The following is a 72,089-nucleotide window of genomic DNA, read 5'->3' on the forward strand; positions in this document are numbered from 1 at the left end:
TCTAAAGGAGTCATCCAGGCTTCCAGTCGATCCTCTGTACAGTATGAGTGCCGTTTCCCCAGTTTGTTTGCTTATCGACCGTCTCCCTGTCTATTAGTTCAGCTACGTGAGAACAGGAACCTTGTCTGTCTCAGCCGCCAACCCATTTACAGTGCTTAGAACAATGTTTGGCCTTCATCAACATTTGTTGAAAGTAGGATTTAGGGAACCCAGGGAGGGTTCAGTGGATCTGAATCTTACAGAAAGTTTCTATGAAGTACGCAAAGGAGCCACAACACATATACTTTTATCATCTTTTAGCCATTGCAAAAGCCATCTGTTACCACCAAAAAAAACCCCAGCACCTTCTCTCCATTTTGATTCTCTCTTTTTATCTCCACCTGTCTCAAGAGCAAAGTTGAGAAAATGTGAGAGTGGTCTGGAGAGTCCCAAAAAGTAAACTTTGGGATAAAGATGGTGCCTAATATGTGTAAAGGTCTTTGGGTTCTTAAGGAATAAATGGCACCATATAATAATGTTAAAAGACTAAATTGAAAATTTCACTTTTATGTATCTGTTTGATTAACTATACAACATTGCTACTTAAGCAAAATTCTGTTGCAGCAAAAATAAGCGTACTTCTCCCCCCTCCCCTGAAATTTGTTAGAATGGCATTTCCCTTGTGTTGCATTTCCTTAGACCTGTGCAAAAACAACTCCTCCCAAGATAGAAAGCAATGCACAGCTGTAGCCCAGGGAAGCGTCACGTTGTGCTCGGAATATCAGAGTTTTAAATCTACCAAAGCTGGAAAACAGATTAAGAGTTAAGGCTGAAAGTCTGTCTTTAATGTGCTCTATTATGCACCAGGCATTACAGTTAATATGTCCCTTCAGAGTTTGATGACCTACTTTCGTGGGCTTACAGATGCAGCAGGACACATTAAGGACAGTGGTTCAGCAATGATTGTGAATTTCCTTGCTTCCTCTGATTGACCTCATGCTCCTAATATTTGGTGATGTTTTGAGTGAGTGGAGGAAAGATACTGGTGGTGAAAAGATGGTGAGAGAAAGAGAGTGAGAAAAATCACTTTATTTATATGATCACTATAAATAATGCAACATCAAAAGAAAGAAGACAGGATTTTTTTTTAAACATCCACTATACATCAACAGCGCATCTTTTTTTTTTTTTTTTTTTTTTTTGGTCTTTCAATATTTCAGCAATATTTTCTCTTTAATTAGATTTGAAGTTCCCAGTGGAGGTCTTTAGGGTTTTTATTTTATTTTCCCTTTGATCAGAATTTGCAAACTGGCAGTATTGGCCAAGTGATGCTTGTACACATGTTTTGTCTGGTAGCATCTGGCTTAATTTTTTCTTTTTTTAATTGGAACACCTTTAGGCGGGCATAGCCACTCTGGTTCCCAGTAGATTCAAGCACTCCCTGTTTCTTACATCTGACTGATTCACACATTTACTCTCCAGATATTCCTAGCCCCCAGTGCAAGAGTCCCTGGTCTAGTATATATCTGGCTTATGAGTGCATCTTGGGCCATCTGACTCTAGATTCCGCCATGTATGAGCAATGGACTCTTCACTCTGTTCCCATTGAGTAAGACTATGACTCATACGTATGCAACCCTATTTATCACTACCCAGTCAGGATTTCTTCTGACTTGTGAATTTAGGTAGTGGAAAATCTTCCAAGTGTAAAATTTATTTCCAAATTAGCTGTATTAACTAACCTTGCCTCTTTTCAGAAAGGGTTTAGGATAGCTGTTAGATATAAAGACCCATGATGGATTATTTTTATTGAAAAGCATCAGTTAAAATAAAATCTGGATAATCTTAGAAATTGATGCCGTGTGTTTGGCGGAATCAGGCATGACAGACTGCTGTTTTGTGGAATTTGTTAGAAATGCACTTTTGAAGTAGGAGACAGATGTTCTATTTTCAAAGCATTTGACACGACTGATAGACATAAGATTTTGTGCTGGGCCAGGGAAGACTCTGGGAATCCATGGAGCAGTAATCAGCATACATCTGTTTCTAGAGTGAGTCCAACTGGGCAGAGGAGCCCACAAGAGACAATTCTCAGTGGAAAGTGCAGAGTGGAAGTAGGAAAGCAGCTGGAGGAGGTGGAGCAGGTGTTGAGACCTGTGTGGTAACCACCATCCAGGGCGGCCAGCAGTGACTCCTGTATCCTAGGAAGGAAAAGAGGAGGTGTTTTTATGAGACTCAGAAAATCCTGAAGAAGAGCACATCTCCCTTTCTCTAGAGTCCAATTATTTTCTCTGCTTCTCCACATCCAGTTCATTCACTCCCCCGTTCAAAGTTGAGGAAATGTGGGGATATACATTTTAAGGCAAGCAAAGTCCAAACCACCATCATCTCTCATCTGACTTTTGCAAAGATCTATCAGCTGCTCTTCCTCAACAGCAGCCAGAAATGGTTTTTAAGACAGAAATATGACCACATCACACCTTTTCTGGCAGCCCTCTAACTGGTTCCCCTCATTCTCACCATAAAGCCCAATGCTTTTAACCTGCCTTCAAGATCCTACATGATGATCATTCTAGCCCAAGGTTTCTCAACCTTGGCTCTATTGGCATTTTTAGCTGAAAAAATCCTTTTGGGGGGATGCAGGGAGTGTCAGGGGCTGTTCTCTGCCTTGTAGGATGTTTAGCAACATTCTTGGCCTCTACCAAGTAGAACAACCTATCCCCAGATGTGACAACCAAAAATGTCACCAAACACTGCCAAATACCTGCCCTTGATTGAGAACAACTGATTGATCCAGGCCCTGCCCTGACTGCAGCCTAATTCTGCACCACTCACTTCCTGCTTCCCAACCACCACCACCACCCTCCTCTTCCCCAGCCATACTGTCTCCCTAGCACCTCCTCAAATGCAACCTTCCACTATGTCTTAGTCTTCTCAGGCTGCCATAACAACAATAGCATAGACCAGAGGCTTAAACAACAGATATTTATTTCTCACAGTTTCGGAGCCTGGGAAGTCCAAGAGCAAGGTGTCAGCCATTCAGTTCCAGGCGAGGGCTCTCTTCTTGGCAGGTAGGTGGCTGCCTTCATGCTGTGTCCTGTAGGATAGACACTTCAGGTTTCTCTTTCTCTTCTTATAAGGACGTGAATCCCATCACCAGGGCTTCACTCTCACTGAACTCACCTAATCCTAAGTACCCCCCCAGGGCCCTACCTCCAAATACCATCATATTGAGAGTTAGGGCTTCAACATGACCTGGGGGAGGGAACACAAATATTCAGTCCATAACATCATTTTTCCATTTACTTGTTTTCTACTCTCTTACCTGCAACTCTGGACTATCTAATTCTTACTCATCCTTTAAGACGGATTCTTTCCTGATCCTGGTACTTAGCCTCCCGCCCCTAAACCTTGCCTGCTTTCATAGCATCTGTTTTTTGCACAGGGATTATCGTCATTGAAATTGATTTTGTAATCAGTTCCCCATGTTACTCTTTCAGCACTGACAGCTTCATCAGCATAGAAGCCACATTTGTATAGCTCAGTGCAGTTTCTGGGTCCTAGCACCATGCCTGAGGCACCACATCCCCAAATAAGTAACTAAAGACAAAAAACAGATGAAGCACTAAAACCCAAGATGCCCAGAGAGGGACGTGACCGCAGGTATGCCCTGAAGCTGCCCGCTTGGAGATTTTCTGTTAGATGGTGTTACAGTGCATAATAATGACTATACCTGCTCTAATAGGAATAGCTAACATTGACCGAGCACTTAATTTATGCCAGGGACTGCACTGTATATTTATTATATCAATGAATTCTTAAAATCATCTGATGAGGTAATAGCTATTAGCCTCCCCATTTTATAAAGAGGTTAAGTACATTGACTAGGGTCACACAGCTACAAAGTGGCGGGGCCAGAATTCATACACCAGAAGTTGAACCTGAAGGCTGTTATTCTACCATCCTGTATGGTATCGTCTGTCATGAGTTAAGGAGCTGGGAGTTAGATTTTCAGCCCTTCATCAGACTGTATGATAGGAGATTTTTTTCAGGAGCCTGAGGGCTACAGAGTGTCTGTGTCAAGGTCTAGATTCTTAAGAAATCATTCGTAAGTGGAGTACCTATTGCCAACTGATTGTTCTCAGTGTTGTTTGGAAGATGCGAGTTGGGCATGTGGACGTTAGAGCATAAACAAAGGGACAAGGAAGTTAAAGACTGTCTCCCTAGCATAATCACATCCATCTAAAGTCTCATTCTCATTAGCAAACTTCTATTAAAATTAATAAGCATGTAAGTCATTCATATCTCAGTATGAATGATCGTGAGTCCATAATAAGAAAACTTTCTTCTGATACTGTGTGTGTGTGCATGCATGTATATGAGTCTATAACAACCAGGGACTCTGGGACCCTTCACTGCAGAGTAGAAATGAAAAGGATAACTCAGAAAGGAGTTTGGAAAAGCATAAGCTTTGATAGGGCCACTAAATACTCAATTTCAGAAAAGTAGGTGGAAGACGGCACTGGGTATGAAGTGGGAAGATGCCAAAAAAATCATTGCTACCCACTTTGCAATTACTCCCAGGGCCCGGAGCTGAGAAAAAGTCATCCTGAAGGCTACCCTTGGCACTGTAAACTTGCAATAAACTTTTCACTTTGCCAAAGCAGAAGTAGCCATGGTTTGTAGTTCACTTTCCTTCCATTAATTTAATCTATGGCTTTCATTTTGTCTATCTGTAAAAGCAAAAGGGATACTAATACTTAGCTGTGAGCCAGAGAAGTGACTTATTAGGCAAGATGTACATATCATTATTTATGGCACACTAATAGTTTAGCCAAAAGTCTTTCTGAAAATAAGACTTTTACTGAGAACAGATTCAGGAGAAAAATAAGCGTTCTATACATAGTCGACTGAATTTTCTCTCTTCTGCAGTTATAATTTCATCTACCCAATTTTGATGCATGTACTCAAGTGACAGAGAAGGCTCAAAATATAAAGTCCATCTGTCTAATGGCGGTTTGGCCTATCAATCACATTTGTCATTCCTTGGATTAAGTTGGTCAGCTTTTTGGAAAATGAGGAAGGTGGAAATGCCATAACAAATTGTGGCGAATTGGGGGGATTTGGGTTAATGAACCTGTACCAGTAGAAATCCAAGATCCTGTTTCTTGGACTCCCTTCAGGGTTAGGAGAAAGAAAATATGCTCTCAAAGGTGGAGCCTTCGTCCCTTTGGCATCCTCCTGAGGCATCCGCCCTGGTCATCATGATACTGTCTCAGGGCCCTGGCTATCAGTCCCTCATGACTAATTAAAAACTTGCATAACAGCAATGTTAAAGGGCTTGGAGTCCTTTCCCTCTGAAAGCAGGACTCTGGCTCCAAGTTTGGAGCTCGGTGATATCAAGCTAATTCTACCGCATGGACACAGGCTATTTTTGAGCAAAGCCAACTCTAGTGGATCACTCCCTACAGTGGGAACAGGAGCCGACCTTGGGTGACCCTGAGTGGCCTGGACATCATGGCTTCTCTTGAGAAGTTAAGCCATGCAGTTCAGGAAACAATGAGGAGTGTTGCCTGCAAAGGTCATGATGCTGGAGAGATGAAATAAACCTAGAACTTCACCCCAGAAGTGAAAATCCTTACTTCTTTTCCTCTTCTTTTCTTCCTCTCTCAGAAGAATGGAAGAAGGTGGTGAGATAAGTGAAGTGGCAAAATGGGTGCTCAGCTTATGCATAATGTAAGTAACATACTGATCTATTTAAAAATAAGTTTCGTGACTATTTTTGTTCTCTGGGAAAGTCCTATGTGTCCTGTTAAGTCATTGTTCCTAAGACTGAGAGCATCTCTAAGGGAAGGGAATTGCATACTTACACTGTGCATGTATATACTCTCTGATTGGGTCAGTATTTAATATGTAAATATGAATTATTTTACACCCAATGAGTGAAAGGAAAACTTGATTTAATTTCGGAACATTTTGCATAAACACATTATCAGACATTCATGCAAATTAGGTGCTATTTTTTCACAAAGGACAAAGTATTAGAGGGAAGCAATGAAGAAAGGAAGGTAGCTCTCACCCAATTACTTCTCCTCATCTCCTTCAGAGAGGTGGAAAGGTTATCTTGTAATTCTTTCCCAGACAGCTAACTCGCCTTATTCCAGGAGTGCAGAGGCAGGCAGCCTTTTCTGTTCACATGCTACTGGGGGAGGAAATTAATCCATATACTGTCCTGTCCTTCCAAATACAGCCCAGAAATCCTAGGTTCTGTTGTCTTTTAGTCTGCCCTCTTTCCCCTCATCCCTGCTCAGGTAAGGTGGAGGGGGGCTGCAACAATGACAAGGAAATCTTAAAGAAAACTGAGCACGTGAGTTCCTCACTTTTCTTTCTTTTTTTTTATAGCATCTCTCTCCTGAAGAAAGTAAAATAACATTAAGTTCCAATGGTGTTGAAGAATAGCACAGTAACGGTAAAGAATTTTTCAACTTTAACTAATTTGTAAATGCTATCAAAGCACCAAAAGAATATCAGGACCAGAGTGATGATTTCCTAATTGTTCTGAGCCTAATGGATTTTAATTATGGATGAAAACATGCTCGGCAATTTTGCTGCACATATTGTCCTTGTGATAGCGTTAATTGCCTATATTAAAAAATTATTATATCAATACGTCATTCAACAAACATTGTTGAGCCCTCACGTTGTGTCCTGGACAATGCGAAGCAGGGAATGAAATTTCATATGAAATAAGGCAGAAGCTCTCAATGAGCTTGAACTCTGATCCTGGAGAAAAGGCATGACATAATATACGCCTCTTAGGAATGTGGTAGGAAACACATTTCTGGGAGTGCTACACATGTTTTAAAAAAAAGAGGAGGGGATTACTTACCACTAGCATAATCATGAAAAGCTCTTCAGACTAGATAGCATTTAATACTGAAATATAAAATAATATTTTGTCCACAAATTGCTTTGTAGATATGTCTTTTCTCCTCAACTACACCATAATCTGCTTGTGGCTAGATGCTGGATATTATGCTTGGATTTTTTTTTTTTTATTTTCTTTCTTTTATTCTCTTAGCAAGAATCAGCTGCCTAGAAGACCTTCATCAATAATTGTTTTTTAATACTTGCTAAATGGTAAGACAAAAGTCAGAACAATGCCAAAACTTCCATCTGTACCTCGTAGCTGACGGGATTCCAACAGAGAGATTTTTGAAAGATACCGTGAGAAGGCAGAACCTTCAGTTCCTTGCTTCTGTCATGTCAGTTGGGAAAACTGGATTCTAATTCTCACTTTTTCACTGGCTTGATCTATGAAGTGGATCAGTCTTCAGTGATCTCACCTAAACATCTGCCCGCTAGCATCTTGAAGAATTAATAAGTATCATTTTATGTCACAAAAAAGAAGGTTGTGGGGAAAGACATTATACAAACACAAGATGCCATTATTACACCACAACTTGTGTGTGATGTTAAGTTCATGCTTGACAATAGTGCAGAGATTTTTCTTTTAGAAGCATGTCGTTGCTTTAATTTTTCATTTCACTTTTATGTTTCATCTGGCTCATCTTTTTGAAGTCGTTTCTTTGTTGAAATAGTTTCATAGGGTACCTTTTCTCTCAAACTGGTTTTATTTTGATGGATTTAGCTTCCCTGGAGGAAGCTGCATATGGAAAAAGCTGAGAACCGTTGAGCTGCTAATAATAATTATCCTCTGCCCTTTTAAAGCCTCTTTTATCTGAAGATATCAAAGTATTTTTCCAACCAGTAGCTATAATTACCTCCATCATACAAAGAATAACTGCCAGTGAGGCTGAATGACTTACAGAAGGTTGACAAAGGCAAAATGCAGAACCCGGAACCCCAAATTCCCTCCCCACCCCATCTTCTTCTCTGTCTCCCAAACCCTAGGACTCTTAGGTTCCGAGGAGACTCAGAGAAAAGGGAAGTAAGTCTTCGTATCTGTAGCTCTAATGGACACCTAAACACGGTGCCCTCTCATATACCTGAGGATATGTGAACACGGATGGCAAGACATCCATTGCATAGGCAGCCAGTGGAGGGAGAGGTCACTTTGGGGTAGAGAGGCTGAAAAAGGCTTTGTCAAATGGAATTTCAGGCAACCTCCCCTAGGAAGTGGCCGGTTCTCCATACTGTCTTGCCTTTGCAGTTTTCTTTCTCACCTAGAAAAAGAGAGTTTATATTTGGTAAAGGGCAGGGTCTACTTTTTCCTCAGCAGGCCAAGTTGAGGGCTAGCAGGACGGATTTCTGGGTTCTCCTCACAGGTATAATTTAGGCCCAGTCTTCACTGAGATCCAGAGTCCTTTAGCAGTGGACCATCCATGCTTGATAACTTTCAGATTTTCTTTCTGGGTTTTATCTGCAGATAGAATGACATAGCTCACGCTGGCCAGGTTCCCCTGAGAGTGGGAAAGATGACTGACATGAACAGGGGCTGGTGAGCCAGGCGTTTCGATTAAACATGGGGTCTGAGAACTGGGGGAAGGTCTGGGTCTGACTGACGGCAGGGAGGGCTGGAGGACCTCCACACCCAGCGGAGAACAGGGTACTGGAAACAAGACAAAGTAGCGAAGAGCTTCAGCTGTCAGGTTGTTCTGAAAGTGGAGTAGAGCGTTTTACACGTGGAGAGAAGGGCACTGATCGTTACCTGGATATTGTGACTATGTCCCACAGAGCCTCCTGGGAGTAATTTTTTACTATTAATTTGAACAAGAGCGCTGATACTCTTTATGTGTATAATGAAGCTAATCTCTGCATTTAATAGAAACAACTTTTTAATGTTAGTAAAATCAGAATCTTAAATTTCAGAAGTGAATATACTTTAGGTTCTCTTTCTGGGCTCGCTCTGGTGATTAAGATGCTCTCATTTCAATCCTCTTGGATTAGAATTAGTTGATGGTACTCACTAGTTTTCTCTGAGACCTACCTTGACAGTTTTCCAAATGTAACTTTTTGACAGCAAGCGCTTTCATATATTCATTTTCATATTTGTTCTTATACCTTTAAAGAAGAGCTAATGGTTTGTTTTTATTTTCCTGATCAACAAGGAATTGACGATACTTAATTTGAGGGAAAGTAATGGCCATTATTTAGGAAGCATTTCCCATATGCCTGGTCTTGGGTTAAGCTGCACTGTGTCATCTCGTCCTTAAAACAACAGTATGCGGTAGGCATGGGTATTATTGCCACTTTATAGATAAGGAAATAGAGGCTTAAAAATTTAAGTCATTTAATTGATGTCACACAGCTAATAAATGACACAGCTGTCAAGAAAACCCAGGTCCTACCGACTCCAAAACCACTCTCTTGATGGCAACTTTAACCTATTTCGTAATCGATTCTTAAATTTCTAGTTCTGTGACCTTTACTGTATCGAGTTAAGCCATCAGAAACCACGTGACATTACTATCAGCTCAAACATCTTCGGCCAGCGCGTTGGCATGTACGTACATACATTTGATCCAGTTGGAAACACCAAAGATTGTTACTCCCTCTTTGTGTCACGCCTTAGTTGGGCTCACGGACCCTCTGGATGAGGGTTTCAACTTTAACGACTGTGGTGTCCTCTCGAAAAGAGATGACCTTACTAAGGGTCATTTCTCGGTAAATAAAGCTCCACTGCTGTTGACTTTTGATTCATCATCACACTGATATTCAGTGTCAGTCCAGTGTCACTGGACTGAGCAGCAGTCTTGAGCTCTTATAAAGGGAAACAGGTGGCTGGTCACATTGGACCTCTTCCCTTTGGCAGAGGTGGGGAAACTGCAACTAGTAGTTAGCATTTTAATTGAAGTTGGCATTTGCAGAACCACTTTTCTCTTTAAAATTCTTCTCAAATGAAAGGAAACCAAAATAGAAAGTATTATAACTTCTTCTTGTGTCACATACATCAAGCTCCTTCAGAAGAGGAGACTTCCCTTTTCTTTGACTCAAATCCATGTGCTCCTGAGCTAATGGGCAGTCGTCAAAACTGATACCCACAGGTGTTTAGCGTATCAGGGAGAGTCAGTGTTTTTGTCAACTTTTTAAACAACTCCCCTCACAATCACCAATGCTCTCCAAATAGAATCTGCTGACTTCAATGGCAGGGTCAGTGTTACAGAGTGACTCACTGCCTGAGAGAACAAACAAGCTCAACAAAGGCTACTTAGAGATGTAAATGCTGTTTCCTCATCGCCAGGGAAAGCTGGATTTTTCACAAAATAGAACTGAAAAGCCTGTGTGCGGGGGTTCCTGCTGTCTCCAAGAGTCCTGGGGCTCAAGAAATACACACACCCTCGAACAACTGCTCCCCTCCCCTTCCTCTCCCAACTCCTAGAGTGCACCAGATGCATTCAGTTCCTCAGTGAAAACACTCCTGAACCTGGTCCAGCCCAGCTCCAACCCACGCCAACTTCCCAGAAGCTAGCCTTGCCAAGGTCTCCAGTAACACACTCACTGCCAAAACGAAATGGCATTTCTCCATCTCCATGCTCCTTGACCTATGTACAGAATTTGACACTGCTGATAACCAATTACACAACCTTCTCTCCTTGGCTTCTGAGCCTCTTTCCTCATTTAGTCTTGACTCTCACCTCATCTGCTTCAGAGACCCTCCCCACTCCTCCCCTAACTTTCACTTTCCATGGGGTTACCCCCATTGCTTTCATGTTGGTTGCCCCACTGATGGCAGAGGCCGTGATTTATTCATCTGGGCACCCCAGTGCCTCAACAGTGTTTGCAAAATAACATGAGCTCAAAAAAAAAAAAATTTTGTTGAATGAATACACATCTCTAATACATTCATTTCTGTATTCACCCCTGCCCTGTGCATTTCCTCTGGATGTGAGACAATTTCCACGAACAATTCCTATCGAGCAGAAATTTGTCATCCATCTTTAACTTTTCCCACATCCAAGATCTGTGTGTCAGTAAAGAACATTGATAAATAAGAAAGCTCCCAAATAAAACTTCACTGACTCTTGGTTGTTTTTCCAGTTCTCTTTTCAGTTCCTAATTAAATCTGCTTTTTCAGTCATGACATTTTCTGAATCTGATTTGCCTTCTTTTCAACTCTTCCAAAGGATTTCTTACAGAATAAAAGAAAAAAGTACTCTGTGTTCCATTGGCATTTTGTATAGTAACTACTCACTCCAATGTATTACAAAGAGCAGCCAATTAATATTTGTTGAGTGATGGCCACACGAACTGGATCGTGTGTACTGTTTCTCAATTTGATCATTAATGTAGTCCAGACACATGGATTAGTGGTTCCATTGCCTGTTTATTTTAGTCATTTTAATGACTAAATCATATTATCTCAGAGATGATGTAGTCAAAGTCAAGTGAAAAATAAGTCAGTGAAAAATAAGAATTTGACTCTATCAACTTATTAGTTAGCTTGTCTTTTGGTTTATTTGTAATCCTTCATCTCCTTTTGGAATAATCATAGGCTCATCTCTCCAGAATCCCAAGTTACAATAGTTCTTTCCTGTAGTCTTCAGTTCTTCTGTCAAAGTTGTCTTTTTCGCCTCTCGTTTTGTGGATGCCAGACTTTTTTGAGGCCGTATAATTTTTTTTAATTTGCCCCATAAATCATGTGTAAGATCTTCTTGCTCAATAGACAGGTCTTTCATCCTAATTTTTTAAATGTCTAGCTAGTCATTTCTCTCTCTTCTTGTATACCCTCTGATTGAATCACATTGTGCATCAACTTACTACCCTCTTCCTCTGATTATTTTACTTTATATCCTCTTTCATTTGGATGGATGGATAGATGATAGACAGATAGATAGGTTAACAAAATTACTTCTTACAGACATTAAACAACTATTCAATATAATCTGCTAGCACCAAGAACTTGCTTCCTAAAAATAGATACTGTCTTTTTATCCCCTCTTGATAAGCACATCTCTTCCACATTTGCAGTGGTCAAACGCATTTATACTTGAACATTGTTGTCTGTGTGGTTTACAAAGCTATCCCTCCTTTTATGTGTTTCTCTTTTATTATCATCAGTTTCTGATTGTAAACTCCTAAAAATGAAGAACTGACATTTATTAACCATATCCGTAAACAGTTCCTAGCACTGTACTGTGAGGATGGAGGCAAGTGAAACATTATTTATGTCTATTAACAAATTATCATGTATGGATCTGAAACTCTGTAGGTACCTGAAACTATAAAAATCAATTAATTTTTTCATCTTTCACCAGCATATTCATTCAGCCTTGCTAGAGGGAATGTGTAATGAAAATGGACCCCTTCCATTATTCAGTGGATCTTCTTAGATCAATAGTATTTCCCATTTAGTAAAATGTGATGTCTCATGATTTTTCATAGCAATCTGTGTAATTGGAAGGGATTCACTTTGATTAACATAGAAGAATGGTAATTCATATGAAGCATCATAATGAGATACAAGAAAAATCTACATTGATATTTCTAACCCATCTGAGTTTCCAAAATAATTTTAAGAAACTAAAGAGAACACCTTTTTAATTTTCCTGATGCTTATCATTCCTTCTATTTGATTCTTTCAGTTATAAATCAGGTACATTCCAAATGTCTTTCTCTGCTTGTCATACTCTTTTGCCTAACATTTTAAATCTTCAATAAAATATAAATGAGCAACAGCTTCCTGCTAACCACAAATTCCCCTCCTTGTTTTGCTTTGTCTAAATGTTCTTCTTGAATGCCCAGAGGACTTTCTCTTCCTGCTTGGCACAGTCCGAAATTAGTTTGAATCACATTATTCTTATATCCAAGGTACCTGCATTATAATTCCAAGGGTAATTTGTGTCCTTTAGCCATAGTGTGCTTATCATCAATGCTTCAAGGGACTACAATCTGGCCTTGATCTTGCTCAGTTCATCAAGGTTGCTTGAGGGTAGAGCTATCTGCTGGTAAAATATTGGTTTCATTCCTATGACAACTCAGAAATCTATTTCTCAACCAAGCCAGTGATTTCTCAGTTTTTAAAATCACATTTACAAGGCAGTGCTGATACAAAAGTGTGCATCCATTTTTTTCTCCATTAAGTTCAAAGCAAGCAATTCTTTTTACTATTTCACCTTGAACTTCATTCTGACCTAAATATTCAGCCCTTGAGCATCAGCTAAAAATCTTGTTTGCCTCTGTGTTAGTGGTTTTTTTTTTCAAGTGTGTGTGTTTTCTTTTTAACATCTCATTAAAAGATTAAGACATATTATTATTACTTGAAATAAATGGGTAAACATCGCCTTGTTTATTTCTCTTTCATGCTTTTATCTTCTCCCTGTTAGGTTACCCTAAACACCAGGTCACTTGGTTTGCCAGAAGACTGATTAGAAACCTTTGTTTTGTGCAAAATCCCAACTGTCCACAGGGCGTGGTGCAGACACTCAGCCATTCCTGAGCTGTCATCACATTGATACTTTTTTTGTGAATAAACAGATCTACTTTAGGAAATTATTTGTGATCCCCAGATTGGTTTTTGTAGCCAACTATTTCCCATGTTGATTTTCGGGCACTAAGCCAGTAGCTACACTCTCAGCTCCAAGTCATTGTCACACGTACATTGAAGACAGTTAACATTCTCCTAAATGCTTTGAAATTTCTAGTTAATAGTATCTTGCTTTGAATTAAGTTTGTGTAAACCTTAAACAACCTTTTCAACAATGTGGAAAAAGTTGTCAAAGCCTTAATTTCATATCACGTGTGAAAAGATGTGATGAATTCTGCTTTTTACACACTCAATTCTGTCAAGACAGTTTTGATGTGACAGTACTATTTCAAATGAAGGACCAACTGGTCTGTGCCTTGCTAGGTTTTATTGAACAAATCTGATGGATTTAATGCACGTGAGGCTGGGAGTGGGGTTAGCTGAATTATACCATAAAATAGAGGGAGAAGAATTTGGAGTTCTCAGATAAGGAGATCAGGAAGAGAGAAATGAAGAAAAGGGGAAACTCAACAAGATAATGAAAAGCAAGATTAAAAATAAATAAATAAACATGTTAGTAACCATCCCCAGCACAGGCGGAATGAGGGATATTTTAAGAACGATTATCTCTTTGCTCCATTTGAGGTTATCTGTGTTGCTAATGTTTAACACATTCATCAGCCTTTCTCCCAAATCTCCAAGTTTATTGAACTTATATTCATGTGAGTGGGTGTTTTAATGTTTGTGAAAAATCAAGGGATGGGCTGAGTCGGTGGTATCAGGTACATTAAGGAGGCGGGGCCCAGAGGCTGAGGTGACTTGAGAATTTAACTCCCACAGGCATATGTAAAAGTTTGGGGGAGGGTTTTGGTCAGCAAGTCACGGAATTGCGGGAGTGGAAGTCTTTGTCAATTTCATCTAGAAGCCAAGTACAAAAGGAAGGAGTGGCAGAGGTCCACCTAATCTCTGCTCATAGTAGGTTTTTCAGTGAGAGTGTGGCCTGACCAAATTCACTGTGAGATAACTGAGCAATCTGGGGATGGACAGAGACTATGAAATTCCAGGCAGTGGGATATCATACATTGAGAGGCAGACCTGGCATTGAAGCAATAACAAGTAGCATCTGAAGCAAAGGTAAGTGTCAGTAAATACACCAATGTATCTAGCTGGAGAGATCTGGGAAATGGTACTCGCACCAGGGAATACAGAGAGGCAGCGGGGTGGGGAGACGGATGATGAATTAGATTTGGAGGATGCTGACGTTGAAGGGACTATGACAGAGTTAAGAAGAAATGCCCACTAGAAAAGTGTGTATACACCTACAGAGAGCTTGTATTCAGCAGTCTTTGATTTCCCTTCTGTAGTATCTTACTCAGAATGTGGGAACTGAAGGTATTCAGATGTTTTGGTTAGCCTCCCAAGTAGTGGATGTAAATTCACATAGTGCACTTTTTCTCTTTCTTTCCTTCTTTTCTTCCTTTTTCCCATCTTTCCTCTCTCCCTACTTCACTCCCTCTTCTCTCTCAGTAAACAATTATTGAAGAAAATAGAAACTTTCTATTCTTGGCAGTTTTTTTTCTACATCATTAAAAAAATTATTTTACACATGAATTTTATATGAAACTTGAAAACATTTACTCACATATAAATTAAATGAGTTCTCATAGTTTTGATATGGTGATACCTGTTGGGGTTTTTTTTAGGTTTTTATTGTTATTATTAAAAGAAAAGTGTTCCTGTCATAGTTTATAAACATCACATTTCTCATATTCTTTGCATCTTAAAGGGAAAATTATTCTTAAAACTGTTTCTCTATCCTTACCTATTAACATTAATTTAATTCCCTAAAGCTGTCTTTCCCTTTTTTTTTTCTATTATTCTTTCTATCTATTTTTCTCATATGAATTAATGCTTTCCCAGGTCCTCTGACTTTGAACTCACCAACTGTAAATGGCTGATTGGATCATGGCACTACACGTTTAGGAAGCCTTACTTACTTTTTTGGCTCTTTCATAGTCATCTTAAGGTTATTCTGTAAATACTCCATTAGAATCATTTAAAATTCAATTTATTAAGCCAGCCTTTCTCCCACAATTAGAGCAGAATAGAAAAGCATGTTGGAACCATTGTCAAAAGGGGTTGAAATATACAATATAATCATTGTTTCTTCTTTATGTTATGAAAGAATAAGGACTTTATTAATGTACTTTACTAGAATATGTATTGAAAACATTTGAATTTGTAAAAGCCAATAGAAATCATTTTAAATTATCTTTTTAGAAACTAAGCTGATTATAAAGACATTCTCTTATGTCAATGGTATATACTTAATAGTAAGATAATAAAAACATGGTAATTATAAAAGTGTAAGGCTTGTACAACATTAATTTCTAGTGAAAAGTGCTAAAATGCTGGCAGAAAGTGGTAACAGCAATGAGGACTGACTTTCATTAAATAAAAATAAGATATACTACCTTTCCACTAATGATTAAATACTTACGGGCATGACTATTATCTCCACAGAAAGCTGACTCTTAATCATACTTCAGTTTGCTTTTTAGAAAATTCATCCCTATAGATGCATTCCAAAGATTTATCATGCTAACAACTTCTACTGATTTTTTAAAACATAGGAGGATTTGGGGCCTAGTATAATACTTTTACCTCTTCAAATCTCTAATTAAAATGTTTCTTATGATTTACTTGATGCAAAAATAGGACAAAGGACAATTGAGATAAACTATCATCACGTAGATTTGGAGATACATTCATTCTGAAAAAAAATTTTTAAATGGCAGTCACTGCTCAGAAGTTTTCCAAGTATATGTTTTTCTTAGTTAAAAAATTAATCACTAGCATTTTCTTGTTTATCTTTTTAAAATTTGTTTCTTTGGTGGGTAATTAGGCTTGCTAGCTTATTTATTTATTTATTTATTTATTTATTTATTTATTTATTTTAATTTTATTATTATTTTTTTAACAGAGGTACTGTGGATTGAACCCAGGACCTCATGCATGCTGAGCGCACACTTTACCAACTGAGTTATACCCTCTCCCCTGAATTATATCTTAAAATAGATATATTTGAATATCATTTGTTTCTATTATATATTTCTTCTATAGATAGAACTCAAGGCATTTAATTATATGTATAATATAAATCAGTAAATACTCATTGAGGCAATAGATACTCACGTAATACTCAGAGATAAAAGTAATGGAAGTTAAAAGAATCCTCAAGAGATTTTCCCAGAGTCTCACATGAAGCCAGTAGGAAACCGAAGAAAAAAGAATATATGCAGTAGTCCAGTGTAGCAATCTACTTCTAAGACCACACTATTTCAAAAGTTTTGTCATATATATATATAAAGGATATCCAAAATCCCCCACTTTGGGGACACAGTTCTCACCGTTTGTTTAGTGGTGAACAAATTCTTCAGAATGCAGTCTAAGGTCTTATAACTAGTACCTCTTCCATAAACTTTTCATGAAAAGGTCACTGCCATTCAAGCTCACCCTTCTTTCTCCTTTATGTATTTATATGTGTCACTCAGCACCCTTCCCTTGGCTTGGAAATCCATCAAGAACTTTTATCTTAGGAGTCAGTTGCCAGTTCTGCTTAATGAACCAGTCAGCAGGATTCTCGAGAGCCTTGAGCATAAGCCTGTCTGTGCCCTTTTTCTCCGACTAAGAATGCCATTACCTCAAAAGCTAGCTATTGGGAAAGTCTTAGAACTGTTTACTGGAAATTATACAGCCTCGGACCCACCCTTATTCCTGGGGATGCAGGCACTGTGTTTAACTCTGTAAGTCTACTGACACTGATAATAGGTTTATCAATGCAAGAGAAATCACTGAAAACTGTTTTCACTTTCACATTGTCTTACCCAAGTGTGGGTACTGGAGGTATTAAAATGTTTTGGTTAGCCTCCCAAGCGGAGGACATAAATTCACAGAGCCTCCAAACATCTTCTGTTGTCTCATTTCTCCCTTTCTCCCTCCCTCAGGATATTATCATATTTGGCAAGATGTGGTTCAATTCCACTTAAAATGATGGGATTAGACAGTCAGCCCATCTAATGCTTGGAATCTATATACTCTTAGAAGCATAGTTAAATTTAATCAGATGTTGGGCCATAAAATTAATAGTTCTACATTTGGACCTAAAACAGATTTTTGAGTTTCTTTTGACATTTTAAGAGTGAGTTAAAATAAATATGTAGTAGAACACCAGGCCCATTAAACCAAAATATTTAGTGATCATATTTTATATTTTATGGTCTTAAACAATGTTACAAATTGCTAAGCTATATTTCAATTTGAGTATATTTGCATATCGTATACAAAATGACAGGAAACAAAGAAAGCAATGTGGGTGTTTGGAACATAGGAAGATGTGATTGTGCCACAAATAAAGTTTACTGCTAATGAATTAAAGCAAATACGTGTAGCTGATGCTGTAGTGCATCTTTTGGGGGCTCAGTCATCCCTCCGATTATAACAGGAAATTTCAGAGTTTCTAGATCAACTTTTCAACAAATAGAATATGCATGTACTCAGATGGGCTATACCCCTTGATTTTTTCCTACACAATGAAGTTAACTTTATTGTATATTATTAACTTCAGACCCTGGGAATTAATTATTTACCCCATTGTTTAGCTTTTTCTTTGATTGTTGTACATGTTTTGGAAGGGGTTTCCCTGTTCTAATGTCCATCCATATCTCCAGTCTTCCCATCGCCAGCCCTACCATCAGATACAATCTTTTGATTGTCTTCCTTTTGACAGTCTCCCATGTTTTAGGAAAAATAACTGCAAATTTCTGAGGCAAAACAATTCCCAAACTAGATCATTAAACTCTTAAAATTTCTGCTTGCCAAATTTGATAAATACAGGAAAAACTGAAGCTAGCTTGTTCTTAATTTTTCATACAATTCTCAATTCCATGAGTCAGTATGTGGCATTCACTCAAACATCACCAGTCATGTCTCTTTATAGAGGAAAGGGAAATTGTGCCTTCAACTATCCATCAAAATATCAGGCATCCGTATCATTGCTTTTCTCCTTAAGTATGGTGGCACTGCCAACATAAACTACCCTTTTCCACACCTTTACAATTTTCTGGAAACACACAGACTCTACCTTACATTTTTCTGCATTATCTGGAGAAGTTTTTGTTCTTTTTTTTTTTAGGAGAGGTAAGTAGTGGCCTTTATGTATGTATGTATGTATGTATATATGTATTTTTATTTATATATTTTTATTGACAGTCAATTACAATGTGTCAATTTCTGGTGTACAGCACAATGTCCACATCATGGAGATACATACATATATTTGTTTTCATTTCTTTTTCATTAAAGTTTACAAGATATTGAAGATTTTTGTTTGTTTTATATTTTATTGTAGTTTTGTATAGAATTACCATCTGGGGATCCACAATCTTATCGAGTATGACTGAGAAAAAGAGTACAGAAAGGAAATAAAGACAGAAAAGACAGATATGACAGAAAAGTTTGGCTTTCCTAACATATAGCAGAGCAGAACATGGAACATAGACTTTTCTACTTTATAGTAAGTGTGGAAGGGGCACTGACCTTTACTGAGCCCTGACCTTGACCTTGTACCAATAAACACATAGTCTTTATTTAGTTTAATTCTAACTCTTCAGATACTGAATAGAGGGGAAAATATCTTTAACTGTTGCCATTTTAATAAAAATTGCTTCCAATTTGACTCTTTAATGACTTTCCTTCCATTGTTTTTTCTATGAATAGATATATAATTCTTCTGTAGTTCCAATAACTGTAACTATATATGTTAACTTTTCTTCATTTACTCAACCTAGTATGTATAGTCTACTTCTGCATTATTATATTATTGGTATATATAGTTAATAACTAAATACTAACCAAATAATCCCTTGGTGTAGAGTGGATAAACCATAATTAACTGTTCTTCATGAATTTTAAGTTGTTACTATTGTAGATATTTCTAGAATAATAATTTTTATCATAAAGTTTGTTAGTTTATTGTTGTTTGCATTTAGAATATTTCCTTAACGTAAATTGTCAACAGTAAAATAAATGACAAATGGGCTACCACAAATTCTGATAAAATAAAAACAGTAAGTTTACATGTGTACTATAAATTAACGAAAACAATTGCTTTAGAAATAATACAAGTAAAATATTACTCTGTTACTCTCATACAAGGCCGGTAATATCTTAAAATGGCACAACTCTTTGGAAAACAACCTGATGTATAACTTATTATAGCCGATGATGGAGTGCTACCTTTCCGGGAGTCCCCCCAAATAAAATAGTGCATAAAAGGGCACAATATCTAGCACAAAAATGATCATTGCAACTTTGTTAATTTATTTATTATTTCTAACCTTATAAGTGAAAATTCCTCCTTTATTGTTATAGGAATAATACAAGTTGCTAGTAAACAATTTAAGCAATATGTAAGAACAAAACAACCCTCCCCAGCTCCATTCTGTGGAGGCAACTGCTCCTAATGACTCTTTACAACCTTCCAAAATTTTTCTATTCAAATTTATATGAACACCTATTTCTTTTTACATAATATCACAGCATACAAATTCTTCAATTTGCTATTTTCACTTACTGAAATATCTTAGACATCTTTCCATTTCAGTACATACAGACTCAACTCATTCTTTTGAATAGCCAAATAGTTTTCCGTCATATCATATTTTACGTATCCAGTACTCATTTTGAGTTGTATGTATTTTTCTCTGTTGTAAAGAATGTTGCAAAGAACATCCTTGTACATAAATCTTTCCACATTTACAAGAATAATTATAGAATAGTCTTAGAAATAGAATGGCTGAATAGACAGTACATGCTTTTTAAATTTAGATAGGTTATTCCTAATTGCCTTCCAAAATCAATCTACACTCACTGTGTTTGGCAGTGCCTGTTTCCTCACATCCTTTACAACACTGTGTATTCTCAAACTTTTCAACCTTTGCTAATATAATAAGACCTAATTTTATCCACAAGCATTTGTGCTCTTTGAGGCACTGGAGAGAATTCAGCAGAAGCCACACCACCAGTTACAAAGAGAGAAGTAACATAACAGGAGACAAAATATATTTCATGACATCACACAGTCAAAATTTATGTATCTTAAAGAGTTATTAGAGGTTATATACTTCAGATTTTTCATCTATCATTGAAATGTACGTCTTATTACCTTCACACAAACACACACAGGCATACATACACACACACACACACACACACACACACATAAATAACCTTGGGAGGATGACAAACATGTATGCTCATTTCACAGTTAAGGAGACTGAGATCCAGAAAGAGAAAAAAACTTTCCAATGTCACACAACTACAATCAGACAGAACAAGAACTATAACAAGACTCAACTACAGGTATTATTTCCAAGGTAACGTGTGAGTATAATGTGGCTTTATATACAACATAATGTAGATCATGGTACAATAAAGCTGGGTGATTTGTCCATTTATTAGCAGAAATCTCTTCTAACTAGCACAGTAATATTTGACATTTACAGTGAACAACTGACAAAAGATTAACTTCTGTTCTCTATAGTTTAAGATTTATATATTTAGTGTTGAATGTATTTTGTTCCAATTATTTGAAATTATCCCTAGATGTGTGTTAGCTTTGGAAACCAGAATATGAATTTCCAAAGCAAGTCCCAATTTTCCCAGATGCAAAGGGTTTATGGCAAAAGCGCTGAAAGAAGAAAGAAAAGAGGAGAAACAGAAAGGAGCCTGGATTGGGTCTGATTTGAATGGGGTGTGTCCTCTATATTCCCATTTTTTATCACAACATGAGGATTTTCTCATGCCATTAAATATTCTTTGAAAACTTAGTTTTAATACCTGCAAGGAAATTTATTAATTTATTAAGTTCCCTTTCAGGTTATTTTTATTTTTCTATGTCATAAATAATCCTGCAACAAACAATCTTATATGTAACTTTTTGTCTGTACCTCTAATAATTACCTGGACAAAAATTAATAAAAATGGGTGTATTCGGTCCAAGGATATAGAAATTTTAAGAGTCCAAGTGGCTTTCCTGAAAGACTAGTCCCAATGAAAATATCAAGTGTATATTACTGTGTATATTTCACATCAACCCTCCAATATAGAATGTTATCATTACACTGAAAGGTTTTTGAAATGGAAAGTTTGGGCATTGGTATAATGGATTTTCCTAGTACACTTTCCTCTTCCATCTTTCAAACTTTATATTTTGTTATTTTACTTGTATATATTTCACTGAATTAATTAAATCTGGTTGGGCGTATATGATTAAGACGTGACAGTTTGACAGCCATTAAGTACAAATCTGCACGATCTTGTAACTATAATGGGACATCAGTGAAAGAAGGCATGAGTTCCATGGCAGGCTTCACAGAAGGATGAGCTCAGACTATCCCATGAAGGACTGCTAGAATTCAGGTTGGCAAAGAGAAAGTGAGGCTGCATTCTCGACATAGGAAAACACAAACACCCAGAGGTTCTAATGAGCAAAACATCCTTTATGAACAACTATTTTGATAAACTGGCTTAAATTAGATCAAGCTGGTTTGATTCCAAAATCCCCTTGGTGGTTTTCTCTTCTCATCTCTTAGAATGGGACTCATGCCTTTTGAGTGGCACCAACCTCCTCCCTCAAAATTAATGAATTAAACAGTATCAAGAAAGTGAATGTCAATAAAGTAGGTAAAAATGTTAATTTTCAAAACCACGTTTCCTCTGGTAGGAGATCACCTGTTCTCTGCAGAGATTTGACTCAATCGGAATTCTCATTTCTCATTTTGCCATGTCTGCTGATTTACAGAAAACCCAGTACACTCATGCTTTCCCAGTTTGTTTTTCTCCATTCTCAATCAACACACCACTAGGCCGAATCTTCCTTAAGCTGCAGAATCTGAGCTGACAGTTTTCAATTTGGTGCTTCCAATAAAATTCTTTTACTAAATATAAGTTTTTTTTCTCAGTGAACAGAGGGAAGAAAAGTTTCTATAAGCCTGTTTTTAGAGACTATGTCTTAATTAGCTATCTCAAGTATAGAATACCCTCCCCCCTCATCCATCTGTAAACTAGTATTCAAGCCTGACCACCTCATTATGTGCAAACAGTCAAATAAAAACTGAAAAATAAAAGGCAACCATCTGGATATCTGATATAACACCAAAAGCCAGAGTCCTTAAAACACTCTGTGTTTGCATTCAGTTTCCTCTTACTTATTTATTCATTCATTTTTGTTCTTCTACATTCTCCATCCAGAAAGGATTTGTGTCTTTGCATAATTGGGCCCCCAACAAGCCTCATTTTGTGCTGAACAACAATAGCCTTTTTCTCCCTCCTCAAAAATGCATTAGATACACAAATATTCATAGAGGCTTTATTATAATAGCCCCAAACTAAAAGTGCACCCAGGTGTCCTTCAGTGAGTTAACAGTAAACTCCAATCCATCCATACCATGGAATACTACTCAGCAATAAAAAAAAGAACAAAGTATTGGATGGGTCTCAAGGACATCATGAATAAGTGAAAACAAGCCAGTCTCAGAAAGGTTGCCTACTGTATGATTCCATTCTGTAACATTTTCTAAATGAGAAAATTAGAGAGACAGAGGATAAGTGAATGATTCCCAGGGAATAGAGACAGGAATGAGGCATTGGTGAGGCTCTAAAGAAAAAGCAAGAGGGAGCCCCTTTGTGGTGGTGGAACACCTCTGTTCCCTGATTGTGGTGGTGGTGGTGGTTACATGGATCTTCACATGGGGCCAAACCAGGTAGAACTACATATACACATGCACACACACACAAATGAGTGTGTATAAAAACTGGTAACAACCAAGACTGTAGTCTAGTTACTCAAGTTATACCACTAGACCAATATCAAGTTTTTGGTTTTAACATCACACTACAGTCGTACAAGATGTTACCATTGGAAGAAACCAGTGAAAGTTTCACCATACTCTGTATTCATTTTGCAACTTCCTGTCAGTCTATAATTATAATTTTAAATTTTAAAGTTTTTAAAAAATGCATCAGGGTTCACTCCCATGTTTTCCCTTTGCTGGGACCATCAGGGCCCTGACTTTGATCCTTGGACCCCTAAGCTTTTGACTCCTGTCAGGAAAGGCTGCCTTAGCTCCCCAGACTAGGTTGGTTTCCTTCTAGCTTATGTTCTCGTGACACTTTATATTTCTTTTGGGCCTAACACAATGGCTATTAAATAATTCCATCAGTGTAACATTGTGCTTAAAACCTGCCTCCTCCTGACTATAAATTTTAAAAAGGCACCAAGTCCACCATCGTAACCTTTAGTACTTGGTGCAGCCCTTAAAATGCTGTAGGTGCTTCATCAATATTTGTTGAAATAAGGAGTGAGAATGACACAGCACATGAGCAAGGATTTCTGTAAGTCACAGCTGGGGAATTTCAGTCTGAATATGAAGATGAGATCATGGAGAAAGTCAGTACATAGCTAATAAGTAGTTCATCGCATTTTATACAGATGTCTGGTACCATAAAGAATATAAATATTAATGCACACCCTGCAAAACACTCAGCTCATCTAGAACCAATCAAAGGTGGTTATTTGATTATTTCCATCTTATCAAGGAGAACATTTTGACTATTTTATTTGGCGCTGGTAAAATACAGTCTCCATCCATATTCTCCATCCTCTGGTGTATTTTTCCAACAAAACATGTTAGAACAAATTCTGACAATGAGGACATTACTGGTGTTCAGTGGCTGTCAAAGCTGTTACTGTCCCCAGGATCCAGAAAAAACAAGCAAAGAGACAACTGGCCATTGACATTCTGACACCTTTTTTCAGTCCATCTCCTATTTTCAGGAACCTACCTTCTCTCAATTCAAATGATCTCATTCTTCCATACTGTTTTGCAGTTGTTAAATACCTCCAGTGTGGCATGCGAACACACACGATTGTCTTCCTTTCCTTTTCTCACATCTTCTCCCCCAGATCTCATTTCCTCAGTCTTCAGGCCAACCCACAGGAGGGTAAAATCTGACTACATTGACAGAAGTAATGAACAAGCAAAAAAATCTCTAAAACAGTGATGAGAAGAGATTTTTGTGAGATTTTTGAACAGAGTGGTGGTTATCTAATTTAGCTCACTGCCTCCAGTTCCCCCATCAGACACCAGAAGAGGGATTGGCTTGAGAGCATGGCAGCTTATTTATGGAAGTTTTCCACCCCTCAAGATACAAATCAAATGAGAAGTGTAAGAGATACATGGACATCCAAAATTTTGCAATGCTAATATGTGTGTTCTGGAAGCAAGTACACAAAAAGATATGTATGAGAGCTCAGTCTCTTTCACGATAATTAGCTCAGAGCTGCATAGGGAGGATTAGGCTAGTGGCAGAAACCAAATGCCTAACAGCCCTTGGGAAAATCCTAGGCAAAGAAATATTTCTAAATAAGTTCTTATGTAAAGTCTTGATTTTACTTCCTGGTGGTTTAGAGTCACTAGACCATTTTGGGCTATTGCTCTCTCAACAACATTCACTTAATATCATAAACTGAGCATTTTGTGATGTTTATTTGATGTGTTTATGAAAATGACACAATATTTTTATTATCAGTTACTCGAGTCATCATTTTAGACAGTGGTAGAACCAGGTGATGGCTAACTTTGGAGTGATAACAGTTGATTCATATGGAAAAGAAAAAAATTGAAACAATTTTGCTAATTCAAAATTTCCACTAAACTTTTTCTCCCAGAATAACAAAAATTGCCTTTTGTGTTTCATTTCTCACTTGACATTTTTCTTTTGAATGAGACAAGGATTACATCTGAAAAGTACTGCCATGTACTGGCCCATAGTGGGAGCAAATTACAGAAACAGGAATAGACCACATTCCTCACTTATGTTCTCTGGTTTAGTGTCTGTGCAAATCTCTTCACTCCAACTTGAAACCTGTGTACTGGTCAAGTAGATTCATCTCTTTTCAAATATAAACCCCCTATCTGTCCCTGTTTTTCTTCCTCAAGTCATTGAGAAACACACTACTGAAAATAAATTTAATATTTTTAACCTAGGTGATAACTATACAGGAAAAAATTAAAAGTAGGACACAGAAAGAAAATGAAAACATCAGCATTTATTCTCCTGCATTCATGACACTCATTATCAGAATCAGAAAATTACCACAACAATAATAAAAATACAGGCCCCAAAAGGCAAATGGATGTGCTCCTCCAAATTTTATTTCCAAATAAGTTGTTTAGATCATTGATACTTGGAATAGACATAATGTTCTAGATCATAGTTAGGACCCTCAGGCATTCTATGAATGCCTGTTTAGTCCAGAACCATGGAAATCAGAGCCGCAAATGGGTCCCAGGATGAATAAAGGAGGAATAAGAGAGAATGAAGAGCACATTTTTGAAATAACCAAGTTCACCTTTGTTCTCCTCCCACCTCCTTTGTGGCATCTCTTCTGCCTTTTGGTACCTTTAGTTTCTGGTTTCCAGGCACTTGCACCTTTACATTTGCCTAAGACCCACATTCTAGAAATCTAGACGGACTTGACCCCTTGAACCACCTGCTCCATAGTAAAAACTGACGTATCATCTGACGAAACAGTCCATTCTTTCACGTGACATTTGTTCATTATTATACCCCCACATTAGACTAATGCCCGGTACTCATTAGGCAATCAATAAATGTCTGTTGCACGAATAAATGAGTGAGGTACAGCTGATATTAACACCATGTGAAGAAGGAATTTCTAAATTTGGGAGCACCTATATTTGTGTTGGTTTAGAGTCCCTCGTTTTGTTGAAATCCATAATTAATTTTGTTCACACTGCATTGCAGGCAGCTGGTACAAAAAGCTGTTCTATTATCCATAGTTTAAAGTGAATACTGGTGGCTTCCTCAGATTATCGCATTATAATAACAATAACAACAACAACAACACTAGGTAACACATAAAACACTCACTGAGATTCAGGCACTTTGCTAAGCAGTACTCATATCTGCACTTTCATCCTCTCACTAGCCCTAGGGGCATGTACTATTGTATTCCCACTTTAGAAATGAGCAAACTAAGGTACAGTTTGATCGACTTCCCCAAATCACACAGCCATCCTGCTTAGCAGGCCGGCTCAAGCCTGGGCTCTGAGCTCCTCTGCCATCTTTGCGGTTGTCTGCTCTCCTTTCACATTAACACTGCTCATCCCTGCTGTAAAGCTTCCTTAACTAGGAGGGATCCCCCCTGATAAATAGACTGTGTGCCACTGGTCAGAGTCGGTGGTGGTGTCACTCCCATACCTTCACAATCCCAGTGACCACTGGAAGAAAAAAGGAAAGCGATAGAGTCGTATGCAAAAGCAGCTGTGTCCCGTAATTTTACATTTCTCAGCATTCTTCCAAACACTAGGTAGCATTAATGATGACTAGCCTGCAGCATTGGTCATTGACATAGGAAAATGTTATTTTACATGTTATTTTTCACACTGCTGATTTTCGTCTCCTCAGAGCAGGCATCTTGACGTGACAGCTTTAGTTAAGTTTTCCCCTTACCAGGTACATCCCCACTCCTGGACTAACCTTGAGATAACTGGTTTGGCTTTCAACTTGTAGACTCTCAAAACAAAATCCAAACCTGCATTTTGTGTTGTACCACCGTACACTTCCAATACATTTCCTTCTTTTTATCTTACTCTGATCACTAGTGTGTTACATGATTAAAAAAAAAAAAAAGAATAATAGTTTACAATGAGATATCTTCTGAAAATAAAGTGATTTGATTTCAAAAGCTAGACACCATGAAAGCTATTTTCCTTTTTTGCAATAAATTCCTTTATGTCGTCTAAGTCACCATATATTATCTAAGTCAACTTTTCAATATAATTTTCAGAGTGTCCATAACCCTTTGTCTGCCAGTTATGTGTCTGTCTTTCTGTCTTTCTTTCTTTTCTTTTTTTAGTGTTCTACTTTCTCTCTCTATTTAAGAAAAATAGCTGTTCTCTCAAGCCCAGTTTTCAACTCAACCAATTTTTTTTTTTTTTTTTTTTTTTTTTTCTGTTTAAAACTACTTATCAGTCATTTTGGAACTTGGTCTACCTGTTGGGACACCAATTAGCTTCAGTGCATGCTACCCGACACTTTTTCAAGCTACGACTCAATTTCATATCACACTTTTCTCCCCTGAGAGTTTCATGCCAAGTTGCTGCTTTTCTTTCCAGAGTTTAATTTTTTTTTAATGCCATGAAATAAATCAACCTGTGGATTTTCTAAACAATTCCAAAAGGCAACAATAAGCCAAAAACAGATTCCTAAGAGCAATGACAACCTTGTAAAACGCTGTATGAACGCAAGTTCACAGAGTTAAAGAACAGAGGCAGTTACATGATTCCTCCCTGGATTCAGTCCTTACTCTTGAGTTACCCAGATACTCAGATACTAGAAGGATCCAACACTTGGGTTGTACAGTTACATCGCCCACTTCCATTTGCCAACATAGTACTAAAACTGACAACTGCCAAGAAATAGAATGCAGCCTTTCTATGCAGACATAGAAAATGCAGTGTATAAACTGGAGAAAATTTACTAAAACATCTTCCAGGAGAAAAACAGGAAAGGAAAAGCCATGCTAAGGAAAGGAAAACTGTATCATGACCTCTTTCCACTATCTTCTACCTCTTAAAGGCCACGAGATGACATAAGGAATGCATCTTAAACCCAAAGACCAAGCCTAAAAAGACTCGTAGTACCATACAGATATTCGGCATTTAGCTGATGAATCAAATCAGTCTAGATACACAATCTAGATAAACCTCATGGCTTTTGAAGATGTGCACTACATCCACTTCACCTGGTCTAAAGGAAAACCATCAAAGAATTAGATCCCTTAATCAAGTGGGATGCCAATATAATGCGTGATTCTGCTTTATTTGCTCACAGGACTCCTGGATCCTTGAGACTTTCCTTGATGGTGCTTCGCTGGCAGCGTTTTTGCATCAGTGTTCTGAGCATCAATATTTATTGAACAGCCAATGGAGCAAATGAAGAAGGTGCAGAAGATTAATCTAACTATGGGCTGATCACAGTATATAACTTGTAGGCCTTTAGTGGAGGGGCTCAAAAAATAAAACCCATGATTACAGTTTGTTTTATTTGCCAAGTGTAGGATACAAATTCCTCCCAACAAAGGTTGCTGATTAATCAGTCTTGTGCTTTTTCACCCTAGACTGATAATGTTGTATGTCTTCTGTTTCAGTGAATGAATTTTTGGTATTGTTTCAATGTTGGATCTGTTTCATGATTAAGCAGTGAAATAGCTTTGGCTGACAGCGTCATTCACAGTGAAACACTATGGTATTTTTTTTGTTTAATCAAAAGGGAAATAATGAACCACTTGCTTCTAAACAGGAATTACAAGGTAGATAGAGTTAAAAACTCAAGTTGGAAACTTTTGTGTCACTAAAAGTTTAATTTGGAAAAAGACTTAACACAAACAAATACATCAGACCTTTAAATAGGTTTAAGTGCTAGATGTTATGACAAGTCACTGAGTTTTTACTGCTGCCCTGTGGGCAACAGTACCAGTCTGTTGGTCTGGACTTTGACCCAGGCCCCTGGAGATTCACACTCCAAATGTTTGACTGTTATATTAAAGTTTGAGTTAGAACCAAAACACTGTACATGGAAATCACACACTGTGTTAAAGAAAAGAGATGTTTCCTGATGCAGCTTTTTTAAGGTTTCTTCCTTGTCGTTAGTGCTTGTGCCATAAAAGTGGAAAAAAAATATTATTTCCTTTCAAGACAATGAGTAATTTAGCCTCTCACTTTGGAAATCCTGACACTAATGTGCTGCATTAACACAAATGTTTTAGTACTAAAGACTCAAAAGAGTGCTAAGTGAAACATGAACGGTTTATGGGAATTCATAAATTCTACATTAAATGTGAGAAAATAGTCCAGTTTTTGAATGACAGTGTTTATAATTGTTGACTTGTGTACACAGTAAATCCTTTATTCCTGTCTTTTGGGTTTTAACTCTTAGACTGGGTTATAAATTGTGAACTGGGCAATTTAGAAATGCCCCAAAGATGATTTTTCTGACTTTTTTCCCCTTTCTGTGTGTCTATAGCTAAATCATAAAATGGAGAAGATTAATGCAAAGAGTCTAATCAAAGATACAGTGCAAAAGCCTCTTTAAATTGATACCCATAAAATTCATTTCATTAGCTACCGTGTAATTTGTAGAACATTTCCACTGGTATCTTGGGCCAGTCTCCTCAGCACTTGAGCTAATGGAAGGCGCTGGACAGATATTTGATCCTGCGCAGGCCAGCAACTTGGGCCCTCAGCAAGAGGTTGCATAATGTATGCAAAAGTTTTGTAAATGGATGCTGCTGTTTGCAAGGTGGGGCTTGGAGAAAGTGCCCGGCTCAGCCTGGGCCTCGGCCAGTGGTGGTTCAGACTGTGCATGCGTGGAGCAGCCTGCAAAGGGGGGGAGGAGGGCGGGGGGGGGCGGTGCTGGCGAAAGCCAGTCCATGTTTCACCACCCAAGTGTCACTACAGGGTGCCTTTTTCTAATTCACCCACCCAGAGGGGCTCATTTCTCTGAATGATCTACCCAGAGGTCAGAAGTGGTGCCTTTTAATAATGTGCACACAAAGGTATTCTGTCAGTGGTGACCTTGGCTGGGTCCAAAGAATCATTTTCACTAGAAACACAATCCAAAATGTATGTCATGAAAATGACAGCAGCTCCTCTCTGGCATTTAAAATATGGTATGTTTAGTTATTATTGAAAAAGTAAAATATTTTGTTTTGATTATTATCCACATGAAATAAAATAGCTACAACTAATAACACAATAAAATGTTAACTAAATGAAATTTTGAAATCTTGATATTTTTAGGTAAGTTTATAATATGTTATTTTAAAAGATTACGATTGGGAAATCAGAGATATAGACCAACTAGGGAGGCGGGTAAAGAAGGACATCCCCAGAGTCAGGCCTGGGTCACATCCTGGTACCACCACTTGCTGGCTTGTAACGCTGAGCAAGGAACTTAGCTGCCTAAACTTATTTCCTTATCCCAAAATGGAGATGATGATGGTACCCACCTCATAGAGATATTGTAAATGTTAAATAAAATAATCCATATAAAGTGCATTGCACAGCACCTGTCAGGCACACAACAAGCACTAAATAGAATATTGGCTGGAGGGGCAGGTGAGGGAGGAAGAGGAGGGGTGGCAAGGTGGTAGGTTTTCTAAAATAGTCCCCAAAGATGTCTTGCCTTAATCCTTAATCCCCAGAAACTATGACTTTGATGAGATATCACTCCCATGATTATGTTGCGTTTATATTGGTACAGTTGACTCTAAGAAAGGAAAATTACCAAGGTCGGCCTGATTGGAATCACATGAGCCCCTAAAAGCAGAGAGCTTTCTTAAATAGTGGCAGAAGAGGAGATTGAAGAGATTCAAAGTATGAGAAGGACTCAGTGCCCCATTGCTGGCTGTGAGCTAGAGGGGGCCACCCAAGAAGGAATGCAGGGTGATCTCTAGGGAATAAGAGCGGCTCCCTGCTGACAGCCAGCAAAGAGATGGTGACCACAGTCCTCACTGCGGGGAGATTCTGCTAACAACTTGAATAAGCTTGAAAGTGGATTCTTTCCCAGAGGCTCCACAATACAGTCCAGTCAGGCCAACACCTTGAGTTCAGCCTTGGGAGACAAAGCCAGTAGCCCAGATGCGTCTACCTGGTCTGCCAACCTTTACAACTGTGAGATAATCAGTGAGTGTTGTTTTAAGCTGTTAGGGCTGAGGCAATTTGTTACACAGCAATAGAATACTAATACAGGCAGTCTGAGGAGTGGTTTGACTTCCAGAAAGAATAACTGCTCCAATTGTTAGGGTGTATTTCCAAAAAAGAAGGACAATTTTGTATTTACTTGGAGAGAACTCTTGTGGGAGAATTTTAATCAATAATTTGAAGTACTAAAGGGTAACATTTTGATTTTCCTAATAGCATACAGGAAGGATTTACTATAAAGAAGCAAGTGTCAACCTTTCTGAGCATAGATGGCTGTGCTATCAGTAGCCAAAAAGAAAAACAAAAAGGGGTTACTTTCAAAAATTATTTTTCAAAATAAACTTTGGTGGTAAAATCTTCACCATGGATCCCCGTGGAGAGAATCAATTATTTTACATATATGTATTGCTTATATACTGGTCAAATATGTTAAAAGACAGAGTAGATACTTTTCGGTTTCTCTAGCATTTTGTTTTTCTGTTTGAATAACTAAATACCCATCTTCCTGACTGGTCAGTTGGCATGACACTATCTCTTCCTCCAGAGGGCTGGCACTTGCTTCATATTAGCCAATCAGAATGCCCCAAACCCCACATAGTACGTTCTGTATGTAATGATTGGTTAAGAGTTGTTCATGGCCCTAAAGCACTGTCAGCCAGGTGGCCATTCAGGAAGAGTGGGGAAACACAAATGATAAATACCCCTATCCTCTGTGGGTGAAGACTGACTGTATCATACATCAAATTCTCCATGTTCCCACCACTGCTTTATCAAAGTTGTATTCTCTTCTTTTTATGTCTTCCTATAGCTGGCTTTTTAGGATTTTACTAAGCAATCTCCCTGTTTTGTGGTTGTTTCCCAACCTCAAAAAGAGAAAATACATGTATTTTTTGCATTGCTATTTTGGGGAGGTGGGTAGTTTGGGGAGAGCTAATTTGGGAATTATGTGTGAATATCATGCACAAATATTATTTCTGCAACTCATTTTTCCAGATAACTCCAACTGGCTAGGCTACCCTTTCCCTTGCTAAGTGAAGTCTCTTCAAATTACGTATATTGCAGGAAGCCAAAGCTCGGGGCTCAGCATCTCTCTGTAGGATGTGATTTGGTCACAAGTGAGGTGACTAGCTAATTTGGCAAATTGCTGTTCGAGCTTATTTTCAGTTGAACTTCTGCTGAGAGAAGAAAGAACAAGCAGGCGAGCAGAGAACATACTATATGCATCACTGAAACTTATTGCTTATCTTTATTGCATTTGAGTAAATGCTCTTTTTTTCGCTGTTGCCAAGTAAGTCATCATATTTTAGTTCTGCACTGAATCCCTCGGCAGGAGACGAGATTTGAATAGATCCAGAGTGCAGAAAATAAAAAGAATGCACATTTTGGCTCAAATGCTCCTTTTTCCATGCCTCTCTCCCACCACCTTCATCGGTCACTTGCAGAATTCATGCTAATCTCTATGAAACGTTTTATACAAACAATAGTGAGGTTTTATGTTAAAGTTTTTATCTAATCTAAAACATATATTTATTCTTCTGATAAAAAATAATACAGGCTCACTGCAAAAAAAAAAAAAATACGGAAATGTGTAAGGAGAAGACTAAAATTTACCTGAAATTTCACCTATTAGAAACCCATTAACATTTCAATGACTGTCATGTAATATCTCTGTTTATATATACCTACCTCTACGGTATTATTTTTAAATGATCATAGTGATATGATTTTTTAAATTCCATGAACATCTTTATTTTTATATATTATTTACCTCCACTTCTTTTTCTTTCTCTTTCTTCCTTCTATCCGTATCTTTCTTCTAATCAATCATAGGCAAATACATTACATAAAGATTTTGCTATTTTATCCCCAAATGAACTCATATTCCATATACATTTCTACATGTTGCTTTTCTAACCTAGCCACATATTATTGAAATATTTCAAAGCCAACCAGGATAAAATTAACACATTTCTTTTTAGTGGTTGTGTAATAAACCCTATCGTAAACATACCACAGTTTATCCAATGATTCCCCTATGTGTGACTATTCAGGTTGTCCCTAGTTTTGTTGTTATCACAAACAAGGATGCAATTGACATCTTTATATGTCAGTGCTTTTATCTTTCTGAAATAGTGTCTTAAAGTAGGATTGTTGATCCAGGCTGGAAAATGGGTGAGTACATACAGACATATATTTGATGTTAATAGATATTGCTTCCCAAGATAGCCTACACCATTCACATGTCTACAGCAACATGTAAGGACATCCTTTTCCCTACAGCCCAACAGGCAACTAGACATAAACCAATTGCTTTTACAATTTGATGAGTGAATAATGATATATTGCTGTTAGTATTTTCCATTTCCCTGTAAATGGTGTAAAATGCCTACTCATTTCCTTTGCCCATTTTGCTTTAGGCTGTCTTTATTTTATAAACCATTAAAAATCACAGTGATGGTTATTGGAAGAGCCCAAAGGATACTGTGATCCCCACGTCTGTCCTTCCTAACATCATTCTCACCCTCTGTTCTCATCACTCCTTACAAACAGTTTGCCAACTGCTGTCTCTTTAACCACGTTTACTCTTTCTCTGAGAATCCTGAGAACCCTCTCACTGGGGCAGCTTGTTTGGGTGAAAATGATTGATGCGCTTTTTGGCTTTGGAGAATATCACTATGTACCAATTGTCATGAATGGATTATAAGTCTTTAGAGGAAGAAAAGGATTACTTGTGGGTTTTTTAAAACATTTTCTTTCTTATTTATCTCGGTATCTATTTATAGTACAACATGAAAAAGTCAGTTTCTTCCCCTAAAGTCCTAGAATAAGCTGTAAATACTTCCTTGAAACATTCTCAGCCTGGGCTGGTGGTCTTCGACGCTGTTATTTGCAAATATGCTGTGAAGAGGACATCGCATGACCCAGTTCCTTTCATTTATTCCAGGTCATTGGTAACCAGATGAATCCTAGTTGTGTAGAAGGTCTAGGATTTGTGTAGACATGGGGTATGCTTTAGATCTGTAGCTTTGTTTGAAAGCATTAAGTTTCTCAGCAAACTAGGTGAAGGCTTGCTGCTTAGTAGACAGCAGAAATACGTGGCTATTTAGCTCTGTTTGTTCTTGCCAGCTTCAGAGTGCAGACCTGGCCATCTCGGCTCCTTAGCCATGTGTGGCCATTTTTCACCCATGCCTGTGATCGGATTTAACTTTTCATTTATCCATCAGATGTCTCATTCTCATCACTTCATCCAAGACGGGCCTCCTATCCAGTTCCTTACTGACAGATCTGACAAAGTGGCTGATAAATCTTCCGTCTAAATGGCAGATTCCAAACAATATAGCCAGGACAAGTACGTCAGAGCTGGAAATATAATATGCCCTCTCGTTCTCAGTGCTCACTCAGAAAAGGTGGTATACACATGCTGACAGCAGGGCAACGTTTCAGAAACTTGGAACTCGGCACGAGAAATAAAACAAGACTCTGGGTTTTCTCAGAGGTGCTCAGGTGTGCCTCTGAGTCACAGAACGGTCTGCACCCCCAGCTGCAGGCAGTGTGTGGCACCCGAATGGTGGGGCTCTCCTAATTTCCTCATAAATCTTGCTTTTCTTGAAGCAATTCTTTCCCTTGAAGGGATCTTTTAATTACCATCCTCTGGGCTAACCAACCAAGCTGCAAAACCCTGAGAGCAGCTGAGAGAGGCCTCCTCCCACCCCGGTCCTGCAGCCTCAGCAGATTTCCCTGCCTGTGGAAGCAGTTTCTGTCCGCCACTTCCTGCCAAAGCACCGAACTGAATGGAGGGTGTTGTTCAGATGCCTCTTCGTTTATCCATAAGGACAGAAAACTTGATAGGGAACATTTACCTAGTCTGAAAAGTGTCCCAAGGCTCTCGTGTCAAACAAAACAAAAGATCCCACAGGCCCTTGGGGGTTAATAACATCCTGTCCTTGTGAGGGAAAGTTTTTTTTTTTTTTTTTTTTTTTCATTTTTCTTCTCTAGCGTGGTAGGATGTTACTCTAGGGAAAGCCACGCTGTGACTTGTTATGCAGAAGTAACCAAGAATTTCCTCTGTTCTAGATGCACTCTTGCTGGAACCCCTCCGAAGCCACATTTTATTACAATTGTCAATGGCAATCAAATAGAGTCACACTTTCCCTATCATACTTAAGCTCCTTAGCACCCAAAAGCAACTATCTGAACAGCAACTCATTGCTGCCAAATACAGATAAACAAAGAAAACATTTGCAAATGAATTTGGGTTATGTATTTCTCCATGCTTTTGTCTGCATACAATGTTGATACAAAGCCGTATTGTCTACCAATGAGAGGCAGTCAGCCAGGTCTCCTCCAAGTCTCATCTCCATTAAAAAGTTGCACCAATCCCTTGTAGGTTTTAGCTTGGTGAAAGGTTGGGATTACAGTTTGTAATGAGATGAGTCACTGCACCAAACATAATCATGAAACAGTAGAGCTAGAAAAGGCTTATAGATCAGATCCAACTTTTTTGTCTGTCTCCATGTTAAGTTAATGAAACCATCTAAGGCTACATTTTCCAAAGCATATTTCATGAAACACAAGCCAAACTATACACAATGCCAAAAAAAAAAAAAAAAAGGAGATGAAGAAAGATTCTGGAAAACAGGAAAGTCACAGTAAATATTATAATATTAAAAGTTAAAAGCTTTCTTATGACCTTCAGTATAAAATATGGTTTAACTTGGTTTAACCTAGTGTTTCTCAAGTGGATTCCATCACAGAATGCTTTACATGTAATCCCTCCCTGTGAACACCCCATGAAACCACAGTTACACAGAAACACATTTGGGATAATGTTGATCCAATGATTAGAACTGCCAAAGATCTCCGGAGAAAAATTCTAACTCTCCTTCAGAGAGCTATGTCATTCTTTCAGAAACGTGCCGCATTCTCCTTGATTTCAAGAGAAACCTTCCTTTTGGTAAATGGGTCTCTGTATTAGAAAGCACTGGGGCTCCCTGGGTCCTATTGTTCAGGGGAAAGATAATGCTTGTTACTCAGCTCCTCACTCTTTCTAAAGTGAAGGACACTTATCACTCCTTCTGGGAGGAACACTAGAGGAAGACATTTCCTATCTCTCGCTCTCTATCACAGCTTTTCTTCTTGGTGAAATTGGGGCAAAATCACTGCTCTTGTGGAGTCTGGTCTCTTGGTTCTCTTTTCCTTGACCTATACATGAAGTAGACTGTAAGCATCCATGGTCCTGTGGGTAAGCTTCTTGCTTTGTAGTCCCAACTCAGTCCTTGACTGTCTCTTGAGTCTAGATTTACGGAGTTGAGTCGTGGAAATTGAGTGGTAAGTGAAGCAATAGCACACCTTACTTGGCTCTTAGGCCCAAGCTCCACCCTCCAATACAAGAAACCATGAGGGTTTAGGGTAGTAAAGCTCATTCTATCCTTGAATTCTCACCTGATTGCTGTGTCTGTTTTCAATTTTGTTACGGAAATGTGGAAACCAGGAAGTGAAGAGGAAAATAATTCATTGGCACATTCCATCCCCAACACCTATTATCCTTATAATACCCTTTCCTCAGTTGAAAATGATTATGAGGTCACCCCTGCAGCAATTTCTTCCCCAGCTCAAATAATTCCAAGTTCTTTTCCCTTTTGTTCCCCGTAGGTCTATTTGCCAACTCTAATTATTTTTGTTGCTCTTCTCTGGTTCACTTCCAACTTTCCCAATCACTTAAAAAATATAAAGCCCCAAATGGGACAAAGTCTTCTGTGGGCTTGGCTTAGTCTAAGCTTCTAGATGGTTTGCTGGCCACCACAGCATTTTATGATTAGCAGTATATGCCAGTGGTATATGCATCCCCATGTTATATTAGCTTTCATAGCTATGGACTGGCCCCAATGACCCCACTCTGTGGTTTACTCTAATTTGCACTCCTGAATTGTGAGTGTGTTTAACAGCCATGATATTATGAGGTTGGCATCAGCTAAGCTTTTCTCACTAAGTAGCAATGCTGCTCATTTTTTCTAAGTGCTTCCCTTTATATGCTATTCCTTGTGGATCCTAGTGGGTGTCTTTTTAACTGCATCTCAAAAATATTAAGTTTACTTTGGCTTTTCCTTGTGGTTGAGGCTAGGAAAATTTCTCATTTATTTTAAAGCCTTCAGAATATTTAGCCAAATTTACAAATGGTCATTATAACCCTGAGTTTGTTATTTTAATTCCTACCTATTGCTAATCGACGCTTAATGTTAAGACCTTTGCATATATAAAGTAGAGCATCTTTACTTTATAGCTTTGCAGTTTGCAGATTGCTTTCTTAATACATATGTTCCTTTACTCATTCACTAGACATACATTTATTGACAGTGTGTCAGGCCTTGTGCCGGGTGCTAATGAGATAAAAATGAATACAGCGCTGGAACTGACCTCAAGACGCCCACAGTCAAAGGGGCGATGGGAACAACAGCAGGACCGTGTGGCAAGTGCCTGGAGAGAAGGCTGTGTTTTTCACACAGAATGAGAGGAGAGTTTGCGAGTCTGGGAGCAGATGAGTGAGGTCCCCAGAGGAGGAGCCCCGTAGGCTGCTATGAGGGAGCACAAAGAGAGAAAACTAGAAACAAAAAAAGGGGAGACATTTTGAAGCCTTCAGATACTGAGCATTGATTCAGCATACAAACTCGCTAGCTGGGGTTTGTTCATCACCCCAGTGGCAAATCTGAGGACCAGAGAGGCACACAAATCAAATGTTACAAGAAAGATGAGTTATAGTATTTTGACTCCTCCTAGACCAATTCTCTTTTTACATGAAATGTCTATTATATTAGTGAATTGAAGAATGCAGAAATATTTATGATTATAGTGTCCAAAATTTTTTCTAAAGTTTACTTTTCATTATAGAAATTAAAATGTGCTTATTGTAGGACATTTGCAAATAGAAATGAATCAAGAATTAGTTAAAATCATTAGGTAATAACATTTTGAAATATTTCCTCTGTCATTTGTATATATAAATATGTAGATGAATTTTATAAAATTGGAGCTAATATGTATATACTATATTGTATCCTGTTCTTTTCCTTAAAATATATTGTGAATATTTTTCTCTTGCAAATAAATATGCCTATTTACAATGCTTTTAAATCATTTCTAATAAGTGATTTTTATTCTACTATTTTTAATGGTTGTAGAAGTCTCCACTGTATAAATCTAATGACACTAATTTGTCCATTTCACTATTGTTGGACATTTAAGCAGTTTCTAACAGTTTGTATTATGAATTAGCACTGCTGTGAACAACTTGCTTACATTTTTATTTTTTCTTTAGGATAAGGGATCACCAACTCAGAAAGTGTAGTGCTCTTAAGGCTCATGACACTTACTGGAAAATTGCCCCAATTTGCTATCCCACTAGCAGTGAGAAAAATGCCCATTTCACCACATTGCCAATACTGTGCATAGGATAAACGATTTTTTTGCCAACAAATAGCTTTTGTATTTGATTCTTTGCTAACTTTGGAAGACATGTGTCTCAGAAGTAACAGATTTAAGGATAGTGTGTTAGGGTGAGAGAGGAGTTGGGGGAGGAATGGGGAAAAGTGGGGGGTGGGGCAGATGTATGTAGTTTCCAACCATATTTGCATTCCATGACAGGGCCCTTCTATTTCCGGCCATCCTAGGCCACTGTGGGAGATGTCCATCTGGCATAATCATACAGGGCCATGTAAAGTCTGTGTAATTCACACCTGGCTTGTGACAAGTAAGGTATCAGAGCATAAGTCCCTCCAGTCCTGAGAAGAAGAACACTTGTCATATGGCCTGAGGCAGGCAACAGGAAGTTCTCCTTCAAGGGAACTCTGCACGGCCAGAGGCTGGACACTCAGTGAGCTCCCAGCATCCTGTGGCTATCCACCCACTCAGTCCTCCTGGGAAGTTGCCCCCTCCTTGAAGGGCAATTTCCTGTGACCATAAATCAGGCTTACCCCACCGCCCCCACCATCCATTTGCCAAGTCTCCTCCGTCCTCACTTCCCAACTCGCCCCTAACCCAAAGCAAACATTTCAGTCTCCTTTGGATGACATTTTAGGGCAGAACTTTAAAAAATGTTTTAAGGAGTTTTTAAATTATGGAACATCTGGAACGTACAGAAGTTAATATAACAAATATTCTTCTACCCAGAACCCAGATATAACAAATAGTAGTATTTTGATGAATGTGCTTCCAATATTGCTTCCTTTTCAAGAAATAGAATGTTTGAGATGTTGTTGAAGTTCCTTTGTAACACTCCTCATTCGATTCCCTTCCCTCCCTCTCTCTTCAGAGATAACCAGAGTCTTGAGTTGGTGTAGATCCTTCTGTAAACCAAGTAGCAGTCGCAGGAAACTGCTAATTCTTTTTCCCTTTTCTGGGTCAGTCAGGTTTCTTCTCATTTATATCTTGAAGACAGTAAGTTGAACACTGAAGAGAAAAGAACTGTTTGTTTAGAAGTGAAGTTTTCTTACTGATATGTGGTGTCATCAAAATAAAATGACAGGGGGAAGCCTCTGACTGCAGCCGTGACCAGGTGACTGTGGTGGGAGACCAGAGAGCCACGAAACATCATAAATATGAAGATCAGGACGGAAGTAGTTGGTTAGGGGAGCAGACTTGTCAGAAATGCAAATCTGGAACAGTCCTCAAAAGTGAAATAAATTCTGAATGAATATAAGTTCAATAATAAATAAACATGTAAATAAAACATGGTCACTATTTTGATAACACATTACACAAGCTATAAAATCATGTTTCTGAATACTATTTAATCAATATAGGGACAGGCCCATTATATAATGTCAGAATTTTTGAGAAGGAATAAAAAGGGGAAAATGATAAGCTGCATATACAGTGCAATCCATATATATGTCCATATACATATCCATAAATGAAAGTAGACAAATGTGACAGAAATAGATAGATGAGAGATAAGACCCTTTTTGTGTTTCTATGTGTGTGTGTTTGTGCTTGTCTTTGAAACAAGACTAGGATAAAATCAAATGAAAATGTTTATGGTTTTTGAGTAATAGGATTACAATAAATTTTGTTTTTCTTTAATTTTCCCAAATTTTCTAGAAAGTTGTGCAAGTATTTCTTTATATAATATGTGTGTGTGTGAGTGTGTGTGTGTAAGAAAGAAGTGAAGTTAGAGACAGGTTGAACTTAATTCAATAGTAAAGGCAATTTTGCATCCCTTTGGCTATCTGGGAAGAAACCAATTTTCCTGAGAGCTCCGTGGTCTGCCATCATGAAAGCCAGAGAAATGTTGATAAATTGAAATGAATGGGTGCAAAGTGAACCTTTGTCCTGGGTTCCTGTGACGGAAGACCTAGTTGTAAAACAGCTGATTGCATGATTTCAATGGCCTTTTCACTGAATCCAGTTGAATAGTTTACCAATGTGATCAACTGAGCATGACTGAATCATCAAGATGGAAAAAAAAAGAGATTCAACTAAAAGCAATTGATCTAATGGCCACATATAAACACAGAAGCAATTTCAGGATCAAGATAATGAGAAAATCAAGGTAAACACATGTTTTGTAAAACTTATATAAATATGCTTGAGAACAATAATGGATAATCCTGATTTTCAATACAGCAATTACTCTAATTATTTTCAACTGGCTATTTATTTATAATGCTTGGTGGCAGACAACATGTATTTATAGTTCTCATTTTGACGGCTTTTGTGGTTTTAATTTCATTTCTTCACTTTTGAGTGGTTGCAGACTGAAATAATTTTTGCTTATAAAATTTCAATTTCTGATAACTTTAAGTGAAACACCAGACCAGCTAAGACTGAGTGGAAAGAGTTATTCATAAAACAAAACAGGTTGAAAGTCATAATACAAGGGATCTCACCTTGGGTGAAAATGAAAATGCCTCAACAGACGGACACACATAAACACATTGTCCTCCACTGACATTAACAGGCATTAACGTGCATTAATAAAATCGTAGCATCTTAGAGGTGAAAAGGGAATTAGACATTATCCAATTCAATTCCTTCCTCATTTTTTTTTTACATAAGAAAACCAAGGCCAAAAAAAAAAAAAGTGACCTGCTCAAATTGTAGCCAAGTGTTCTTAAATCTCAAACTATTAAAAAAACAAACAAACAAACAAACAAAAATAAAACTCTTCTGAATAGTTGCATGTGGTCATCTTTTTTGTTCAAGCTGCACACTGTCTTAAGCTTGGGCAGTCAGCACCAAGCACTGTCATGTCACACAAACCAGCAGGGCTTAGTGGAACAGATGCCTCTCTGAAAGTCCCTCTGACCTGGGGACCTTCTGTCCATCCAGACCATACTGCAGCTGACCAAGACAATTTAGTTTGGACAGCAGGTGAATCTGATGATGAAAAAAAAGAGACCACTTAAAAGCCAATTGCTTTCAGAGGGCTTTTTTAATATTGGAGTCCGCTATAAAATTGGTGATTATTGTATGTCATTATAGGAGGCCAATTTTTATGTGAAAGATCTATTTTGTTGATTAAATGAAATTCTTTTTAGTGCCATTGGGTCACACATAACATATGTCCAGTCAATTATTTTAGGAGTAGTTGAAGATTTCTCTTTTCACAGTAATAGTTTTTTTGGCAATCAATAGAGCTTTGAAGAACCATTTTTCTTGATAATGACCTAGCTCTTTTTTATAAGAAATTTTTTTTCCCAAAGATGGATAGGGCTAGGTCATGGGAAAGGGTGATCAAACATGCTCTATTATAATTTTTCCAGAAAGATTGCTGGTTTTGCATTCTAAAATGAGAGCATAAAACAATAGTTTTTAGTAACGTGGAATGACTAAAAACAGATGTGGGTTTGTCTTGACAGATGTCAAATAAAAATATTGATACTAAAGAAATAGCCATCCTTTTTCCAGGAAATCTCATCTCTTTTCATCTTACTTAGATCAATAAGACAAATTTAAGCTATATGGTGGTCAATAATCTAGCCAGGTAGAAGTCTCAGTCTTAGTTGGAGATTTAGTTTCAGGTCTAATTCTGACACACTGATTTTCAGTGGAACATTTAGCTTTTAATTGCTTCACAAATAAACTGTTTTTAGCTACTGATTGTGTTTATGAAAAAAAAATTAGGTTGACTAAAAAAAGACTTGTATTTATATATAGTTCTTTGCTTCCAGTTTGTGCTCGGATTGAAATAAGTAATCCAGGGCATCTGTTGACCTGCTCTTATTCCATATGTGCAATTTACACTGAATGACATTTTCACCTGAATGAGTTGAAAGGCTTGTATTGAATGGCTTAACGAGCAGCCTTTTGTTGATATAAACAATACCTAAATGAACAATTTGGTTAAATATCTCTGCAACCCTGTCTGAGCATCATTCCCCAGTCTGTTTAAGACCCAGGGAACCTTGCTGCCCTACCCTTTCCCTCTCATTCCCATTCTCCAGGCAAGCTACTTGAAGTTAGAGCCAATCTTCATGCCTGGTACGTAGGCACTGTGGCGCCAGAGGACAGAGTTTAAAAGCTAAAGGCTGCCTGTAGACTGCACTCACTGCCTAGGCTGGAAGGGGCACAGCTGTGATAATGGGCTAGTTTGTGTGCAGGTGTTCAATCCCAGTATCACCCAGCCCACTGAAGAGGGAGGCAGGCCAGGCTCATTTTATACCCTCATCACACCCTAGGTAGAGAGGAGAGGCGGCTGTTCTGTGTCTCTTGGAATTCAAGCTGGGAGGGAGTCACATGCGATTCTGATCCTTGATGGACTCAGAGGCATCAGATAGCTGTTTTATCTACATACTGACCCACTGGACCAGCAATGCCTGAAACACTTCTATTCCCATGTGACTAGGCAGTGCCATGGGGACTCCAAGCTGGGAAATCTGGTAGCACAAAATAGGTCTGCGAGACGATTCTGTGCAGCTGTTTCTGCCCATCATGCAAATCTCTGCTCAGCATGCACATTCACTTGGTACATTTTCAAAGTCACATAGACAGAGACATATATTTAAAGCTCAATAAACCTCATGGAGCCCCTCTTGGAAAAGAACAGAAAAGTTTGAGGTTTCCTCTCACACACACGCACATCTGGAACAGCTTTAGTAAGATCTCCTTGGTGATCCTTACCTATACGTAAACAAGCTCTACGGAGGCTGGGCTCATCTGATGCCATCTAATTCCTAAGTCTATAAGCTGAATCCTTGATTTGAGAGGATGAAATGAGAAGCAGTTTTCCAAACTTTTGAATGCATGGTAATTCCCAGTAAGTCCCAACAGTTGATTCTAAGGATTCTGGACTAAACCAAATTATAAATGTCGACATCTTGATATATATCTTTGAGATCCTTTCTACTACCAGTCCCTATTAAGAATGTTCTAAACATAGTGTGAACATACCATCTCTGCGCTAATGTCTATAACATATCAAGGAGTTTAGAAGTAGAATTCTTAGAACACAAGTATCACTAATCATGGAGGAGAAAGACAATCAAAAAAAGACCTCCTCAGGAGCTGAAATGAGTGATCTGCCCATGGCTGAGCCTTCAGCATTCCAACAGTTGAAAACTCTGACCCTTATCCTAACACTACCTAAACTTCCACCACCACCGCAGCTAATGCTACAAGAGTACCCTGGCAAGAGAAACCTCAGTACCCTCATCTCTGTAAACCTGGTCCTGCCTGAAATCAACCCTGCTTATGGAACAGAAAACGCTGGCAAGTGATGCCAAGTTTGAGTCAGGTCTCCAGGCAAGTGATGACAAGGCATCTAAACACTGCAGCCTGGAAAAGCTGAGGCAACCAGAGTGGACAGGTGACGTAGGCTATGTTCTTAAGACGTTTCAACCTGCATGATGTCTAAATCCTGGGCAGCTCGCACTAAGTGGATACCAGGTCACACAAGCCAGCAGGGCTTAGTAGAACAGACACCTCACTGAAAGGCCCTCTGACCTGGAAACCTTCTGCCCACCCAGACCAAACTGCAACTGACTAAGACAGTTCAGTTTGGACAGAACACAAATGCCTGATCGTGTCAGGGCCTAGCCAACATACAACCCAGGGTCTTCCAAGACTTTACAGGATCCCTTTTATCCTAGGAAAGTGGCAGCATATCCCAGCAGTACTATTAACAATCGCTCCTTATTCTAGGCATGTCCTGGATCCCTGCCCAAACCCTGATCTATTGCTCTGCTCTTTGTCTATCTGGCTCCATTTTCTAACTTTGATATCTGTGACCTTTATCATTTAGTAATTGTCCTTTTGGTGATTTTTGGCCTTAGCTTCCCTCACATTAGAGGAAAATGAGGGAAAGAAACAAAATGCAAAAATAAGAATCCCACCCTTCCTTTCAGAGGTAGCACTGTAGGCATTTTAGTGGTATATCCTTCCAGAGGTCTATTAGTACAAACACACACATACGCACACACTAATTCTGCTTATATGTGCCTATATGAGATCATACATGAAAGGTGTGTATCACAGTGTCTGGCACACACTGAACACTCAGTAAACATGAGCATTTTGTCATATTTCTGATGTATAACTTGCTTATAATGCTCAGCAACATATAGTGAATATGCCCCATGTTGAGAAATATTTTCCTATACATAATTTTTTAATGGAGGTAGAGGATGCACCATAATTTAATCCTCCATTTTTAGACACAGGTTATTTACACTGTTTTGCTATTAGAAACAAAGCTACCATAAGCAGTATTCTAGTTCAATTTTTATATTCCAGGATAAATTCCTAACATTAGATTACTGAGTCAAAGAGTTTGCTTATAGACCTTTGATGTAAAGTGATAAACTTACCTACAGAAGACAAGCTTATACCAGCGTACACTCTCCCATCTGTCCCACACCCAGAATGTCAATGCATTTATTCATTCTTTTATTCAACAAATACATTTCATGAACTATGATAAATGCTACAGATACTATGGGGACCAAACATACAAGGACCTTGCTCTCCTGGTTATGCAGTTTAAAAAGGGGGGAGAATAAACTTTACGTAAATATCATAAAAATCAATACAAATATCACAGTAATCATTACAGATTTTAAGAGTACCATGAGGATTAAAAAAGATGCTCTTTGATGTGAACTGGTTATATATCAAATATATATAACAAATTATCCCCAATCATTCTGGTTTAAAACAAGAGATATTTATTATCTTTCAATTTCTGTAGGTCAGGAATCTGTTCACAAGTTAGCTATATCCTCTGAAGAGATTTAATATTTAATACCTTAGAGGATGACAAGGGAGGCCTTAGTGAAAGATTAAATGTGGATGAAGCAGAGAAAGAAATCAAAAGGATCCCCAGGTTTCTGGCGCTGGCAATTGCCTATGGGCATGATAGGCTTTATAATGACTATTTTATTGCTGTTATGATTATTTGCTTATTTAATAGGTAAAATGATTTTCTCAGTTGATTCTTATTTTGCGTTTCTTTTCGCATGTTTATGATTCAAGGTGTTTGGTTTAGTTATTTCATGCCTAGTCTCATGGCAGTTTGATACTATTTTTCCAAATGGTAGAATTTATATCAGAAACTTGGTCTTCAACATCTCTGTTAGTAATTTAATCACTAGAAATTCTTAATATATATTAATAAGTAAAAAAGTAAGGTGTGTAAGAACGTGTTTATAAGTGCATGTAAAATAATACATTTATGTTTGTAGCAGTGCATGTGTTTGCAAATGCTTAGATTGTCTGTAGTAGAATACGTAAGAAACGGGTAATAGTGCATTTTCTTGGAAAGAACTGGGTAAATGAGGGACAGAGAGGCTTGCTTTTCCTGTGTATTTGCTTATCTTTTGAAATTAGTTCCTTTTGCAGATATTATCCATTTTAATAAATGTATTCTACTAATAAGTCAACAGGAAAATACAATGGTTTTGTTGAAGCAAACAATGTGCCAGACTTTAGTACCCATCCTATTGTTATCTCATGGCTATTTTACCAAATGAAAAAGATATATTCAAGGACCTCCAGGAGAATTCATTTTAGAATCTGCCAGCTTAAAAACATGTATCGTATCATTGTAAGAGTTGAATGTAAAAGTCATCCTTGCTGTACAGTAGCTGGTAACCTGAGACCATTAGTAACAGTAGTATTTTGCTCTGTGTGTCTGTGTCCTCTGTTTGTGTATTGTCTACACTCAGGTATCAATTATTTAGCACTCACTATTGAGCTTGTGCATTACCTAGACTCTTTGATTCATATCCTTAGCTCCTCTGCCACCTGCCTCTTAATCATTTTCCTGCTCATTAACAGCTCCAGTGGACATAGTCATAAAGGGGAGGCAAAACTCCAATAAATTTATTTGTTATTGTTAATTGTACAGATGAAAGTCTTTATGAGGAAAAGGTTGAGTTTAGTGATTAAAATGAGATGTTTCAATCATTTTAATTTACCTTTTTCTTTTCATTCTTAATTCTTCCACGTCTATGCACTCCACTTCTTACTAAGTACTGCGTTTTCTCTTTGCTACCCAAAATATTATCTGCATAGAAGATTACTTAGATGCTTACCGGCCATTCACTCAACAGTCTAACATTTATCCCCAAATCTAAGCAATGTAAAGTGAAGAAACAAATACAGGAGCAGGTGTCAAAATGAGATGTTTCAGGATAGTAACCAAAGAAAGCAACAGCAACAGAATGAAATAATACATAAAACAAAGTCAAGAGGTGTGTGCAGGACCCAAGAATGAATACAGAAAGGTCAGATGTAAGATGATTGCTTAGAAGCAAACAGTCCCCAGAAAACCAGGGTCCAACTGTTTAATGTGCTTATTGAAAGGACTGTGAAAAGAAAGAGAAATTAAAAATAAGCAAAGAGAGGAAGAAGTGGAATGGATAAATGAAATGGTACTACAGTGGATGTATATTGTTGAGCAGATACCCAATATCTGTTCATTCACTTTTGATAATTATTTTCAGTTTATCTATTTGGGAATCTGTTCCCTCTCCAGTCTCAGTTCTTATGGTCCCTGATGAGAAAACACTACCTTGACTCCAGAGGTGGGAAGTGATCCAGGACTGGCTAATCAAAGCCTCACATTTTCCTGGCAACAGTAATTGGGTTCCAGTGATCCCATGACCCAAGTCAGGCCAGTCAAAGCCAGTAACACTGATTTAAGGGACTTTATACACTCTTTTGAGGAATCAGATTTGTCCTTTTCTACCAGACAAGAAATTTGAGGAACTGAAACTCAGGAGATGTTTCTACCATCTTGTGTCTGTGAATAAAGATGAAAATGAAACAAACACACAGAGATTGGAGAGCTGTGTCCAGCCAAGAGGACTGAAAGAAATCAAGACCCGTGGGACATTACTTGGCTCTTGCCTAAACCAGACTCACCTGAACCCATTCCTACTCCTGGACCTCCCAGTTACATGAGCTAATGAATTCAAGTTTCCCCCTTTTACAGCAGTTTGAAGTGAGTTTTAATCATGCAGGAAAGGATCCTAAATATTAGGTTTTACTCATGTAAGTTGCTGAGGGAGAGAAAGATGGTCTCATTTTTGTCTGACAAATCAGCGTATCCAATAACAGCATATTGTGGTCGTGTCTTATAGACCTAATTTGTCGTTCATTCCCTAGGAAGATAGCCCAGCCCTGGTGAGGCCATGAAGAGTAGGCTCTTCTAATGGGCAGTAATGCTAGTGTTTTCATGTTCAAAAATTTTGGAAGTAGTTGACCCCAGGGTAGAATCTCAGAAAATATCTGACACTGGCTTATCGAAAATTTTGTAATAGGAAAATATTGACCTGTGAAAGAATGTGCTTTTGAGACTGAATAAGGAAATGGATAAAACTGGGGGACAAAGAGATGAGATAGTGAAATTTAGAGTAGAAGTGTGGGAAATGCAAAGTTATTTCCATCCCTAGTATAACTGAAATCTCCCTGAGCCTGGTAATGGAACTGATGCCTGGAAAATACGGTAAATTTCACAGTGACATTGAAACTTGCTGAACTTAAATGTTTGTCTTCCATCACACTTTGAAATCATCATCCTAGACTTGGACTTTTGGGAAAAGTTGAACAAGATCAAAACTCTGAGTCACTTGTGTGATAGCTCAATGCCAGGAAGCGATGACCTCGTCAGAAAAATGGGACAGTGACATCAGTTTGCAGTGGGTCACCAGGTATGGTGCAGGGTGGCAAGTTTTGTGCACCATCCTGGAAGATGTTTCTTCCATGAAATATGAGACCAGAACTCTAATTCTAACGACGTTATAAACAAACTTATGCAATTAAAGCCTAGTGCATGACTGGAAACAGAGATAAGCTAATAAGATTATGAACCAACTAAATAGATCCCGAAGCCATATGATGACATCATGAAATTTTAGAAGATACAGCTGGCTTCCCGTGATATTTTTGCAGTTGAAAATATGTAGCATCTGGTCTTTCGTTTATCATTCTTTGCTGAAGTATTTGTCATCTTAAGTTTCTTTTTTATCATGTAGATGTGTTAAGTTTAAAAATAAAGTTGGAAAATTTTGATAGAGCATTCCAACCAATTTCATGTTAAAAAATAAGCAAAATTAGTTACTGTTTCATATGCAAACTCTTTATAAAGATGGGCTGTACCCTGATATTTCTGCACTTGCATTAAGCAATTCTGTACTCCTGAGCACTGTTAACCTACAGAATGATGGTCTCCTATGTCTCTCACGTGGAACATTCAATCACTCATTCATGCACGCTCTCAGCACAGGGAAGCAGTGTACTATACTGAGTGTAGGTTTCTTCGGTTCAAGTCCCAATTTCACCACTTACTGGTTGTGTAATTTCGAACGAGTTATTTAATCTCTCAAGTTTCAGTTTACCCATCTATAAAATAAGAATAATAGGAACTACTATTAAATGACACAATATTTGCAGAGTATTTTGCACCATGTCTGACATACGTAAGCCCCAAATAAATATTATTTATTATTAGTCACTCATTTAACAGATATTTATTGAGGTCTAAATACGTGCCAGGCACTGTGCTAATCCCTGGGAATCCTTGGCCAAGAAGAGAGAAACGGTCTCTGAACAACTAACTGGCGTATACAGTTTATCTCTGACATTGTAATTGTCTGAGGCCAGTCTGCTCCAGTCACTGACCCACAACTACAGAGGTTCTTGGGAAGCTGTGTTTCTGGCATCCAGTGTTAGAGATGAGAAAGGATTCATCCAGATGAACAACATTAAGAGGTAAAGTTTAGTAACACCTCTACGACATAGAAAGAACATCTTCGAAAAGTACGCAATTACATGGTATTATCAAAAATTTAATTCTAGGCAGTGGCCGTGATGTGGGAAGAGGCATGAGAATAATATTCCAGCATCCGAGTCTGACCTGAGGCTGCTTTTACTGGCTTCTCTGGCTATGCTTCTATTACATCTTCTCTGTTTCTTCAACCCCTGCCACTGCTGTGGTTGCTGGCATCTTTTCCTCTGCCACCACTCCTGCCACCCCTCCCACGTGTCATGTCATCTTAATTATACCAACTCCAACGTTGCCCCCACTGACATTGCCTCTAGCTGCTCTCAGACTGACAAAGGCCCCCCTTTCCAGGAGCTCAGTCTAACAAGGCAGGGGGCATTTGGAAATTTGTCCATATTCAAGCCTGGATGAAGTAAGTACTCACAAAGTATAAGAAATCTCTTATAGAGAAAGGAAAGTTTTACATAAGAGTAGTGTTTGTGCTGACTGTTTTTTGATAAACCCCAAAAAAAAAAAAAAAAAAAGAAAGACCATCTCAGGCTACAGTGATGGCATAAGCCACTGAAAAGGTCATCACTTTGCTGTTCTTTTAATAGTACAAAAACCCAAAACCAATTATGACTTTCAACAGGATGATCTAGCCACTTATATCTTCTGGAAGGGCATAGTCAGGTCAGTTTTTCCCAAGAGTGCATGTGTGAATGACCTTTCTGGTTTTGCAGAGGGCCAGAAGAAGCTGAAAGGATAGCTTTTTTTTGGTTTGTTTTTGTCTGTTAGTTACTTACCTAATTTACTGCAAGTGGTAGATACTAACACAAAGTCCATCATGATATGTTGGGGGGGGTATGTTTACACACAAACACAAACACACATTCATACATAACATTTAAAACAATGATTTAGAAACAAGAGCCAATTTGAATTCTAAAGTAATTACTCTAATTTCTACAGAACAATTGTATATAGTGATAATATGAGTTATTTCTATTTTTGACTGGTATTTGCTACTGGATTCATTTTGTTTCGCATGCCAGAGGTTTTGTGTTTTAATTTTTACCACCAGAGGCTAGTTCAAAAAGCATATACATTGTATTTGAATATGAATTACCAACTCTTTTTGTGATGACTTGATTAATATCAATAATCCTCATTCCTCACCTGAGCCTTATAGTCACAGTGCCTTTGATCCATAAGAAATACGGAAGCAGGACATGACTAAATGGGACAGTTCAGGCTCATGGTATTTAGATATGTCAATGAGAAACCTTTAATGCCACCACAATAATGTTCCTTATCTCTCTTCACCAGAGTGGAGCACGATAGAGCATGAGAAATGCATATGCCCAGGTTTCAACAAAGAGCCAATTACCGTATTAGACTTAGCCGTGCTCAGTTAACTCTGAAGGATCAAAATACAGGCAAATGATCCAATGAGTGCACTTTATTGCCAAATGTTGTCCAAATTAAAGAGATTATTGTAGCAAATGTTTCATTAGTGTTTGACTTAACGGATGAACCACTATTTTCCCTGTGAGCATGTTTTAATCAAAATGGAGAAGGCAACAGATGCTGTTTGATAGTTTTCAAACCTATCCTAAAATTTCTCCCACCATCAAATATATTTCAAGTTCCTTTAAAGGTGATATTAAGAATGCTTATGCCCAAATTATATAGCTCAGTTCACTTCAGAGCTTTCTTGCTATTTTATATCAATTCTCTTTCACACATCATTCAAACAGGATTAAATTATACATGCTTTAAACATACAATGCGGTGAAGTAGTGAGAGTCAGCCTGCCTTCCTGGAAAGATTAATTAAGTGCATCCGCTTATTCCTGGGTAGAAAGAACCTGTGAATTTGGTTCTTTGATGCAGGATTGAGCTACTACCCTCAAAAGGGGCTGGAAAAAAGTGTTGATCACAGATAAGGTTATCCTAAAATTAGAACGTCTTGTTCACATTATGTATTGAAGAAATTTGAAAATGACTGAACCAGCAAAAAATAACCTCCTCATTGGCCTATGGAGTGTCTCAAATTCCCACTGTTCAGTTCACTTCTTGTGAATTTTCTAAGAGCTCTTCCAGGGAGTTCAACATAATAACCGGCCAACTTATTAACAGGGATTTGTGTATCTGAGCCCTTGGTATATCTGGGTCCCTGGAAGAGAGCAGGCATCTAGGAAAATGAATGAAATCAAAGGTTTTCATATTTGTTCAAGAAATGAAACACTTGTGGCAAAGCTTTTTTTTCATAACACCCTTAAATGTTGCTATCGTAAACTAAAAATGACTCTGTGTTTTGGGCAAATTCAATACCCTATGAAACTAGCTTTTGGTATGGTTAAATGGTAGCAGCAACTAGGTTTAAAGAAAAAATCAGAAAAACTTTATTTAGCTGATTTTTTTCCCTTACAAATTGGGAAAAAGGGACTATTATTTGATTTTGAAAAGCAGAAAATCTTGATACATCAGCATTTTTCTAGAACATAGTTTGTGAACCATTGTATTAAACTTTTTGATGGTCAAGGGTGAGTGATAGGTAGCAGATTGAGAATCACAGGGTAGACCTATGACTAACCAAGAAGCACGATGATAAGTAGAAATAAATGGTGGAAAGAGACTTGGGTTACGAATAAAATGTCCCAGTTCTACCAAACACAGTACCAACTCTACTCATTGGCCTTCTGTCATTGAGGCAAGTTATTTAACTTGGGGAACACCCAGTACTTCACTTGTGAAATGAAAAGCAATGCCTACCTGACTTATAATATTATGATGATACTCAAGAGACACAATGTATGCAATAACACTTTGGAAGTTATCAAGTAATATCATATGTCTTTGATTCTATGTTATATACTGTTGAGTCATCATTTGATATTTTTACATCTTTGACATGCGGATGTATCTTACAGTAACTGTCTGTGGGTGTCATTTGCCAGTGCTTCTACATCAAAATATGCCCAATGGAGGTCAGCAGCTTGGGAAAAAAATTTCAAAGGTAATACTGGAGCACTCTTTCAGGAAATGCTACATCTCCAGTGCTTCCTGATAACAAAACAGAGTAAATTGTATTTTAAATATGTATTTAAATATGTCTGTGTTTAGAAACATAGACACCAATGACTGAGTCAAAAAGTGACTTTTGGGAGATAGATAAAATGTGAAAACATTTTAGGAATAGCTTAAAGAATGTATTTTAGTTATACTTTGCTTTTATCGCTACATAAAAGTGATAAAGATTTTTTTAATCTATGTATAAATAAGTTTAAAAGTGTTTTTCCAATAAATATAAGATTAAAATTCTATTTTATAAGAAAACATCATGTCTATTTGACTGGAAAGAAAATTGTTACAAAATTATACAATGTTACTATGAAGTTGCACTGAAAGTAGGTTAGAAAAAGGGCATTTATTGGCACCAAAGGTAAGGTTGGCACATTTTACAACTTTGTTTAAGGCTGGTCTTGATACCAAGGAAGAGATCATAGAAATGACAACAAGCATTCACCAAAGAAACCTGAAAAGTTCTGATGTGCGTGCAAGATGTATAATGCATCTGGCATTAGAAAAACAAATTTTATTCCATGGGAGAAATCCAAATCTGCTTTTAATTGGTAAAATATCATTCTGGCCATAAATATTGACACATTGACAATCAATGAAGCTTTCTGGAAGGGTAATAACACCTGCAAAGTATGATTTGATGGCAGGATGTTAAGAGTAAGTAGCTTTATAAAAGCTAATTGGTGATGACCATAAGGGGAAAAAAAAGCATGTTGGTAAATTCATCGCTCATGATGTACTTCAATAATCATTTCCCAAAGGAAGAAGCCTTTCCTTGAACTTCCAAAATATGAACCACTGCCTCCTTTTCCAATAACACACATATTAATCTTATCTTTATTAAAGAACATATCAAACTAAATATTAGCTGCCCCTTCCTGTGGGTGTCACAAAGCTAGTAACCATGGTTTCTTCATTTGGTATCAAGAGAACTGTATACAGTGTAACACAGGTTACTTAGTAGGCAATCAATAAATTATTGGTGAAAGAATGAATATGCTTAATGTATTTTGTATATAAGAATCACACACATTAATTTGTAAGTAGACAATTTGTATATAAGATTAATGATGCTGTTCCAATATTGCAAGTCTTAATTTACATGGTGTAAAAGATAATGACTATCCCAGAAGCATTAGTTTATTGATCTACCACACCCCATCTTACCCTTCTAGTTTGACAAGCCCTGTTCACAGTCTTGGGAATGTCAGTCCTTTGTACTAAGTGAACTTGCCCTCATCTCCATTCATTGGCTCTGTCTGATAGACCAGGGGTGGAACTTGTCTATAAAAGGAGTCGTCCACTGGCTGGTCGATAGTTAATGAGCCTTTCTCTTTGGAGAACTGAACCAATAGACAGTCTGAACAAATGGAGAACAAGGCACATTACTGGTAGAGCACCAGGATCAAGGGCAATGGTCTCCTGAGGACTAATGGGAAAATATTTTCTTAGAGTCCACACATGTTACATCTTAGAAGTTCCTTTTTTCTCAGGTTATTTGCATATGTCTCTCTTCCTTAAAACCAAAATGATCTTTCCAAGAGTGGGTCCATTGTCTATATCCCAACGTGATCATGATATAGCATATTGGTTAGCAGTGGCTGATCAACTTTCTGAGAGCTAGAATACAATGAAATATGATTAATGCAAAATTTACTCCAATGGAATCATTCTTGGATGAGTTGTTTATTTCACAACCTGAAATACTTCATGTGATTCAGAAACTTTGGGTCTTACTCTCTACTGGATACTTGACTTTACATTCTCCCTTGATTTTGACCTGCTTTCAGCTTCAGATGAGATTTTTTTTCTTATTACCGAACAGTCCCATTCCTCAGGCATTCATATAAGTTTGTTCTTGCCCACTTGAAACAAAGAGGTCCACATTAAGTAGAATGGAAGAAGGTGGGAGTGGAACTGAGCAGTTAACGATTCATCTGCATAAAGGGATATGCATCAAACATTTTTGAAATGTTATTACTGGCTTCAAAATAGAAAGGCAGGCCAACATACAACAACAACAACAACAAAACAGGGAAAGAACCCTAGAGCAAATGGGAACCACACTGGGTCAAAATAATTCACACTCTTTATTAATTTGATTATAGATGCTAATAAGATTTCCTCAAATTTAAGTTTATTAATTAAGATATAATTAAAACTCAGAAATAACCCCTTGAACATTGGTAAATACTGCAGAATAATACACTAAACACCACTCTGTCTCTTTCTAACATGCTTTCCTGTTTACTAGAGACTGGAAAGCTAAATGTTATATGCATTTCTCAGACTCAGGTGAAGCAGAGTTTCACATGTGACATGGTTTCCATCCACCAGATGCACCAACAGAAGACAAGAAAAGTGTGGATATGAACATCATGAGACAGAATCTATGAGGCTGTTTTAGCAAGTGAGGGGGTTGAGGTGTTTGGTTCTTCTATAGAACTGTCATGGAGGACTAGTATTCAGTCTGTATCTTCATTAGTTTTAAGTGGCAGGTGATGAGTGAAGTTTCCATTTAGCTATCCCATTATATATCTGGACATTTTTCCTATGTATCTTCTAAGCCTGATTCCTGGATCCCAGCAAAAATTTTGTAGATTATCTATTACATTATATTAAATCCTTTTCTACTTAAACCAGAAAAAGTTAATTTTGTTTTCTGAAACCAAGCACCACAGCCTACATGGTAATTGGTACCAGGAAAGAGATACTGAAAAGTACAAGTAACACTGATTTGGTAGAAGCAGCTGGGTAGTGAGTAGTGAGGGTCTAGTTTTAATGTGGTGGCCAAATATTTTATTAGTCTGTTATTGCTTACCTTAAGAAGCAGGATGTTTGCTGCCTGAGGCTATAATGTTCAGGGAAACCGGAGAACAAATTCATTGTATTGGTAAGTGGTGGCTCATTTTTGCTACTTTTAGCAAAATCTTATGAATTAGATGAAGTCAGAGTAGAAACAAACCTTCCGGACATAGGGGTGGAAAGCAGCAAAGATTTGCTAAGGAAGGCGTTCTCTGCCCATGCTCACTAATTACACTGATGGAGAATCCAGTGATTTAGACCCTGCAGTGTCAAAAAACTCATCTGCTTTTGTATTTGAACTCGAAGAAGTTTTAAACTGTAGCCATGAAACTACAGTCTTAGCAAGAGGTAAGGCTCTTGCTTTGTCATAAAGCAGCAGTGATATTGCTGGCAAGAGATGATGAATTATATTGCTTCCCCATCTAAGCCTATTATTTCAGATGCTCTCAAGGTAGCCACCATTAATTTAAGGGCCAGAGGGATGGGCAGGGAACAGAGCCCGGTAAATAAAAGATGAGAGTCTGCAGGCTCAAAAACCATGTCTGGGCAAGACTTTTGGCTATGGTGGTTTGTACATGGAATAGAATGGAAACAAATCAAGTCTGCTAAGTATTTGAAGGAATTCTCTTCCCAAAGAAACCCCACACTTGGTCTGCAACAGTCTGGAATTGTTAAAACTTTAAAATAATCCCTGTGCCCCAATATTTCAAAATTCATGAAGTCTCCATGAAGGGCCTCTTCTCCTGTGCCAACCTCCTGTGCCAACAACCAGATATGTTTGTTGAGCAAAATTGACAAGGATGAACCTCCCAAGGGAAGATCCAGGAGCAACAGAGGACAAGGCACGAGGGAAAACATTCAAGAGAAAGAACACAGGAACTCCAACACAAGAACTTCCTGCAATGCTAGGGCAGAGAGTCCTGGTTATTCTTGCTCAGTAGGTTTTGATAATTATCATGGAATGGCAACTAACGTATGTTTCTCATTCTTCCCTTTTCCAAATGGGCAGGTGGTTTATTGTGATGATCCATTTCTATGGATCTACATCTACATCACTGAAAACTTTTCAGTGTGCTGACAGCTGAAAATACATCTTTAGTTTACCACTAGTTTGCTGTCTGGGCCTCTTAAAAAAGGCTACGTATCTGTTACTGAAACAGCAGTATCAGAAAGAAACTCAGGTCTTGATCTTTTGGAGAGGTAGTGACCACACAATACACACACACACACACAAAGGTGTGCGTGTTGGTTTGGAAAACCGAAGAGGTAGATCATGACAGAAAATTATTAATAGCCTATGACGGCAGTTTTAAACTATGGGCACACATTATTTGATACTCTTCCTTCCAAGATGACTATTCCCTTAGGAATGAAATTAACTTAGTGACTCACTTCTAATTGATAGAATTAAGTGGAAGTATCCTGTATCAACTAGGAAACGGGGTCATAAAGGACCCTGTGACTTCAGCATTGTTTTCTCCTAGATAGCTCGTTCTGAGGGGAGGTAGCAGCCACATCGGTGGGATACTCAAGCAGCTTGCAGAGAGGTTCCTGAAGCAAAGACCGGAGGCCTCCAGCCAACAGCCATGTGAGGAACTGAGGCCTCCGGCCAACAGCCTTGTGAGGGAGTCTTCTTGAAATTGGATCTTCCACCTCCAGGCAAGCCTTCAGATGACTGCAGACCCTGCCAATATCCTGACTGCAACCACATGAGAAACCTGGTGTGAAAACAATCCAGCTAAGCTGTTTCTGAATTCTCTACCTACCAGAAACTTTGAGATGATAGTATTTCTTGTTTTAAGCTGCTAATTTTTGTGATGATTTGTTATGCAGCATGAGATAACAAATACACTCACTCAATACCAAGTCTCATCTTCCTTAGAAGCAAAATCTTGATTTTTATTTGAGTATTAGTTTTAGCTAATATACTACATACCTCGTACTCCCTCCAGATACATTCAATTAGATGTTAGCAGGAGGTGTTGGATTGTCTTTTTGGGAAAACTCTTTAAAAAGGTGGCAGGCCACCCACACTCTTCCTGCCTGGAATGCAGATTTGATGACTGGAACTCCAGTAAGCCACTAACATCATGAGGCAAACTTTAGGATGAAAGCCAAGAGCTAACAATGACAGAATGGAAGCAATGTGGGTGCTTAATGACGATGGTGTCATCAAACCAGTCCCCAAAATGCATTGGTGGACTTTTTTTTACATTGGAGAAAAATCAACTTCTATACTCATTGAGTCACTGTTAGTTCTTATCTCTGTTACCAGCAGCCAAATGTAGTTACTAGCGGATGGAAACTGGAATTAGATTTCTTGGTATTTGGCTTTTAATAAATATAACACACTGAACTACAGAATAAATCACTTAGCTATATAGGAGTAGTTACTACGGCAAATTATTGAACTGTGTATCTGGTATAAGCCAGTTTTGTGGGATATGCTATTTATCCAGGATTCTCTTCCTAGGTCACCTCTGGAATTCCATATTGGCATTGATGGAAGACCACACAATACACACACACACACACACACACACACACTCTTAGCATGGTGCACACTAAATTACTGACACTTGGGCTATCCTGATAAAACCATCCTTTACCCTTACTGTACTATGTCAGTTAAGAATCATAGAGTATCCAAAGTTAATTTCCAACATGTAATTTTCTGGGGACACACACACACATATATGCAATTTTGTTGATTTTTGGCATGTCAAGCAAAAATAATTTTGAATCTAACATTCTGTAAAACATTTACAGACTTTATTTTCTGATATGTGTCAAGGATCCTTTTTTCAAAATGAGAAAATAGAAATGTTCTTTAGTGTTTATTTTTGTTTTTTAAAAAAATATACAACTTTGTTTAGATATAATTTACATGCCACACAACTCAGTGGTTTTTAGTATATCCACAGAGTAGGGCAAACGTCTTGACAATCAAGTTAGGACACTTTTAGGACACTTTTACCACTCCAGAAAGAAATTCTATTAGCAGTTAATCCCCATTTCTTCCCAAACCCATCTCCAGCCCTAGGTAATCACCACTTTACTTTCTGTCTCTATAGGTTTGCATATTATGAATATTTCATTTAAGTGGAATCGTACAGCATGTAGTCTTTTGCTACTAGATTCTTTTACTCAGTGTAATCTTTTCCAGTTCATTCATGTTGTAACATGAATCAGTAGTTCAACCCCTTTTTATTGCTGAGTAGTATTTCATTATAGGGCTATCCCACATTTTGTTTATCCATTCACTGATTGATGGATATTTGGGTTGTTTCCCTTTTTTGATATTATGAAGAGTACAGGTGTAAACATTAATGTTCAATATGTTGTGGGGAGATAAAGCTTTCATTTCTCTAGGGTATATGCTTAGGAGTGGAATTGCTGGGTCAGACGGTAACTCTGTATTTAACCTTTAGAGGAACAGCCAGGCTTTCTCCCAAAGGGGTTGTAACATTTAAAATTTTCACTAGCAGTGTATGAGGGTTCCACTTATTCTACCTTCTCATCAATGCTTGTTCTTATCTGTTTTATTATTATTATTATTATTATTATTATTATTATTATTATTATTATTATTATTATTATTATCATCATAGCCATTCTTAGTGAGTGGGAAGAGATATGGAATTTGCATTTCCCGGATGGCTAATGATATGGAGCACCTTCCCGTGTGCTTAATGTATAGCTTATTTGAAGAAATGTCTATTCATAGCTTTTGCTCATTAAAAAAACATAGTACAAGTCTTTTCATTAGTGAGTTGTAAGATATTTAAATATTCTAGATAGAAGTCTCTTGTCGGGTATAAGATTTGCAAAAGTTTTCCCCTATTCTGTGGGTTGTCTTTTCATTTTCTTGATAGTGTCCATTGAACCACAAATGATTTTAATTTGATTAAATCTGATATACTTATTTTTCCTTTTGTCACTTGTGCTTTTGGTGTCGTATCTAAGAAGGCTTTGCCTAATCAAGATCATAAAAATTTATTACTATATTTCCTTCTAGGAGTTTTATAGTTTAATTCTTACATTTAGGTCTAAGATCCATTTTGAGTTAATTTTTGTGTTTGGTGTGAAAAAATGGTCATATTTCATCCTCTTCTATGAAGACATCCAGTTGTCCCTGCATCATTTAGTGAAAAGACTACTCTTTCTCCATTGAATTGTGTGAAATCTTAGGGTGTGTGTGTGTGTGTGTGTGTACTTGAAGGTGAAGGTTATTTTAGTTTGGTCTTGTGGAAAGATAAACTATATAAGAACTACATAAGAATTTTGTTTCTTAAACTAAAAATTTTAAAACAAATTTGTCATATTCTACGTCTATGTCTTTTGAGAGTCAAACAATTGGTAAGTGTACACCATGTTTTCTTTATAGCTTTCTTCCCTGCAGATTCTTAATAATTTCAGAAAACAGATACATTCAGCCCTTGGTATCTGCAGGGGATTGGTTCCAGGATCCCCCATGAAACCAAAATCCTTAGATGCTCAAGTCTCATATAAAATGGCAGTAGATTTTGCACATAACCTAGGAACATCCTCCTTTAAACTTTAATCTCTAGATTACTTATAACAGCTAATGCAACGTAAATACTATTTGAATAGTTGTAAATACAATGTTAAATGCTGTGTAAATAGTTGCTGGCAAACAAGAAGTTCAAGTTTTGTTTTTTGAAACTGTCTGGGAATTTTTTTTTTCAGAATATTTTCCATTCAGAGTTGGTTGAATCTGTGGATGTGAATCTGCAGATATGGAGGGCTGACCCTACATACTTTGCTTTAGTTGAAGGTTATCTGAATAAAATCTCTAAAAATTATTAGGATCATATTTTACTCAATTGATTTATTATAGGGATGTATGTTTGTGAAATCCCAAAAAGAAATGTTGTATTCATTTATGACAGGACTGCTTAATAAATGAGTTCTACACGACCCATTTCTTTATCTTACATAAAATGATAGGGCTCCAGGTAGTATTTACATTCAGTTGTTTGGACAAATTATGCTGTTGTATTATCAAAACTGACAGGTTTTCCTTAACTTCACTGGGATTTCTTGGCTTTTTGGACCCCTTCACTATATTAGACATTGCCTTGTTTTGGGAATGAGAAGGCATTGTCCACATTTGCATGTCATTAAAGTATCTGTCTTTTTCTTGCACATTTTCAGCTGTTTGTATGCAATTATTTTCAGACTTTTCTTTTTTAAGATCCAGTATTCAGGATTCATTTCAGTGTAAAAATTGAGTGCCCTGGTTTTGCCAGTCCTTGGCACTCGTGCTCCACCGAAAGTAAAAGGGCTCCAATCTCATTAGAAAAAACTGCACAATAACTTGCAGACAGGATATATAAACATCTTCACTTTACCACTTCAGTCCTTCCTCGGTCCTCAGGGCACATGCTTACTGCTGCAGCTTCAGGCAGGTGAGCACCTCAAACAAAAGCTAGGGTGGATTTTGATAAGCAAATGAGCATGGAAGAACTGAAGAGCAAAACCCTGGGCTTCTATAGGCAGGAAGATGCTTGACAGTAACTAGCAGAGAGATAGTCCTGAATTCCAAGACTTTTTTTTTTTTTTTAAGTTCATTCAACCCCAAATTTATAGTGTTTTATTTCTGCTATAAAATCAGTGCACATTTACAGTCATCACCAGAGTTAATAGAAATAGAAGTGGTTGTAACTATGGTATGGTTAATGAAGACACAGAACATCAAATGTCAACTTTGCTGATTCTGTAATTGGTATAAAAGCCCAGACACAAGAAAGTGGTCTTTACAACATAGTATAGCTAGACACCAGTAGTTAACGCAAAATCTTAAATTTAACAAGATTGAGATTTTCATCTGAAGAAAATTTCCTTTAACGGCACTGTGAAAGATTTCATCTATCCTCTAGAGCTACATAATCCCATATGGGAGCCAACAGTCACAGGTGGCTATTAAGCACTTGAAGGTGACCAGTCCAAATCAGGATGTGCTGGGGGTGTAAAACCCACACTGGATTCTGGAAACCTAGTGTGAATGAAAAAATGTAAAATATCTAATGAAAAATGTTTATGTTGTGTACACATTGAAATAGTATTTTTATATATGGGGTTAAATATTATTAAAATTAATTTTCCCTATTTTTTGTATTTTTAAAATGTGGCTACTAGAAAATTTTAAAAGTACATGTATATCTCACATTTATTTTTATTGGACAGGGCTCCTCTAAAGGCAGAGGGACTATAACAGTGTAGTTACACTGGAATTATGTCTGTATATATTTCTGTCAGCTGTCATAGTTCATTAGTCACTAGTTCCTAGTCTACAATGTGGGTTCAGTACTTCTCAATGTATATTTTTGATTTCTTCACACCTTGCTACTGTTAAACAGTCTCTTGAGAACCCCTTTCCCACTTTGCTTACTTGGTAAATTCTTCTCACCTTTTAATGGCCAGTTGAAGCGTTATTTTCTCCGTAAAGTTTTCTCTGAACTCCCTCATCCCACATCACTACCCTAAGTGGAAATAAAGAGTCTGTCCTCTAGACTATGTCTGTATCTTGCCCAGTATCTACAGAATGCCTCCTGTTTGCTGAGCACAGGAATAGGTGGTGGAGTTATCCAAACGTAAACGAGAGACCCTGTGCCCTAGAGCTTGCATTGAGAATGGGATATAGATAAGGAAACATCCAGTCACCAACGGGTGTGAAAAATGCTGTAACAGGAGAGACTCAGGGAGCACATGATAAGCATGCCTCTCCCAGACTTCTTTGTGGTGGGTAAACAAACTGAGGCTGAACTGTAAGTATCTGATCCCATAGGAATCCTGGGTTTGTAAAAACACTTTTGTGTTTAACTATATAAGCTCAAGGGCATCTTTTTCACACCACGATCTATTAAAATAAGAGTTGTCTTCAAAATACAAATTACTGAATAGGCATTCTTATATTACATATATGCCCCAGTATCCTTGCAATGACTCTCTTAGCCAGGAAATTTAGGTATTGATTTTTGAAAAACAAAGAACAACAACAAAACAGCCCCAACACAATTAGAATGATTAAGTAAAAATGAATTCCACCAAAGGTGTGCAATTTACTTAACACTAATGCACTATTAAAAAGAGCTCAGGATTTCAATAACTGGATTTCTGTGGGGTTGAGACAGTAGATTAATAACGAAGTGAGCGTCTTTATTAAGTCATCTAACATATTGCAGTAGACTTTTTAACACTAGTGTTGGAGGGCAGGACCAATACTTGGCTTGTTGGGTTAATTGTGTAAACTTACTTAGTAGGAGGTTTTTATCTACCAACTGCAGTGATCTAACACCCAGTTAGGAAGCAAAAAGAATGCTTTTCAAAGCAACATTTGAGTAGTCCATCTATCACAAAGTCTATGCACTTAGTTTCGTGTGCCTTACTCCTTGGTAAGTGCATTTAGTTTTACTTTAGACTGAATTGCGGCAAGCGAGGCTACCTAGATTCTCAGTCTGCACCAGACTAAAAGCTGCCAGTCAGAAGAGAAGGAGAATGTTGGAGGCAGGCTCGCTGGCAAAAGAGAGAAAAGACAACAGATTGCTAGTTAGGGAATGGGGAGAGAGAGAACCTACAAAAGGTAGAGATAATCGCTCAGGCATAGTATCCTGGAGTCCTTCAGCACAGGGACTGATGGTTTATATACCTCCTGGGAGCGTCCCTAACACCTAGGGAGAAGCCTGATAGAGAGTAGGAACTTGATGTATTTAGTAAATCCACTATAACTTTAAATAAAATTAACCCTGAATTTTCAAGTAAAATTCAAATAAACTGTTCAAGAAAACAGAAACATTTATAATACAGTTTAGAAAATACTTGGATAACAGTTAAAAAAGTGTTTGTTTGTTTGTTTGTTTGTTTGTTTGAAGAAGTTTCACTCCTTAAAGGGCCAACTCCAATTATGCTGATCATCACTTAATTGGAGCAGTTGGCTTTGCATCAATCCTGGATAAATGTTGTGCTATAGAACAGCAGACTTTACTAAGTTGCCTTGAGCAGATTTCAAACAATGTTATATGCAAATAATAAGCTATCATATGAGGTTTAAGCTATATAAGATGGCAACAGATTGCACAGTTGAATTACTAGGGTGATGTAAAATAATCGTTCTAAAAGTTGTTCTAATCCACCATCACCATTAAGAAAAATATTCCTACCCTGTGCCCAGCACTGTGCTAGGAGCTTTATTAAACATTAATTTGAAAAATTACTTTCACTTTTAAGATTATAAAGGTATTCCAAAATGCTCATTCATATTTGTACAGGTTAAATGACATTCTAAATGCACAACACAGCCATTACATAACAGGCATAGAACACTGCTTTATGACTCCGATAGTTTTTTTTCAAGTGCACTATTAACTCTTATTTTCAAATGCTATCGAATTCTTAAGGACGTGAAAATCTACGTATGAGGATGGAGTGCCTCATCCACTCACTTGTGTAATAAGTATTTTAACACAGGCATGCCATTTCGGAGTTTAAAGTGAGGCTAAGCTGTACTTCAGCGTTTTTGCAGCAAGCAAAAAACAATTTCAGCAACGGTACTCATTTCCCCTGGTAATTTTTTTTTTTTTTTCATGGCGAGTTACTAAATGCTAGATGCTAGAGTCAAAAAGAAACCTGACATCTGGGGAGGTGTTGAGGGGGTGTTAATAGTTCTAGTTAGATGTTTGGGGAGCGTTGAGGATACGATTTTAAAACAGCAAACACAGGGAGAAGGGGGAAATTATGGTTTCCTATTGACTCTCTCCTCCCTCCGCTTTCTTCACCAATCCATATCCCCCCTCCCCCAAATTTAGAGGCGGGTTCAGCGAGATTAGGCTGAAGGAAACCGAGAGTCTCCACAGAGCTGCCGCCCTGGCCTCGTGATGTAATTGTTATTTCTTATTCGGAGACGGAACTGAGGAGAGCTGCCGAAGAAGTGGCAGCCCCGTTCCTTTCGCCTCGTCTCGTAGGGTCAGATTCTTCCCGGGGATGATGTAGATTTGCTGACAGACTCCGGCTGGAGACTTCGCAGTGACAAAGCAGCTGAAGATTAACCCTGCTCCTGGGTCCTCCGTCCATCCGAGGAGCTGACCGGGGCACTCCTCAGGTCTCCTTCCCAGTCTTCCTCTCGGAGTCGCTCCACATGTATTCCTGGGTGCCTCCTATGTGCTGGGCGTAAGGTCAAAGTGACCTGCAGTTAGTGCCCTTGCCCCCCCTCCCCCCGCCAAGATTAAAGCGAGACACACAGATTACAAGGTGGTGGAAGTTGGGGGTGGGCGAGAGGGGGCCCAGGGGAAACGTGTCGTGGGGTCAAATGGGAGGAGGGGGACCCTAAGCCGCCGGCACCCAGGAGGGAACGCGGGACGCACCGAACCCCGGCTGTGCCCCCAAGGCGAGCCTTCGGCCCGGGTAATGAGATCGAGCCCCTGGGCCCCGGGAAAAGCTGTCTGGGTGCCTTTGGCGGTCGGGGGGCGGCTGGACAGAGCCGAGAGCCGCCGGGGACAGCTCCGGCGCGTGGAGCAACCGCTTCGCCTCGCCGCCGGGGGCCTCCTGCCGCCCAGGGGCCCTGCGGCCCCCGCCTGGCCGTCCGGAGCGGGCGAGGAGGAAAATCACCAAATCGAGGGGGCTCCTCAGCTCCCGCGAGCCGCCGGGACCCGAGTGCCTTCCTCCTGCCCCAGTGACAATGGGAAAGAGGGGGAAAAAAGGGTTAAGAAACTTGGCTGAAGAGCTGAATGGCGTGGAGCTGCGAGGGGAGGGACTGGGCCGCGGCGGACTCGGCGGCGGAGGGAGGAGCGCGGCTGCGGGCGGGCGGCGAGCGAGGCGCTCAAAGTCAGCCTCGCAGACATTGCAGCAGAGCCCCGAACTCGGGAGGCGGCGGCGGCGGAGGAGGAGGCGGAGGAGGAGGCGGCGGCCGAGGCGGAGGGACGACCCGGCCCCACGCCCGCCCGCTCGCGCGCCCGCCCGTGGCCTCGCGTCCGCCGCTGCGCTCGGGAGCGCTGCCGGTCGGAGGGGAGAGCCGGCTGGGGCGCCGAGGGAGGAAGGACGGGGCGGCGGGGCGCCTTCGCGGAGTGAGCCGGCCGGAGCTCGAGGCTCGGAGCCGCGGCGGCTTCGGGTGAGTGGCGGCCACGGCCGGGGGGCTTGGAGGAGCGGCCGGCGGCGCCGCCGGAAACGGCCCGGGAGTGCGGCCCGCGGCGGGTTGGCGTTGGCGGGCAGGGCCGCGAGGGCGTCGGGGCGGCGGGGCCAGCGCTGCCGGCGGCGGGAGAAGACGCGGACCGCGGGGTGGGCTCGGCGGCGGCTGGGGAGGTCTGGGGATCGTTTCCGGGGAAATCCCGCCTCTTCGGCTGGGTCCGAGTCTCCCTGGGAACTCGAGGGCCGGGGCAGCGGGGCCGGCAAGTTATGGAGTTGGCGCCGGGCTCACCGGCGCGTCCGTGCCAGTCGTGGGCCGAGGGGCAGCCGCCGTGGGGTGGAGGTGGGCTGAGCCGGGCCGGGCACCGGGGGCCGGGGTCGCGCCCCGCTCGGCTGCCCCCTTGGTCCGAGTCCCGGGCGTTTCTCTTTCTCGCCGCGCGGCTCTCAGTCCTGCTGCCCCGGGCGTCCTGGGCGGCGCCGGGTGCAGCTCCCCGCCTCTCGCCCGGGTGCCTCCCTGCTCTGTGCTCGGGGGATCCTGGGCCGGGGAAAGTGAAGAGAAAAAGGGACCGCGTTCCCGGGCCCCCCGCAGACCCCCGGGCCTGGCCCGTCCGTACTTGTCTTTCCCCTCCCGAGGGCGAGGCCCCTGGGACTCGAGGCCTCAACCATCACATTACCCCGGAGCCAGAATTCCGGCTCACACTTAGAGTGAGCCCCGTGCACGTCCTGGGAGGCTTCGGAAGGCTTCTTTTTTCTCTCTTCTATCTGTGTGCTCTTACTATTACTAGTGAACGTTGTTGTTTTATGAGGGATTTCCCTAGAAATAGTCTACAAACCCTCACATCCTTTCCAAAGTAGTTTCCAAATTTTAATCAGGAGTTGGTGTTCGGTGTGAAGGAACAAAGGAATCAACTGTGTCTTAGAGGCGAACTAGCTGGGAGTCTGACACATGTTGATCTCTGAAGCATTACAGGAGTTTCTACCTTCTATCTCGTTAGGGATTCAGTTGAGTTCTGAAGATAGTAAAAGAAAAACAGATTAAGTACTTTAGCGTTAAAACGTTTTGTTAATAGAGAATTTAAGTTTGGAAAAAAATTAAGACGTTCCTAGCTACAAAGATTTTTCAGTCAGTTGGTGGAATTGAGTTGGAGTTTGTGTCTCCGGTAATGTAAAATGATTAAATGTGAGATTGTGTGGGAAAAACTGTTTTTAGAGGAAGAGAGACCATCTCTAGGTGTCCAAAGTAAAAATAGTTGTTGGGTTATATATGATGAATGCTCTTTACATTTTGGGGAGATTTGTGAAGCAAAGGACTTTGGTAATTCATTGTTTTAAGTTACGAATTGCATTGAACCTGCTTATTAGTGAATCACAGGTTTAGCAAGTGGGTGGCATCTTCCTGATGTGATTATTCAATGTTTAATCACCAGTTTGCCACCTTTGTTGAAGAGACACTGAAATAAGTGGACTTGTTAAACAAATGGTGCTTCGTCTGCCTGGCATGTAAGAGTGGGTTGCTGTTTGGAGTATGTTGAAATGTTTTTCCACTTCTAAGTAAGTTGCTCTGGTTTTGTCCAGCGGTTTGCTGATGTGGATTGGGTTTAACTGGTTCACAGAGTAGTGGCTTCATCACCAGTAGTAACTTTTCTTTGCCTGGAATTAGTTTCTAGAGACAAAGAAGGCAAGCAGTCAGTGGAATAGCCACTACCCTGCAGGCTGTAGGATTGTTACTTTAGTCTGTTTCATGCTCTCTGGGGGGGTGGGGGAGACCCCTTTCCGTACTTAACCACTGAAAGTGCTCGAGGAGGGTGAGTAAAATATGTATTAAAAACAAACAGAAAGAGGACTCCTCATTGTTGGTTTTACTCCAGTGAGCTCTCTACCATCTCAAAGAAAACCAGGTTTAGTACCTGGACTCACTTCCTGCATGTGTCTTCAAACTCTGTAGAACTTACATTTTACTAATTTAACACCCTAAAATAGTGTAAGTTTGGAATAAAAAAGTGTCAGTAAAAGAGGCTAAAAGCTCTTCTGACTCTTGCAGTTTTAAGAGCAAAACATCATGATAAAAAATAACCTATACCACCACCTAGAGTCTGTTTGTTAGTTTATTGCTCCTGAAGTTTGCTTAAATTGACATGTCTCTTGTGGTTCCAAGATAGCCAAAAAATTATTAAGAGGCGCTGGCTTTCAAAAGGCCATCCGAGGGAACAATTATTTGTATAATAAATAGCAAGTGCCAGTTTAAATTAACCATGCTACCTTTAGCATTGAAAATTATGGTGTATCAAGTTGAATGGGCTATTCCCCAAAAGATATTAATTCAAAAGAATTTAAAACACACAAATTTTCAGTTTGTGCTCCAGAGTAGCTCTGATTGCTTAAAGCTTCTCTGCATTGTTTTGTTGCCAGGGATTCAAGAAACCTTTCAAAGTAAATACTATTAGGACTTTTTGAGGTCCAGGTGAAACAAAAGCAACGAGCAAATAAAAACAGAAGCGAATATCACAACTCCAGAAAATCTGGAAACTCTTAAGGGTAAGAGAGAATGTAGGCTGTAGCAGAGTTGTAGTTCAGACATGCGAAAAGTAAAATCAACATGAAATAAAGCGGCGATCTGCCTTGCTGGCAGTTTATACACAGTAAAGCAGTCTGTCAAATGGGAGACCTCAGCAAGGCCGCTTTGTTGCCATGTGGCTTAGCGCATTGTCCATGGAGGAAGTAGCTTTCCTTGTTTAAATGGTGTAACCCGAGAGAAAGATGGCCTCCAAGATCTTTAATTAAATACCAGTTGAACAGAGAAAACTAGAGCACTGTATTAATTCCATCAAACATCACTATTTTAGAACATTGAGGACAACTAAAAATGAATTAACTCATATCTGAAAGCAGAGTTTTATGGAAGGTGACAGATGAGGCAAAATATGTCAGTCTAATGGCACAAATGGGGAGATAAGGAGATATGTCATTCTTGGCTCCCTAGAAAGATGAGAAGGAAGGTTATTGTTAATTGTACAGATTCCATAGCAAACCAATACTAGCAGACGGTGGCACAGAAGTAACTAAATCAGTGGCTTAGGTTATGTGACGTTAAAGGGATTAGGTTTTTAATCTTAAAACTTTAAAATTGGAAGAAACTTAAAGCTCATTTTTAAGTGTTCTGAAAAACCAATGATAGCTCTGTGTATTGGGTTAAAAAATAATTCTGCCCCAGACCTCAAATTTTTATCAAGAAAAAATTGTTCACTTTAAATAGGTTTAGTTTTGCTTTTCAAACTTTAGATTGCTGCATACAGTTAGTTTTTAAAGTGTAGGTCAGTAGAGAAGAGGAGGAGTTCCAGTTTATCTGTCTATATGTCACCGCTCTTTCCTTAGGGCTCTCTCACTCTCTTGTCCCCTTTTCTAAAATAAATAGCTTCTGCATCTTTGGGTGTTTTCTTCCATGAAAATTGCCTGCATTTTTGTAGCTTCCCCTCTTGGCTGTGCTGGGATGAAGGTCTATACTCCCGTGCTTTGTCCATGTGCCCCTTCACGTGGCTGACACACAGTAAGGATGGGTTTTGTTTTGGTTAGATTTAATAGTGATTTACTGTTACGTGGGTGAAGATTGGGGGGAAAAGCTTTTGCTGTTCTGACAAAGCCCTTTGTGCCTGTCTTCCAACTGGAGAAATATTTTTATGAAAAACAACTTTTGATTACTGATGAAGAGTCAGAGAAACACTTTGAACAGAAAATGGGGCAGGAGGGGCTTTCAGGATACTAAGTTTGAATGTGCAAATTAAATTGTTCAAGATGCATTTCCTTAAGTTGTAGTTTTTTGAGGGGACTGTCGGGGGCGGGGGGCGGAAATGAGCAAACTCATTCTGTAATATTTAGATTAACCCAACAATTGGAGAAATACAACACCAGGATGGTCACCAAGACTTGAGAAGGTACAAATCCAGAGTGTCAGATGATGCTGCAGGCCGATGGACTGGAACTGAGGGTTACCTCCAGAGGTTGGAATGAACAAAAAGTAAATGGAGGAGAGAGATCTTGTTTCCGTATCCTGTTTGCATCTGATGCTGAAGCAGGGACATGAATTGCTGATGGTAATGGATTCCCTTTTATGAGGGCAGCAATATTATACAAATAGTGGTGGTTTGAAGGGGGAGAAAGAACAAATTTCCCACTTGGCACATGTGCACACTGTGTTTTTGAATGTCTCTTAAACATATCTAAGGTGGAAGGTCAAAATTGGGTACCAGCATAAAACCAGGAGTGATAGCTTATTTAAAAGGAACTGAATTAAGATCACTTTTTATTATTTTGAGATGTTGTTTTCCGAGGGTCTTATTAAACATGGAAAACAGTGCTGAAGTTTGAGTGGTGAACTGGAAAACTCTTTCATAAGATTTCTGATAAAGATAACGTGATGTAAATGACCACAGAAAGAATGCTTTCATTAAGCACAGTATCTTATGATTCGAGGTGGGGGGAGGGGGTTGGGACCAAAGAGACCTCTGAAGTCTTATCGGAGTTTTTTGCAAAGTGTAATATAGATGCCCATCTGTTGTTTTTTGTTCCTTGAAATTTAATGTTCGATTTAATGAATAGCGAATATTTCGGATTCTAAAAATTAGAGTTTGTTTAGAACAGAAATTTCCTTTTGTTTTACTTCAGATATGAAGAGTAATTTTAATTTTTCGTAGTAAATGTAGGAATTGAGATGAGTGGGGTGCGATACTAATTACTGTCACTGTTATACCACATACTCTGCATCATGAACCTTAAAATTCAAATGGATCCCCACACTGCCTTGCAAATATTACAAATAAAGAATAACAAGACTTGTGGCATTTTGGGGTATCAATACACCTGAAACAGATCATTTTTCTTAAGTTCATGAAACACTGAGAATAAGAATGAGGAAAAAGTAAACGTGGTACATTTTACCTTTGTATTAGGATTTTGTTAAAATTAATACCTTGAACCATGCTAGGGATTGTTCAGCCTAGAACTGTAGGAGCAGTATAATGAGAAGCAGATTTGAAGACCTTAGAAGACTGGCAACTCAGAAATGTAGAAAAAATTTACTCTTTGGAGTTAGGGAAAAAGAGGCCTCTACTATATTTGCTTAGTAGTATTAAGATTTTTTTTTAAAGCTATACCAGATTACAAAATAGATTGTTACTGAAGATAATTATTTGTTAAAGAAATTATAATTTACCATATTTGGTTTTTGGTTGGAATAAATTCAAGAACTTCAGAAGATGTTGAAACTTTGTCTAGGAAGGAGCTTGTGACATTCACCGATCCATCCATCCATCCTCTCTCCTACTCTCCCTCCCACCTTCCTCCTTCTCTTTTCCTCCCTTCTTCCTTTCTTCCCTCTTTCCTTCCTCTTTCAATGAATAGGGCTGGGGTTAAAAACGCATTTTGTTAAGGGTCTTGGAAATGAACTTGCTTCTCTGACAGAGTTAATAGTGTTTGAAATTCAAAGCTAGCATGGTTCACTCTCCTCAGAAAAAGTTTTTAACTTGGTATAACTCAGAGAGTAAAAGCTCTAAATTAAAACCCATCTTACCTCTTTAACTTTGTGTCATTTGGCAAAAATATCTTTAAGAATGCCTTGTTTGCCTTAAATTCCAGGTCACTGTGTGACAAAGCCTAGAGTTCCAAGAAATATTTAATACACAGCAATGGAGGCCAGTTGGAAATTTGAGTCATCAGCTGAAGATACCACTGGGACTAGGACAGCTCTGATTGACCTGATGTTGGTGTTTGTGCAGAGCCTTGGTGGAAAGGAGTCTCTCACCCTTGGACTTCTCATTAAGAAAGTCATTTTTCAGTCACCTGTTAAGTGATAGTCAGAGCTACTCCTTGTTTTCACATCTGTAATTTGCTAATGGATTGAGGACAGCTCAGGAGCTAAGGAGTTTGGAACTTGTGTTTTTAGTAGTCTGCTTTGATTATTTTACTTTTACCTTCTTCATCAGTTATGTGAGGGCTCGTACCAGGTAAAAGTAAGGTGGTTAGCTTTAGATAAGAGAAAAGTTAGTCACATAATGGCTAGGCTAGTTTCTTTTTTGTCGTTGTGCTTTTAATTGTTGAATTTGCCTGTATTGTAGGCAACATATGAGCATGCTAAATGTTATGGCATTAAAAAAGTCAAATGATAAGGTAGCATTGCAATAATAAGAGGAGATTATATTTATATGCAGTCTTAGAATAAGAATACTATTCTAGTTGTTGTGATTCAATGAGATAATGTGGATAAGGAAGCCTGACATGTAACAGGACACAAAGTTAGAGAATTAGAAGTTTAAATTAAAAAAAAAAAAGACTTCTGTCTTGAAGAATCTATCTTGAAATCAAGAGGTATGAAATGATTAAGGGATTATAACTGATTTTTGAAATGCATATTTTTTAAGAATTTTTTTGATTCCTGAATTTGTGAATTTATAGTGATCTACAATAGAGTGGTAGATTTATACCCTGGAAAAGAAACAAATTAAGGGAAGGAAGAAGGACAGAAGAATGTGGAGAACATTGAGAAAAGGTATCTGAAAACACTTGAAACATTCCCAAATGGGGTAAAAGAAATACCTTCAAGATGAAATTAATCA

General features: G+C 38.7%; 2 long non-coding RNA genes across 2 annotated transcripts; one reads left to right on the forward strand and one right to left on the reverse strand.

The window, feature by feature from the left end:
- Positions 1–1,050: 1,050 nt before the first annotated feature.
- Positions 1,051–16,909, reverse strand: LOC116662830. Its single transcript, XR_004318925.1, has 3 exons — positions 16,601–16,909; positions 2,977–3,076; positions 1,051–2,180 (listed from the first exon to the last, which is right to left on the reverse strand). It is a non-coding gene; the product is annotated as an uncharacterized LOC116662830 (long non-coding RNA).
- LOC116662833 lies at positions 14,259–28,599 on the forward strand. The gene is made up of 2 exons (XR_004318926.1): positions 14,259–14,539; positions 28,388–28,599. It is a non-coding gene; the product is annotated as an uncharacterized LOC116662833 (long non-coding RNA).
- Positions 28,600–72,089: the final 43,490 nt, after the last annotated feature.

Source organism: Camelus ferus, chromosome 1 (genome assembly GCF_009834535.1).
Source record: "Camelus ferus isolate YT-003-E chromosome 1, BCGSAC_Cfer_1.0, whole genome shotgun sequence".
NCBI lineage: Eukaryota > Metazoa > Chordata > Mammalia > Artiodactyla > Camelidae > Camelus > Camelus ferus.